We start from the raw sequence: 72,089 nt of genomic DNA on the forward strand, positions 1-72,089 counted from the left end.
CAGAGTTTCTCTCACTAGTCACCGATTAGGTTCCAGGTATATTGAGGAAGAGGCCTTTAGACTCAAAGTGGTCTAATTCGAACCGCTTGAACAGCACCAGCAGCGTGGTGATATTTCCAGTTACTCTGAAGGGAGTGCATTTTGATATTCTCATTATTTTTTTGGTCTATATATTTCCTAATATATTGCTACCAATCGCCCCTTGATGGGGTATAGCAACCACGCCTATGTTACGTGTCATCGTTCACGGCTCGCCAAAATGCGCTTCAACTCCTTCCAGGATTTCTCGCATGCCTGTTTACTGTTCTGCGCCAAATAATATTCCCTTGGATTTTGTATATTTAAGTGGGTGCCTAATTCTGGATGCCTTGTGTTCTTTCGAGGCTTTATTTGAAATTATTCAATAAAATGTCGCGTGTTTCAAAGCATTTTCATGTTTCACGCGTTCCTTTCGTGCCAGAGTTTCATTGGCGTTCTATGTACTATACCATTCCGGATTTTGTTAATCCACCTTCTTCAAGGTTGGAAATCTAAAGCGAAACTGGCTAATTTTTTATCAATTTATTTCGTTTTGTACTCTACATTAATTTTCCCATAGTTGTTTTTGATGCTGAAGGATTTAACTGATATATGCGCTGGTTTATCAAGGCAATATAGCATTCTGCCTGTCTATTACTTTAGCGGATGAGAAAATCGTGTGTACGTGGAAACGATGGGTAACTTACTATATGTATGTAGCTGGTATTGTTGCATTTGCGAATTTACTTGATTAGAGTCCAGAAATGCTAAAGTTATGGCCCAATTCTTCAATTTTGTTAATAAATTCAGACGTCTGGTTTTTAAAATAATGTACTATCAAAATATTTACAACAGTTTGAAAGTACCTCGTGCAGAAATCTTGAGCTGCAAATCATTTCGAAAATTCTCGGTCAGTTGAGCTCAATATCAATGCATTACAATAAAGCGTATTAATAATTTACTTAGTTCGCTACTTAATTTTCATTCCGATACAATCAATCACTGAAAAATGATAAATGTATTTCTATTGAAGTGGCTGTGGGATGCGCTATGATGTCTTCTAGCCGTTTGGACAAGGATGTTTGTTGTCACATCTCAGTCTGATCCGGTCCCTCGTTTGTTCTAACATGCTAATTTTTAAGGTTTCGTGTAAAACAAAACCCGATTCAAATAGATTCACTGTCTGTCTGTCTGTCATATGCATTTTTCTTGGAAACGGGTATAACGATTTACGGAAAGGTGGGAATTGTGGAACCTTACAATGAGTTACATCATTGAGTTACATATTGTACGCCGAATTTGAAGGGGCTCCCCATACATGTACAATGAAGGTGTACATTTTTTTTCATCAAATATAATCATGTAAAATATCAAATGAAAGGTCTCGAAGTGTTGTCCGAAGTCGTTATGACATTCGTTGGAAAGATGTTGAGTGCAGGAGGTCGAAAGTGACTTTTTTTCGCAAACCCATTCTCAGAAACTACCCAGCCGAAAAATCTGAAAAAAGCGGGAGGCTGCCATTATATGGTGAATAGGCTCCGAAATATCCTCCATACCGATATCTGTTCAAATAAAGTTAATAATATTATAGTACAATATAGTAGTAATAGTAGTAATAGTAGTATATTACCATAACTTTTAGTAATTGTCCCCCTTAAGTTCGTCCTAGAATCACGAAATTTTGCAGCATTGCAGGCTATAACATAGAGCATGATTTTACCAAGTTTGGTTCTATCGCGCTATTATTGATAAAGTTATATTAGCACAACGTTGCCGCTTCCGTGCGAATTCAAGACTTTGAATGCCAATGTCACCCGAAAGTGGATAGTCTCACATAATATATGCATATACTACTTGCTAGGTACTAATGGGACAAATGTCCACTCAAATGTTTTTAAAAATCAAATGCACAAAACCTTGCATACCTGAAGCGTCTAACTGGAGGTTGCCCGACTTGTTCTGTTTTCTGCAGCTAAATACTCGGAGCCTTGAAGAGCTAGCGGTTGTCGGGACATGTGGAGCAGTATTGTTATCTGATTCGCCACTCGACTGGCTAGATTTTTTTCGTAAATGTTTCCACAATTTCCCTGTCCAAATCAAATTGTTAGTGTAATGTGGAACAGACCAGGCAGGCTGCAGTTGTCGTAGAAAAATGCGGAGCCTACAAACTGCTCCTCCTCCCTTCGCAGGGATAAAACAGTCTTCTACAGCAATCCTAGGGTGGTGATGGTTGTTTCTTCTTTCTTCTTCAATTAGTCATGGTTTCCTTGCAACAATTTTGAATAATTTGCAGCTCACGTTCTTAGGTTGAATCCGCCTGTTTCAATCTTGTTATCCCGCTTCACTCCTTATCTCAGCTCCACTCAAAGAATTTTCAACGAAAATATCTTTTTCAATTTCTTGAATGCAATAGGGACCTTATTTCTTCCACCAATACCCGGTTGGTATAGCGTCCTAATTTCACCGAACGAAACTGTCGTAAGAATGTATTTCTAAAACGGCATATTCTTCATTGGCCTTTACAGCACAATTGTATTGATACGCTTTCCATCTTAACATAACCGCTCGTTGTACTTTTTTTCTAATAACTTGACGATGTGTAGCGTAATATACATATTGGTCCTCTCGTATAACGGGAATCACGGGTTTCATATAGCCCAAATCGATATATTCCTGCATCCTTATCAAATCACTTTTTTTTATCAATAAGTGGCGTCTTATTTGGACTCGGCAAAGGGAGTCAAAGAAGCTTTAAGGTGGGGCTTGGAACTCGACTGTAGACATGTTGAACACTAACGTTGTGAAGGCTGGGAACTTTGCCTGAAAGTATCCAGCCTAATTTCGCCTTTTACAGTTTCTTGGGCCTGTTTGTTAATTTTTGTCTGGTCAAGCATATGGAACTATGGTGGTTTTACATTGAATCTAATTAAAACCCACGTTGTGTTTGCGATTGTATAAAAAGAAGCGACACTCACCTGTTACTACTTTCGGTCACCTAGACGAAACCGTCGACCTTAGTATATAAACCCCAACTGTCAGCTCGAACTCTTAAACAAAATAAAGTCTCATCTTAACCTCGCCTGCTTTCCGAATTGTAGTCGCGTGGATAGTAGCGATTCCAGAGACTTACGGCAATATATGCATTTGCTTCGAGCCGTGTTTACCGCATCAGACGCGATGAACGACATCTGGAATCCAGAGTCGATGAGAATTCGGACTTTGAAAATCTTTCCAGTTAGATCTATTGGTGCTACTTAAGTAGTTGGCAGCATTATGATGACAGGATTTCCTCTTTGGTTGACTGGCTGCATTAACACGTACTAATGTTTTGAATTGGCGTCGGTTGAGGTTTCATCAATTGGTACCTCTTCAAAAGGAAGTCGCATAATTTGCTCACAGACGTTGGCAACTTGCCATCTTCAAAAAAATCATCGATGCAGTGGAAATTATCGGAAATACCGCTGTTTGATCCCACTAAATCTAAGATCCGATGTTGCTCAAACCAGCCAGACTAGTTATTGCGTCGCTAGCAAACTTGTACTCTTACGTCAAAAGTCGCATCTTCGTACTTACAGGCAGGTTGACAAATATCCGACGGTCGTTCTTCGAATATCAAAAGTCCAGGCTTTTAGTTACTACTGGACAAATGCAGGTGCGATACGGTTTCCCTCACTTTCTCTTGCAGACACCCCAGGAAATACTGGGGTTTAACTTGAATACTTGCCTTGTAAGCATAGTCCCATCCCCCCCCCCCGCATCCTCTTGGGACACGGATTGATTTGGAGATCACAATTGCGATATTTTGAACAAATTTGGAATGAAGCGTTCATTAGCGAGTTTTATCTCACCTCATGAGAAATGTTAAAACCCTTTTTATCGAAACAATATTTTTTTATGCGGTATTGCATTTTTGGAAGAAGTGCTCAACCTATCTTTCCCAAATTTTAACCACATGTTCTAAACAAACGCGGCTACCATCGGAATAAAAAAAAGCAGAATTTTTCACAATATCAAGTTTTTAGGTATCAAATTACCCATAAGACCATTCTTTTTAAGGTTTTGATTAAACATTCTCCGTTTTAGCTTTTTTGAATGAGATTTGTGATTATGTGCTGAACGATACCCACTATCATGATAAGTATGAAGCCGTTGTTCAAATCATCAATACCGCAAAGACCTTCACTTTGTGCTGTGGTATGGTACTCAAAAAGAATTACATTAACATATTATATTATGTTGTAATTAACTAGGTTGCCCCCTTCATATTTGTTTTTTTCCTTTGCTCACTCTACTACTATGTGTAGTTTTCTTACCTAAAAATAATGCAACAATATTTAATCGTCATCAAAATGTTTATAATAGTCCAAAGATATGTAGTGTATAAATTTTGGAAGCATTCTGACAATTCTTGGCCAGTTTTGATCAATAATATTGTCAAATTTTGTAGTGATAGTTGTTGGTTGATTGGATGAACTCAAAGCGGGTTTTCTCATAAATTTCTAAACTAAAAGCAATATATTGTATCATTAACTTAATACTATATAATAATACAGTCACAGCATTTCGTCCCGGGAAATATGTAAAGTTCGTAAGCATGCTAGTTGCTCAACTTCCGCTTATCAAGTAATTAATGGTGATTTAATTAATGGAACCTAAAGAAAATACATTATGTATATTTTCAGAAACGTGGTTGCCATTATTATTTTGTGCATGGTATATCAAATATAGGCTAAATCTTTCCTAATGCAAGAGAGAAGTCTTATCTCCCTTTCGAAGTGACAATTATAATCAAAATGAAGTAAAGTTTTTCCAATCAAATAGAAACTGTGTATTATTCAAAGTTATTTCATCTCCTACTCAAACCGCACTGGTCAAACCGGAAGAATAAGGATAGGAGAATACAACTTTGAGACTGTTGATAATTTCCCTAGTGGACCTCGGCGCAAAACCGGGATGTCTGGAGTTCCTTATTAAGGCAGGCCTAAACCGGATACCGGTTGTTGCGCCATTGATGATGATGATGATTTCATCTCCTTCAAAGTGGTCCCTTCAACACGAATCCACTGACGCCAAAGTTTCTTCAAATTTTCGAAACATTTTTCAAACAAGCAGAGTTGTCTTAGCACCAAACGCGTCTGAGGCTCAAAGGATTCTTTAAAATCAACTGAGTAGCTTTGATTATGTCTGCAAGACTTCTGATTGCCAACCGATGGTCTCGTAACTCCAAATTCTCATCAATAGACGTCATTGACGCGTTCTTTTCTACTTAAAGCAGTTTATATTAATTAAAAACAGTCGCACCGGACATGGTATTGCCACCAGAATTCTTTTCCAACATTTCCAATGTTTGGAAAGCTGAAAAACCATTTTCGAAACAAAATTGTATCCAAATTTTTTCTAGCACTTTTACTCATGTTAAAAATCGAAGAATGATTTTTCGAATGCAAGCGTTAAGAAGTGAATAATTTATAACCAACAAACCCTACCGTTGCCCAGCACAGGCTTGTTTCTGATCTTGATCCTCCTACATTCACCATATCAGCATTCAACTGATCACGGGGTTTAGATCTTCGCTTCATCTGATCTTCATCGATTTCGAGGACGTTTTCGGCAGCGTGGACAGGGAGTATATTTTGCGTTCTACGTAGCAGACACATTCTGGAGTTAATAACTATTATCAGAGCAACATATGATGGCGTAAATCTATCTAGGTCACGTGCTGCATCGAGGTAAAATTTCAGTGAAATTTGAGGTTCAAAGTCGATCCCGCCCAGGTTGCATTTGGTTTCCGATATTACTCCTGAATCGGTGACGTTCTTCATGATGCCTTTTCCGGGGCATATGAAAGAGTTCAATGGACTATGACATATTTCCATAAACACCCTCGAATACGCTGACAACATCTGTTTACTCTCTCAACGAGGCATGAACCTCGGCCAAATGGCTTTGGGTTTCAAAAGAAAGTCAAGTGGAACTGGACTGAAGATAAAAACCAACTCTGTCTGACGGGACGTCGCGTCGCACCTTCCTTATGTGCAATAACGGGCAGAGCATCGAGGGCATTGATCAATTTGTATGGCTGAAACCGTGGTTTTTACAGACAGTGGCACCGATCATTGCTAACTTCCCTTTCACTGCTTTGTTTTAACTCTGGAAATGCAATTATCTTAACACCAAGATCAAGTTGAAACTATAGTATTCTGTTCTAGTATTGCTCTATGGGAGCAGTCTATGAAAAGAGACCCCTATCACCATTCGAAGGCTCCACTCCTTCGTGAACACTTGTCTGCGACATATGATCGGAATACGTTGGCCTTATAATAATCGAAACGAAGAGTTTGGTCGGCGCAATTTGATCGGAAGGCGGAAGCGACAGTGGATAGGTCACACAATAAGCAGGGGTGACAAATCTGTCACTTCCTACGCCACGCAGTGGAACCCACTCTCCTAAGATGGTGAGTGCGCTGCCTCAAGGGCACTTGTACATCTTATGAATAGCGTATGGAATATCCCTCTATAGTATCCAGCAACAGGCTGCCATCATTTTTATGATCCATTTTTCTTGACATTTTCTTTCCATCTTCTTGATATTTTGATAAAAATCTTCTCCTTCCTCTTCACTCTCTCAAATTGTCAGAAAAATAGTCCAGATGGGATTGGAGAAAATTATCGTAAATATATGTAATGTGTATTTATGTAGGTTCATGTGATAACTCCAGATTTGAAAACTCTTTAGTATTTTTCCGACTATTTTTTTGCAACAGGATCTTAATTGTTATCGAAAAATTTGTCCACAACATCCTTAAATGCGACCCATCCCTGTATCCAGATAGCTCAAGTGATTAGAGCGTTGGGCTGTCGTAGCGGAAGGTCGCGGTTTAAATCTCCCTGGTGGCAGTCGAACTTGTACGAATGAGTCGAATGAGTACCTGAGTCAAATCAGGGCAATAATCCCGGGGGAGCGCAATGTTGACCAGACTGGCTCCTATAGAGTTCTGTTATCCTGTATACCGTTACGGTCTTGAATGAACTCCTCTCGCACACTTCAAGGCCCTGATCCAATATGGATTTTTGCGCAAACGACATTGTTGACAAAGTCCTGAGCTGCTAAAAGTCTTCCCATATTTGACCCAACAAATATACCTTTCTTCAATTTTGCCTCGAGAGATTTGGAAACTTCTTAGCCAAGCAGTTGAAACAATCTCCGTCTTTTGGGAAAGGCTAACTGTTTCATATAGGCTAGCTTAATATGAAGAGAGGAAAAAGAATTTTTTCTGGAGGTACCAAGTTTTCTCGCAGAATATATAAAAAGAAATATAAGTGCCCTTAGCTCCAAATTTCCATCGACCTATAATTTTTTCGGACGTGACCGTTCCATAGACATATAAAACAAGAAGCTTGTTGCCCAAGCAATATATGCATACATGGCCTTTAAATCGCCGCACATGTGCCACCCGTCATCTTCAAACAGGGTGCGGCAGCATAACTTCCTTTTTTCAAAACTCAATAAAAATTATTGTATGCATCGGAAAATATTTATTTATTTTTTATAATGTGGGTACATGTCTAAAGTTTTGATTTACATTGTTTTGAAGATCAAATCTGTTAGGTGACGTCCATTCTCCATACATTGCGTAAACCGATTTCTGGCGTTTGTCATGACTCTTGTTAGCATAGCAGGTGTTATGTTGGCAATTTCTTCTTGGATGTTGGTCTTCAAATCTTGTAAGGTTCTTGGACGGTTCACATAAACACGGGATTTCAAAAAACCCCATAGAAAAAAATCACAAGGGGACAGATCGGGAGAGCGTGCCGGCCATTCCAAATCGCCTCTAATTGAGATAAGGCGCTCTGGAAAGTGTTCCCTCAAAACAGCCATCAATGCTCTTGAAGTGTGTGCTGTTGCACCGTCTTGTTGGAACCAAGTGTCCCCCAAATCCAAATTTTCTAGCCGTGGGAAAAAAAAATTCTGTAGCATGTTTACATACCGGTCCGAATTCACTGTCACTGTAACCTCATTTTCTTCAAAAAACCAGGGACCAATAATTTCAGCTGAGGAAATTGCACACCACACTGTGACTTTGGGTGAATGCAAAGGCTTTTGATGCAATTCTCGAGGGTTGGTGTCAGCCCAGTAGCGCATGTTTTGTTTGTTAACTGACCCACACAAATGAAAATAGGCTTCATCGCTAAAAAAACAATAGCACCCTCGAGAACGACATCAAGAAGAAGCTCACACGCGTTCATTCGAAAATTGAAGTCACGTTCTGAAAGTTCCTGCACTATCGCCATCTTATAGGGATGAAAATGAAGATCATCACGAAGAATTCTTCTCACAGAACGATCGGATAGTCCAAGGGCAGATGCGTGTTTGCGCGCAGAACGCCGTGGCGATCGCAACATTGACGCTGTCACTGCTTCAATGTTCTCAGGTGATCTAACGGGCCGAGGGACTCCAGTTCTTCCTTTTGTCGCACTTGCAGTTTGTCTGAATGTGGTGACCCATGTAACAATTGATTTGCGGTCTGGGACGGAAACCAACGGGGCTAAATTAAAGCGATTCCGAAATGCGCGCTGTGTTGCAATAACCGAACATCCGCTTGAAAAGTAAACCTCAACGGCAAAGGCACGCTCCTCACTATTCCAACGCATGATGGCGACTGAATCGTGTCGGGACAAAACTTTACAGTATCCCCTCTTGAACGAGACCACTAGCGCTCCGCTATGACATCAAATAACTGAGTGGCGCGCATTTTAAAAAAGGAAGTTATGCTGCCGCACCTTGTATTTGAGTTTTTTAGGAATCACTTCTAAGTTCTCATAGGTTTCTGTCGAGAACAACGAATGTCCAACAGGAATGGGAGCATAGAAACCGTTATGGAGTAAAATTGCTTTTAAGTTGCGCTTCGATGAGTCGACAAAGAGACGCCATTGAGTGGATTCATACTGTTTTAAGGTTTTATGTAAAACAAAACCTTATTAAAATCGGTTAATTGTTTGTCTGTCTGTCTATCTGTCTATCATACGCAGTTTTCGCGGAAACAGTTATAGCGATTGACTCCACGTACTATTTCTAACAAAGTAATGATAGGTCAAAGTTGTAAATTCTCTGTAAATTCAAGACTTTGAATGTGAGTACCACGCGTTAGTGGACATTTTGACATAATATATGCATATACCATATTACGTGCTAGGTTCTAATGGGACAAATGTTCACTCAAATATTTTTATAAAAGAAATACACAAAAAATGTTCATACCTGAAGCGTCCAGCTTCTGGTTTCCTAACTTGTTTACTCGTGAGTTGTTATCCAAGCAACTCAGCAGTATCTTTGGATTTAAATCCCTCACCAAATCATTTGTCTGGTCTTGGGAGAACAATTTTGGTCGTCAGTTTTAAAATTGGAGCGTGGGTCTTAAGTGTCCTGAGGTTGTACTTCCCTTTCATCTGAGTCTAGTATCTCTTGGGAGACTTAGGACAAAAGGTAGTAGGCAGCTTATATCGCTTACATGTTGTAAGCATGTTATGGGTACCAAACAACTCACGTTTTTAGGTGATGCTGCATCCGATTCCTTGGAACTTTATTATAATATCAAATTAGAAAATTAGCTGACTAGTATTTTCCATTTCTTATTTACTTATGAATAGAGTTCATTCAGAAAATACTTTCTCATATGATGAAAATACTACAATATCTGACAAGAGCTCACGGCTTAGACAAGGAAAAAATCCTGACGACCTGGACATTTTCTGATATCATTTAGCACATCAAATTACATAAAAATCAGTTGGATTTATTTAAACAATTTTTTAGTGGCAGACCTGTGTAATTGATGTTCCATGGCATGTGGAGAAGATCAATGAACAACTAAAAATTCCAGTTGCCAGTGGTGAAATTGCTAATGTACGATAATAGGTAGGTGTAAATCATAGCTGACAGACCAACCGAATAAATTAGCTAAAAATTGATTAGCGCGTGCAACGTGCCAACGTGCCTTAATGCGAAGCGATTTTCATTTTTTTTTTTCATTTAAGAAATGTTGCTGCTCGCTAAATATTAAAACATATCCTTTTATTAAAGGTGCACTGACAAAAAATGTTGATTGTATCTGGTTTGTAACATTTGACTAATTATATTGAGTTTTCTTTATAAGAGAAATAAGAGACGAACTTTAATATACTATATTACGTCCATGGTAGGTTAATATATTTATTTACGTCCTTTATATGGTAGGTTGATCATGGTGGAAATGGTAGGCCAGATGATATACTTACGAATCTTTTATAAAAAAATAGGAAGGTTAACAAGAGTATGATGGGTCTGTTTTAGAAAACATTATTTTAGATTTTGTATAAAAATAATGGTAAAATATAAAAATTCAGACTTGCCAAACCATAGTCCAACAATCCTTTTTAATTAATTAAAATTAATTAAGTAAAAATTAAAAAGAAATATATAACACTTGATAATAGATTGCCTTGTCTTTATTTTCTATCACGTCTAAAAAGTTGTTTGGAATCTGATTCCAACATTTCCTGAGGGCACCGAACCTGCGCATCCTTGAGATTGTGAACGTTGCATGCCACCCGGAAAAACAGAATATGACAAGTGAACGCCATGCACTTTAGTTTGTAGGCTGTAAGCGCTGGTTGCCTTTTCATTGTTTTCTTTTTATAGCCTCAGATTCTGATTGTGTTACGAACTGTGTCCATACAAGCGTCCACGAAAAGTTTAACCGCGATTTGCTATAAAGCTATAAAGGAAAGGATTTTCCTCCAATAAATGATGCGGTCTACCCGAAACTGAGCTCTCGTTTTCAGGGTTTGCCAAACACATTTCTCACTACTTTCCTGTTGCTCTTAACACTCTTTCTGATTTTGTATATGTATCCATCCTTGGGGAAATTGATTATTAGTTTGCTTATATTTTCGCATTGGAGTTTCAAGAGGGAATTCTAGCTCCACAATCAACAGTTTCCCACCCGCAAGAATGACACTATAAGGGCAATATCTATGGTAGAAAAAGAAGACGAGGCAGACCCTGCCTAAGATGGAGCGATGGCGTAGGCCAGGACGCCAGACAGCTTTTAGGGATATCGAATTGGTGCACCTCGGCGCAAAACCGGGATGTCTGGAGTTCCTTATTAAGGCAGGCCGGATACCGGTTGTTGCACCGTTGATGATGATGCTGGTGAAGTGAAGGTAATCGACTTTGTATTTAACTCCTCTCAGACTTCTATGATAGATAGAATTTTAATGAGCACTTTAAACTTTTAAAGTAAATCCCTTTTCGGGATAAATTTAATGGAAATTCGTTTTCTGGGTAGATTCAAGATTAAGCATGAGTACAATTATTACAATAGTGCAGTTCCTTTCATTTACAAAAATCCTTATCAAACTCATTTCTCTAGAAAAATGCAACAAATTAATCAAAATAATTATATTCAGACTCATAATGCAGAGGTGACTCCTTCGCAAATTCATTTCATATCATATGTTTTCAACTTCACTACGCGAGAGTGCGTGTGATCACGCCGGCGGTTGGAGCAGAAGGGAGATGCGAACTCCTTCACCGCTGGCTCTCCACTGTCGTGGTGGGTTCTAGAGAAGCCGCGGAGAGCGGCGGCGGCGTCCTCCACCCGTTCGTATCTTGTTAATACTGCTGCGCCACAGATTTGCAAAAGGAACAGAGTCGGAAGGTTTCCTCGGAATCAGAGACCAATATATTTTAAAAAGAGCTCATTTCTATTTTGGGAATTACCAGGGGGGTTCATGGTTGGTTGCAGAAATTTAATCAAAACCCTTTTATATAAATTTAAGGTGCCACATCTATTCTGCATCTCATTGTGGTGCTCACTGTCTCTTCTACCCAGTGACTGTTCTCCTTAACTTTCTAGTAATTAGCCAACTTTTAGGAAGTAGACCATTTCAGTAGCCAAGAAAAGGTAATTAAAAGTTCTAATACGAGGCTAATGCCTGGAACTAATTAACATCGCCACACTATCATCAGGTGCCTGAAAGATGACCTCCAAACCTGTTGGCATACATAGCCCAGGGAAGATGGCTGATAAGAAAAATCCTTGGAGGCTTCAATTTCCTCTTTGCATGAATGAAACACGGTATGAAATGCCTAAACCTTATCCCTATATGTAGTAATATAATAGCTATGGAGATGCCGTCCTGAACGCAGGAAAAGTAGGTTTTAATTTTTGCAAACCTCTCATACTAACGATAAAAAAATCGAAGATATGATTTCATGGGTGCTATAATGTTTATATGAATGTGTGATATAATATTTGCTGGTTGTTGCGATGATAATGCTCTCGCATCATGAAGCAGTTTGGTCACAAGGCAAAAAGGGCCTCACTTTTATTCATTTCTCCTCACATATTCAGATGATTCAACAAGATATTGAGAGAACTTTCACTCATGCTGCGCGTCTCCAGTTATTTTACTTTTTTAAATCAAAATGCATTAAATTCAATCCTATGTTGAGAGGGCCAACTCAGGAACAACGGAAAACAAGTTAACACTTGTATGTATGTATGAATAAATGTGGGCACAAATGCCATAGCAGCGCCTGAAATCGTCAGAGGATCTGAAGTATATTTTGATGAGGGGAAGAGCATGCTTGGAAAAAATCGCAACTCACCAAATTTGACCCGAGGCATCAACTGAACTACACTGAGAAGGAATTTAAAATTACAAATTAGAATCGCGAAATGAATTGTTAAATAATGGCTTTTCAGGTTAATGTTAATTTCAAGCGGATGGTCAGTGGCTGGAATATGGCTGCAAGTCTCCGTGGATGGAATCAGAATTAGTAAATAATAATAATAAATGGTGGGCGCGACAACAAATTGGATTAGGACTTCGAATTCAAGACCATGTTTTCATTCAAGACCATAATGGTACACTACAGGACTGCAGTAGGAAGTACACTGTAGAAGGCGCAACGTGGTCACCATTTTGCTCGCCTATGAGATTATTACACTGATATAACCCTGTCGTACCTTGGTACCCGAAATCCGGATACAAACGTCTCTGGTACTAGTGGGATTTGAAATGCGAACTGCCGCAACGAAAGCTAAGCGCTCTAACCACTGAGCCACCTGGAATTAGTAGATGATAGTAGATTAGGGAACTTGGAATAAAATATTGCTCACAATATTTTGGAAATCAGTTGAAAACTGCTCACTTTCACTTTAAATAAAGGGCAGGATGAATGACGAAATTTTATAATTTACTATCTCAAGTTCTCATTTGTATGATGTTTATTTCGAGGTGCTGATTTACCAAAAAACGCCATGGAAGAGCATTATCGGCTGCAAACAGATAACCTGTTCCAAGTATGATATCAAAATCATACTTGGAGATTTTAGCAGTGAAGTAGGGATGAAGCCCGTATTCAGACGTATTCACATAGCTTACATAGGGATACCAATGATAACGGACTACGGATTATTCAGTTACCAGTATCGAATGAAATGGTTGTTGGAAGTACTTGGTTTGCGCGGAAAGCGGTCCAGAAACATACGCGGACCTCTCCATACGGGACCATTTTCAACCAAATTGAACTGGTCGAACGCCGAAGCGATTGAAAGACTGTTGGAATATTGCTATCAGTTATCAGCCTTAAAGTCGTCTATGATAGCATAGCCAGGGTAAGACTGTTCATGGCCATGAGAGAATTCGGTATCCCGACGAAATAGATAAGACTGACTAGGCTGACCCTGAACAATGTGCGAGGCCAAATTAAAGCAGCAGGATCACACTCGAGACCATTCAACATCAACAACGGTCTAAGATAAGGGGATCGCCTATCATGCGTCCTCTTTAACCTGGCCCTGGAGAAAGTGCAGATGTGAATGCCAATTACTAGCTTATTATGGCGGTATTAACATTATGTGGAAAACAACCCCACACGAACACTATACCTATACTATATCCAGATTGAGCAGGCGGCGCAAGATCTCGGGCTGTACATTATTGAAGGGAAGACAAAGTACATGGTGGCAACGTCAGCGCCAAAAACCAAAGAATCAACAACATTAAATCGCACTGGTCAAACGAGAATAATAAAGATAAGAGATTACATCTCCGCAGCCTACATAACAACGAAATCTATAAGCGATACCATGACCGTCAGGTTGTGGATAAAATCCCGCTTGAAGGGTTACGGTAGACGGGTCACTTAATCCGAATGGATGAGTATGGTCCAGCTCGAAAAGTCTATAAGGGCAATATCTATGGTAGAAAAAGAAGACGAGGTAGACTTTGTCGGAGACGGATCGATGGCGTAGCTCAGGACGCCAGGTAAGGATATCGAATTGCTGGACCTCGGCGCAAAACCCAGGTGTCTGGAGTTCCTTATTAAGGCGGGCCTAGACCGGATACCGGTTGTTGTGCGTTGCTGATGATGAAGCAGATATCAGCAGGATAGTCTTTTGTTGTCAACGTAGTTGCAGATTATTCTAGTATTGAAAGGAATATCATCGTAATGGTTATGACACAAAATGAGTATATCAATCCACATAGGTATTTATTAAATATTTTTGGGAATCTCTCGTCAGCTATATATATAAAAATTCAAATGCCACTCCAATGGTAATGAACTTCTGCACTCTGGCAAGCCGCGCGGAGCAGACGCGGATCCGGTATCCGTCTGTTACTGACGTCTACCGCAAGGCGCACCTCTTGACCTGGGAGGCGGTTTCTTACAGAATTGTGACTGCAAGATTCCGGGTTATGGTGGGCATGATGCGTTCGAATCTCAATGCCCAATGCCTCTTCCTCCAAGCAGAAGGGAAATCGTGTCGGTCATGAATGCACTCAAACCGAGTAAATTCCCTGGGCTGAATCGTCTTCTCGGAGAGTTGCATCTTCAGTCACTATAGATTTGCTGCTTCCACTCCTAAGAAAATCTTGGAAATCCGAAGTTTTTCTCATAGAGTGGAAGAAAGGGATGATGGTTAAAATTCCAAAAAAAAAATTCCAAAAAGAGTATCCGTTTTGAGTGTAACAGTTAGAGGGTTATCTACGTGTTCCCTGTCATGGCAAAGATAATAGTTAAAAGAATCCTCGAACTCGTCAAAGTAGATCTCAAACGCTTGATCAGCAAATAGTGAGCTGATTGACGCTCCAGATCCTCCTGCATTCACCACATCACCACTCTGCGGAATATTTTCTACATGGAGCCTAGTTCGAGAAAGCTTTCGACCGTATGCCCTGTCATGCATCTGGTGTGCTCTACGATGGTATGATGGTACAAAATGCCATATGCTGTAACGCCAGTATTCCACCTTGCCACTGATATTTTTTCTTATTCTAATGGGTGAGACTCTCCTTGTTGCCTTGTCCGGAGGACGTGGAAGACTTCAATGGATTATGACATCTTCCCTCAAACACCTTGACTAAGCTGATAACATTTGTTTGCTTTCTCATCGGGCTGAAAAGAGAGGCAAGTAGAATTGGACTTAATATCAACATCAACAAAACCAAGGTTATCAGTTTGATGGATCGTCCCATTTTCACTATCTGCATTAATGGACGGAACATCGAAGGCCTCGATTAATCTGCACATCTACAAAACGTGGTTTCTGCTGACGGTGGCACCGAATTGGATGTAGTCCGATATATTAAGGGGACTGGATTCGCTTTCGTTCCTTCATCCAGAATCTAGAAATGTAGTTATCTCAACACTAGTCAAGTTGATACTGTTCTAAGCTAGTGTTCTTTCTGTGTTGCTATATGCAAGTAGCACATGGAAAATAACCTTCATTGGGACTCAAAAACTCCAAAGTTTCGTGAATATCTGTCTGCGCCATATCATCGGAGTGATACTATTACAAACGGTGAACTTGATCACCGTACTAGTAGAAGAGTACAGGTATCTCAGGAAATCATACGGAGGGCTGAAATGCATTTCAGGTAAGCGCTAACGATGGCGCATAAGTGTGGTTGACGCGCTATACCAAGGGACAAAAAGTAACAATGTATATATAAGTTGTCTGTAAAGAAATCTCCTCATCGATTCCTTAAAATTTTCTTTGCGATAAAAGGCAAATATGAAGGTACCCGGATAGCTGAGTGGTTAGAGGGCAAGGCTGTCATATGGAGGGTCGCAGTTCACATCTCACTAGTGGCTGTGAGAATCGTAATTTGACGTCGGATACCAGTCGACTCAGCTGTGAATGAGTACCTGAGTCAAATTAGGGTAATAATCTCAGACGAGCGCAATGCTGACCACATTGCCTCCTAGAGTGCACTGTAGTGTACCGTTACGGTCTTGAATGAAGTGCTCTAACACACTTCAACGCCCTGATCCAATATGGATTGTTGCGCCAACGATTATTATTATTATGAAGTAATGATAATTATATAAATCTTCAAACACGGAAAACCAATTCAAAGGAATTCCTCAAAAGGGATCCGAAGTTTGATAAAAATTAGTTTTGTATTAAGAGCCGCCAAATAAAATTAGGCTAAAAGTAACGAAAGAAAACTTTTTCTCACCAATTCTGATTCATAGATTCCTCCATGTTGGTCTAGCTAGCTGCACAGTTTGGGTGCTAGTCAAAATTGAAGGGTCCGTGGACCAGAAACAGTTAGAGATAGTTTTTTTCCAATTGGTCTGGTCCGCCATGATGTCGATGGCAGACTCATGCTCTCTCAAATGTGATTCTCGTAACGAATGTAAAAATTGCAATAGAAATAATTCAAATCACTTCTAAGTTTCTTCCGACCATAAAAAGGGTTCAGAAATTTTTTCCAAGCTTAGTAGATACAAACGTAATATCCGGTCTTCAATTCGGTTTCAGGAAGTTGTATAATGCCTGATAGAACCGGAAATAGGCGATACTCTCGAAGGCAACAACTGCTAAACAACACTTTTCTATCACGTGACCTGATCAGATCAAAATCAGCATCTCTCAAGACCTGGCTGAGTGCGGAAGGAACTTAGAGCTCTGTTGTTGACTGCGAGAGTAAGTGAGCACGGTGCGCTGCGGCTTCGTTACCGTGAGATTGTCAAAGAAGTGCAAAGATGTCGCCACCGTATACCGCATCACCAATGAGGCATGTTCACAGTAGGTTTCTCGTTCAAAATCAAGAGCAGCTGATGAGTCGAAGGGGAATTTCACTACGATTCTCAAGCGTATAACATCTGGTGTAGTTATGCCTTTTGTGCATGATATGCCAATTCATCGTAACTTGCGCATACGGGCTGCTCTTCGAGGCAAAAGCGAAAATGTCTTTCCCAACAATGCACTCAAATGGGTTAAAGTTGGCGTCTTTGACAACCTCCCTGTGGAACTTTCCCGGGCAGCGATTCTTTCGTAACTGCTGGGAATTAAAGATCCTTTCTAATGAGTGGGACAAGGTGATGACCGTTAAGATTGCGATAACGTACACCTGTTATGAGTAGGAGAATTGGAGGGTTATTTTCGTACTGTCCGCTGTTTAGGACAAATTAGTTAAAATCATTCTGCAAGGCATGAAGGAACTTATCGAAAGCTTTATCGACAGGATGGTTTTCGCTCGGGATCCTCCTGCAGTGCCCACATTAACACTCTTCAGATCATTAGGGAACAGTCAACGAAATTTGAACCTTAAGGTAGCTTAAGTACTGAGGAAGATAGTAGTAGCTCTCGAAATACGTATTTACTAACTATTAAAATATATTGTAGTAGGGAAAGCTACCTAGTTTTATTTTCAAGTGATCCTTCTTTTTTATCTGACCTTGGACATTGGTCAGGGCCACCTTAGTCAGTATTATAAATTTGTTGATACCGAATTTTCTGATGATCGAGTATAGTTTCACCCTGGCTATGTTGTCATGGGCGGCCTTAGAGTCGATCAAAAGATTGTGCAGGTGATGGTTATATTCCAACAGCTTTTTCATTTGCATTATTTACTATATGCCGATAACGGGGGCATGGAGCTGTCCGGGCTAGGAAGGTAGCACAGAATATGTTGTAGATGGTACTCAGTTACGTGATGTAATAATTGCTGCACTGCGCGAGTCTCTAACGTTGTATGCATTCATCAAGGCGGACAAGTGGCGGCGTTTGATTAAAATGTGCTCAATTTGGATGAAAGTGGTCCCGTCTGAAGAGATCCACGTTTGTTTGTAAACCTTTTTCCCGTGTAAACGACTATTTCGTGTGACACTGCTAGCTGAACAATCCGCAGTTCGTTGTCATTGATGCTTTTATCCATACTATAGACGCCACCTCTACTTGGATGTTAACATCTCCACGTTTGAGGTTTTGCACAACTGCCTCGGAGAAGCTATCCTTCTCGAACATTGCAGTCTCATCTGTAGGGGAGTGAACGTTAAAGAGACTTATATTTTGAAATTTGCTTTGAAAGCAGAGCGTACATAGTCTGTAGATTTGAATTTTTGGCAGACTAGGGTACTTACCGCGTACATATGGTCTAGTTGATAGCTTCTTCAACATGTAATGTAGTGGCTCTTCTCCAGGAAACCAGCATCTATTTAACGCATTTTTTTATAACGCTGTGGCATTAGCCTTATATTTGGGCGAGGTATAGGTCTAGCAGCTTGGCAGCTCCTATTCTGTACATGAGAAAATAAGCAAATCGTTTGTCTGTTTAACAATTATTTTGGGTGTAGGGTTGTCAGTTCTACTAAACCCCCAACTTGGGGACGAGTTGATACAATTTATCGCGTTCTTAGGCATGGGTGACTCACCTTCATCCTTCTCCGCACGCAGTTTTCCATTAAGAGGGAACTCAACGTGTGGGTGGAGATGAAGTTTGGTGGCAGAACTTTTGGTGTTGGTTCAGCAATCATTTTCCAGGCTTTGTGCTCCATTGCAGATACCTTTTGACTGCGGATAATATCCGGTATCCAAATGACTCAGCGGTTAGGGTGCTAGGCTCTCATAGCAGAGTGTCGCGGTTCAAACCATACTGGTAGCAGAGAGGTGTTATATCGTGACTGGATGTCGGATACCAGCCGACTCAAATCAGCATAATAATCATTGGCGAGCCCCATGCTGCCTCCTACAGGGTACTTTAATCCTATAGTGTACCGTTGCGGTCTAGAATGAAGTGCTCTAACACCCTTCAAGGCCGTGATTCAACAGCTTTGTCGTACCAGCTATTTTTCAGGTTTTGTGTAAAACAAAACCTTATTAAAATCGGTTGTGCATCCGTCTGTCTGGCTATCACATGTGTTTTTTCTCTGAAACGGTTACAGCGATTGACACCAAATTTGGTGGGAAGGTGGGAACTGTGAACGTTCACGCATAAAGTAAGTTACACCATTCTACATCGAATTTCCATTCAAAAGTGGTGTAAACTTTTTTCTCACGAGTCATGTGGGATATCAAATGATCTGAAGCCGGCCTTAGTTTTGACATTTGCTGGAAAGGTGGAGAGTGCGGGAGGTCGGAAGTGATCATTTTTTCTGGTCGTGAAAAACCGAAAAATATGAAATAAAATTGCCGCTGTTGATGCCTAAGCTCCGAAATATCCTCCATACCAATATCTTTTCAAATAAAGTTAATAATTGTAGTATATTATTATAATTTTTAGTTATTGACTGCGAAATTGTTAATTGAAAACTGCAAAGATGAACTGTAAATAATGAATCCAAACCATTTCTTCTACTAACAAAAAATACTTACAAAAAATAAAAAGTTTTGTAAATATTTGATATTTCGGCAACTACTTCTCATCTTCCTCAGTGGTTGGGTATTCAAACCGAAATATGCAAAACAGTTTAGATTTTTTATTTGCGGCTTAACTTTACTTAAACGCCATAAATTCAGGCTTTGCAAAGAGAAGGTTCTTGGTGACGAGGTTACAAATTTTGACGAGGTTGGAGACGTTTTGGGTCAGATTTTTGTACCATTGTAGTTCATAGAGACCACTGATAGTTGTTTGCTTTAGCTGGAGGAGGGAGGATTCAGGATAAAGTATTGAATTTCGGACTGTACGGACAATAACCGGGTGGATCTGCATTGGGTTGGAGTGAAATGATTCCTTTTTTGCGTCGCTGTAGGCCTCTTGTTCTTTGTTGCAACAAAGCTGTTGAATTTATGCCTCCATGTTTATGTACTGGAGTATTTTTGGCCTATGTTGCGTATGGATCATGATATGCAGGAAAGATAATCGCAATGGTTGAAGCTCAACAGGTAAAATCTTCTGTGATATTGCTTGAAATTCCTGCCAATTTTTGTCAAGTAATTTTCAGTCAGTGACGGATTGGCTCACCGGTCTATTGGATGAATCGGATAAGACCATATCAAGGTTAATGGGTTGATAAGCATTACTTATCGCCTTAAGAGGGATAGCTCTATTTCGACTCCTTACTGTTTCGCACAAGGAAATGTGGGTTGAATAAAATCGCTAACGAGAATGCCATACTTTTAAGACCTTTAAGTTATGAAAGGGAGTTCCATTGCCGAATGATTTTCGAAATCCAGATAATATTCAAGGTTCTATTTATTGCAGTAGGCTTCTACTTTTAGAGTATCATTTTCTGCTGGGGTAGTTTTCATGCACATGAGGTACTGGCGCGATATCAAGGAATTTCAGGATATATCCCCGAAGTTGTCAAAAATTACCTTTTCGTGAAGGATATACTTCACTCATACTCGGCTTCCTCAATGGTGTCCGAGGCGAGGGTACGAAACCATCTTTTGCGGAAGTTTCGAAAAAGGTCGCTTAAAAAGTAAGGACGCCGACCCTACATGCCATCTCGGCTATAAAATACCCCTATATATATCATCCCCCAGAATTTAACCTAGAAGCGCTTTCGCCCTTTTCCCGAAGCTGCTGCTATTTGCTCAGCCGTTTCTACCGCGTCTGACGGTTACTGGCTACACCGATACTTTTGGCGCCGCCGATTTCAGCACCCTTAACTTTTACGACGTCTTTTATAAGCGCCTCACGATCGTCTTTGATTTACCATGTCGCTCGCCTATCAATTTAATTATTATTGAGTAATTAATTAGCAAAGATAACAAATAATGTAAAATCCTGAATTTTTGCTTAAGATATTCCTGGATAAGATTTTCACGGTTACCTCCTCTTTTCATAGTTGCTTCCTTTCTGCACTTTCTTAATCATCATAGATTGTGACACAACGACTGAAATGGTAGATATAGTTTATATTTCGTATTTTACTATGACTAGAGTAATTAGGCTGACTTTAGTTCTACTTGCAAAATGAGTAGTTTTCAATTGAAACTGGAGGATTCTTGTCCCTTAGTGAGATTTTCGAAAATTTTAAATTTTACATGAGAAGGGTTCAGACACTGAGAGAAATAATATTAAATATTATAATGCTTAATCAGCGTCAATTAAGAAAAGGAATTTTCTTATTCTAATCTTGTTATCAACTCTGTGGTTCTTTTCGAAAATAATCATTCTGAAATCATCGCTGTCTCATTAATGGCTTACTAACGAATAGAATTTGATTACCATATATTGACTCGAGAAATGTTTCACTTTCCGGTGCTGCATTACCCTGTGAAAATTTATAGACTTTTATTTTATGTGAACTTTATCAGATGAATATAATCACTTCGGGACATTTATCACGGATAAAACTCAGTCAAAGTCAAATGCGCCTTGTTGAGGGGCACGTAGAGAAACCGCGTTGACAGATTAATAAATTGTTGTTAGAGGATTGAATCTTGCATTGCCATTTAGTTGTTGTAAGATGGAGTTGATATTCCACATCTGCAAATGGAATCTACTTAATCAAGCTTAGACCTGGTACGGCAGTACATATGGGCAAATCAGAGGTAGATTGTGCGAAAATTAATTCTAGTCATTATGTAAATTATCCAATTAAAAAATTGGCTTAATACTTTGATTTACAAATTCTTTTTGAAATTGATTATTCAATGTAGATTCACGGTGCTATGTGGAAGTGTTATTAATCTCATTGAATTTTTGTTTATATTGGGATAAGATTTAATGGGAATCTGAATAATATAAATTAGGGGGAAATGGTGCCGCTTTTCTCATTTTCCAACTAATATCTTCTGAAGTTCTGGTTTTACCTGAAAAGTAATTTGGTGTCGCAATTATAAATAAGATATTCAGTGATATATGGAGATGTTTTTCAAGCAATATTTTCCGAAATCATGTCCCTCTTTTCTTTTTCGAAAGTCGGAAATTACTTCAGTTTACAAAAATGCCGAGATCAATGATTGCAATTAAAATATTGGCTGAGGATTATCATCACTTGAAAACACATGTAAAAATTGTACTTGCTACGTTTGTGCAACATTTTACTTGGTTCTTCGACATATTGATGTTTAATTCTGATAATAGTTACAGATGGGTATCTGGTTTTGAGTAATTCAGTGCCTTTCCTGCCGAATGATTTTCCACAAGAATGCAATTATCAGGCGCCCGGTCAACATCGTCTGCACTCGAATTACAGGTAGTGTTCCAAGTAAAAAATCTGTTGGCAGCCAAACTAACATCTGTAAGATGATTTTCTTTTATCAACTTATTTATCTGAAAGGAGAATCATCACACAGCGATGGTGATTGTTGATAAATACCTCCGGTTACTTAGTACACACATGGCTTGCTCGATTATATGTTTTTCCCTGACAAAAACTGGAAGACTAGCAATTTGATTTTCCAATAATAAATTCCTGCATCCAGACTATTTCTTAATGCACATACACAACTGAAAGAGGACTTAATTTAATTCAGTGATTTTCCGAATATGATGAAAATGGAATCCTCGTTTTGCTTTAATATGGCAACTAGAGTTAAAATGAGCATTTAATTACAATTCCTTATACGTTGATTGGAATGTGCAGCAATGTGTCGGCTGCGCACAATACTAGTTACGTGAGTTTTTTCGTAAGGGCAAAGTGTACGGCTGTAACTCTGCATTGCTCCACTTAACCAGTCCCAGTTTGCCTCTTGTAACAGAGTAATACCATAAACGTGAAGTAGTTTTAGGAAAGATAATGACCATTACAGCGGCCAGCTAGTTGTAGGGTGCCTTGAGGCTGCCTGGGTTGACCCTAGCTACAAGACAAGGTGTGGAATATCTGAATGTGATATAGTGGTAGGTTTACAATGATTATCTTTTTATCCGGCAAAGTGTTGTAAATTGCCATAGGTGTATTTACTTTTTTGAAGTATGGGAACTTTTCAAATATGAAAAGTTCTCGCTCATATGGTGAGAAAATACGATTTTCTATCACAAACGTTGTTTGTTAGAGGTGTCAATTACCTATTGTTCCAGCTGTAACTGAGGTGTAAACAATTTTATGGATTCTGAGGGGAACAATAAAATGTGGAGTATATTGAGGGTCAGTTGATGTTCCTTTGGGAAACATTTATCTTATTGTGTGGTCCTTTGCAAGAATCAGTCATACAGAGAATTGTTTCATTGCAAAGTCACCGGAATATTAATTTTTCCAGTGCAGCAGCCTTGGGATCTGAATACCTTGTTTTAAGTATTAATCTAGGTAGTAACACATAGACGGTGCTAAGCGGAGAGTGAACACTGTAGATGTTGTCTAGTTTGAAAATACAGTTCCAAATTCTCAAGGGACAATGGCATATGATATTCAGGATGTCCTTGTTATTCTCATGCTTATTTACTAAATTAAAGATTTCTTTCATTACCTCTAAGCTACTTTTGAGGGATTGTGTAACATACAATTTCATTGAAATCAGTTTTCTGGCTTGTATCCGGTCACCTGCCTGCTTATTTTTCATCAGTATTTTTTTCGTGGACCTACATAGGTAAGAAAGTTGTTGATAAATGAAAACTGAAAGATTTTCTGACAACAACAGTCATAGGGGGTTTTCTTACCTTGTTGGCTTTAAAAAAAGTGAGCTTAACATCTTGTTTTTTTTTTGCGAATTATATATAATGTTTTATTCAACCCTTTTGGGTTACATTAATACACGCTTGAAATATGATTTACATTTTTTTCTTTATTAATTTTACACAGTCAATAACTAAGGATAGTGTTATAAAGAATACACGAAAATAAAACACTTACGGTGTAAAAATCACCGGTTTGAATGGTATGACACCAAAAAATTAAAAAGATTCGTGATTATTGAAAGAAAACAAAATGGCAGGCGATTGAAGATAAAACCAGCAAATTTTTTTGTTTTATGGTCTTTAGGGAAAACATTATTAAAATCACATACACATGTCACATACAATTTTCTCAGAAACAGCTACACCTATTGGCATGAAAGGTTCGAAGTGTGAACTGTTATTATCATTATTTTTTTTTCACCAGAAAATAGTTCACGATTGTTCTGAAATTTTAATATAATTTTGACGAAATCTTTAAATATACCCAATAGTTTGAATACAAATTCGTTCCATTTTTTATATTAAATTATTTAAAAAAAATAATAGTTATTGTGAAATTAATTAAGCTAAAGATATAAGAAGATAGAGTTCTCCAAGTGCGGGACGAGTAGCGACTCCAATTTTTATCTGAAAGCAAAATTTTAATTTTAAATCATATTTTAAGAACATGAACCTGAAGGCAGGTGAAAATAGTCAAAATTAAAAATCTTCCAGATGTAAAAAAAATATTTCAATTTGCAGCACTTTTTTCACTAATTATGCAAAATAGTTACCCCTAAAAATATGACATGATATGATAAAATGGTGGTTGTGGTTCATATTCTTCGTACTTTTGTAAACAATCATACTTCCAAATTTCATATTGATCGATTTATTTTTTTAAGTCCGCATTCACTTGATGTTGGACCGGACCAAATGGTAAGCAACTTCCTTTTTTGGTCCACGAACCCCCCATTTAAGGCTTAGCACCCAAATTTCAATAATATTAGGGGAAGACGGCTTTACGGCTTCTTACCAGGGCAGATCGATTTATTACTTTTTAGTTAGAATTCCTACAAATGTGAAAAATATCATTTTGCGAAAAACGCATTTGAAAACTCCCCTTTCGGATATGAAGATATTTATCACTCTTAATTACAAACAAAATATAGCATCAAAAAATACATACAAATACAACTGCACTCGTGCAAGGAAGTGACGTCAAGTATAAAGCGACTACCTCCTGGGCGCTCGACCCTGAGTCCGTACGCGATAATCACTTGGTTCCACGCCCATAAAATCTAAAAGAATGCGAATTTCGCTGTGAAATTTCTGCAGTGTATTCCATGGTTAGCTAGGCTAACGATCTATGTAATAATACGATTCTGAAAACCTCCTATTGCGGTTTTCCCCTTTAAGTTCATACTAGATCCGTAAAATTTTGCAATAATGTATTTTCTAATATGGAACACTATACAGGAAACTTTGGTGGAAATCCTGCTATTATTAATAAAGTAAATCAAGTTTGCCCGTTTTGTTTCAAATTACTATTCTCTAACTGGTAAAATGCTAGTATCACTTTGAATTGAATATCGGGCTTGTTTAACGCATATAAAGTATAAGCATAAATATGAAATGAAAGCCGTGTACTCAAATATCTTTACATAAAGGATTCACAAAGCCTTTCATACCTGAAGCGTTCAGCTTTCGGTTTTCGACTTGTTTTACACATCGGTAGATTAGTTTCGGAAAAATTTATAACGCAATGCGCATGTTAGTTTTAGAAGTTCTGCATTCTTCAAGGGAACCTTTTTACCGGGTCTGTCTTAGGGGATAGCACAAGCCTTGTCAAAGCAATTGAGATTGTATTGCCAAAGTTGTCCTTATTCAGCTAGAGCTGCAGCTGCAGTTTCTTGCCAAGAAAATGATCGAACTTTTGTTTTGTTTTTTCTAGGATTCCATCTTTGAATTATTGTTTGTTCCCTTACATAAATTAAGTTAAATTCTATGTGACCGGGGTCTGATAGGCAGACAACTCATAGATAGACGACTATAAGTCGATAACTTAATCTTCTCTAGGCCCCACGAATGCAGAAGCACTCGGCTGAGGTAATAAAATAGCTTCTCTCCTCTAGGATTGCATTTGCTACTCCCCTAACAAATATTAGTTCAAGATTGCTGTACATTCTGCATACCCTATCAAATCCTTTAGTTCTTGCGTCGGAATCATAGCGTAAGTATACAGAGGCAACTATCACGGTTTACGTCTCGTCGTTAATTTGGTATTTTAAAATGGTCCCAATTAGGTCATAACAATTTTGACATTAGAACACCAACTCTCAATCTTCTGGCTCCTAGCGTTCTTAATTGTTCCAATATCACCGATTTTGTTAAATCAAACGAACTGCTTTTGCACCTTAGCACATTCAGACTTTTTTGGTCCAGTTAGAACACCAAGGTCTATTGTCTGCAGCGTCCAAGATCAATGCCTGCGATCGGTTCAACGAGAATGAGAATGGTGTCCCCTGCCTTTTTTTGAGGGAAGTTTCCAATATCGCATATGCTCTGCCTTTCGGAGCTCGGTGTACTGTATCTGTACATTCTACCTTGGGCTGAACACTAAGATGAAAAGAAGAGTCAAGTAGTTTGTCAGCTTTGGTACTAACAGAAAGGAAGAGGTTTTACCATGCTTTGATTAATCTTTATCTTTTTGTTTTTAACATAAGCGTATTCTTGTATGTAATGAAATCAGTTAAAAGCGTATGCCGTATGTCAAAAACTCATTCGTCACACGATCGAGAACATCGAACTGAAACCGTCCACATTTCTGGATTTACCTTTCTTGGCATCTATCAACTTTTCCCTCCAACGTCCGAAACTAATGCCGGGGTTCTGTTTGCTTAACACACGAACTTCGATAGTCGGGTATCCAACATCTGTCATGCTCTATCCTGCTCGGCTCGCGGCTTACAATGGTAAACTTGTAAAAGTAAACTAAAAGCTGGGATTACTTCCTGAAGCCACTTTAAGGCAGCTCCATCAGCGCATTCTAAGTATAGGAGGCCATCGCAAAAATCTAAGTTATTAAATGTTAGCTTCGGTAGAGGGAGAAACATTGTTGTACAGCCAGCAATGAGATGGTCCAACGTCTCTAACTCCGAACCATACATTCTGCACTGGTCGTTCTCCACCCGTTCTTTTATGATGAGCCTTTTATAAGCTCGGGTGGCGACCACGCCGTCCTGAATGGCACAGATGGACCCCTCCGTCTCAGCAAAGAGCTCCCCAGTACACAGCCATCTGTTCGACAAATGCAAATCGACACGTCGCAGGAATTCAGACAGCAGAGCATCCTTCAGATCACCAACTAGAGCATGGGTTCCTTGCAGAGTTCTTAGGTACTTGTAGAAGTCTGTCTCGGTCATAGCTTCGATGTGGAAGTCACCAATGCTATGTCCGGCATGCGGCTCCTGATGACCCTTGCGGATGGCTTGGATTCGACACATGTCTAATCCAATCTCCATCCGAATATCACGGCTGAACTTGTCTATTATTCGCAACAGACTTCTAAGATGGTTGTCAGCCCCAGCATACAGCTTGATGCCATCTAAGTACATCAAGTGCGTCAGTTCGCACTTAGCACGTAGGCCATATTTTATGGAAAAACCATGCCTTCTAGCATCATTCAGTAGCCATGAAAGGGGACTCAATGAATCCGTATACGGATGAGCTCTGAGGTATCAGCACCCATAGATGTACGGACTGATAAGGTGGTATGCCACCCTTCCATGACTATCGCCGAAAACTTTATTAGTTTCGGATCAATACGATACAGATGTAGGATATCGATTAGCCAGGTATGCGGATTATGCCTTGGCATAATCGATATAGCAACTAAAGAGGTTTCTTTGGCCTCTAGTTGCTTGTCCTACAACTACCGAGTCGATAATGAGTTGCTCTTTGCAACCCCTTGACCCAACTCGACAGCCCTTCTGCTCCTCGGATAGAATGTTGTTGGTCTCAAGGTGCACATTGATCCTTCCACTAATAATGGGCGTGATGAATTTGTAGAGGGTTGGTAAGCAAGTGATCGGTCTTGTGTCTGCGGGGTCCTGCACCGTGTCCTTGTTAGGGATAAGGCAGGTAATCCCCGCAGTGAGGAAGGGTGGAAATTCCTCCGGCCGACTCATGACCTCATTTATACTGCGTGCCAACCGACGGTGTATGCTGGTAAATTACTTATACCAGAAATTCTGCACCCGATCCAGACACAGACCCCTCCACTTCTTCGAGCTGTTTATGGCTCATCGAACTTCCTCTTCGGTAACATCCGCAAAATTCATGCCAGGCGTATTGGCATGGCGGGTGTTTTCGGCGGTGATCCACTCAGCATGCTCAAAGTGCTGGGTGGGTAACCCCCAAAGTCCACCCCAATACTCTTATGCTTCCGTCACCGAGAACTGTATTGTCTGGACGCTCTGTTGGGATGCGTTGAGAGATCTGAAAAAAAACTCCGCTGGTTCCTCGCGTATCTTGCATTCTGGACACATTTGGAATAACTTTCGCCATACCATCGTAACCGACTGCATATGACAGAAAGTTTCTGTTTTAGTGTTTCCAGAATTTCAGAATTTCACCAAGTCAGACGACTCCCGCCGGTTATCCGTACCGGACCTCAAATTTCTTCTTTTTCTCATTTTGGGTGTTGCATTTTATCCCTAGGTGCCAGGTGTTGGGATAGTTTTCTTAGTGAGTAATATGGAAGACTGCAAAGTTCCTGCACTTTACTCACCTACCGGTGAGTATGGCGTACAGCCATACAGATTGAAGCTATCTATCCCTATTCCTTTCACAACCGGGCATGGGACCAGCTTCGGCGGAGTTATTATTATCTCCGCAGGATTATAAATTATCCGCCGACAATATGCCATCCTTGGAGGAAACTTTTTCGGCAGTGGTCGCCTTTTCCATTGAAATGGAAAACATGTCTATCACTGATTTTTCCGTTGGGGGACGTGAGGCCTCCAAAGTCCGCTCCTCGACTGTGACTTGATTGTCTTGCGGAAAATAGAACAGATGATGCTAACTACACCTAACTGATAGTTGCTTGAAGGTTAAGATTTAATTAAATCAACAAGTTTTGATGAACACAGATAGCTACTTAGCTAAGTTTACCACTGAAGAAGGGAGTAGATAGCTTCAGAAATATTTACTTATTTGGAAAAATAGAAAATTTTAGAAAGGCGAAGCGACATTAAATTTAATTTCTAAGTACTTTATTTATCATGAATTGGCTACTTTTGCCTGATGTCAAGGCTTTTGTAAATAAATGCAGATTTAATATGTTCCCAAAAAGTAGAAATTCATGTTTTGTTCTCATTGATTTTTATACCCCGGCTATGGTAGTTTTCGCCAAGAACTACCAAGTAGTATTCGATGGCAGTCGCTGTCAGGGATCCCAACGCTAGCAGTGAAAATATTGTAAAAGAAATGGGTCCATGTGGACATCCCCAAAGGATCGCCAGGTGATCAGAGTATTTATTTTCCAGGCTGACTTAGCACTGTCCATGTTCGCAGATGCTTATAACGTGTCTACTCATGGGGATCTAAAATTCATCATCCATGAACTTATATATGAGTCCACTTGCCCATACGGAGTGAAAGGCCTTTACTAAATCTTGTGTTCATGCTACCGTATATTTGGTATTGAGGTTATGCCGGAACCTAGACTGGTTATGAGGAATAATACTTTTGGGAGCTCAATGATGCACCAACTCTATGCTCTTATGCTTTCTTGGAAACCTTACCCAAGTTAGATTACAGGGTGTGGGAGTTGCTTTTGTCCTTATGGCGATTATCGTTGCTATTTTCAAAGTGGCGGAAAATAGCTATTGTTAACTCAGTCAAATTCGCAGTCTTCTTTGACCGATAGGAGATTGTCTGCGTTAATATCGTTCTGGGTGATATTATATTGGATGAAAATAACAATAAGTCCATTCAATAATTTTTGCAATTGTAAGACTGCAACTTTTGACAAGCTCTCCAGTTATTTCGAGTTACTTTTGGTTGAAGAATTTCTTGTAGAAACTTTGAAGCTGATTTTGGAATCTTCCAAAACAGATTTGAATGAAAGTTAAAGATTTTTAATGTGGAGGGCCTTCTGTGCCACAGCCACAAAGCTTGCAACCTGAAGTAGTTTAAATTTCAGTTGCAGCATGATTAGTACGGACATGATAGCTACAGGGTTTGTTTCCTGTCGAGATTCTGAATAATGTTAGACTGGGTCTTTATAACTGGAGGGGTATTAGTAATGGCGTCCAGCTTCGCTCTGCCTTTTTCCTAGAAGATTTTTAAAAAATTATGACGTTTAGGCTTACTTGTTGGATAGTGTTGACATGGCTGCTGTTGACTTATCGCAAATCTTGTTATTGTCCTTGCTATATGTGACGAAGTCCTTGGTGTTTGCCTGCTTGGATGGCATAATCAACTACACCCACGCCATAGGGATGAAATTTATCGATCGGTAGAGTCGCGCATATTTTGCGGCGTTTAGAACCCTTAGGATCGCATAAACTTCGGCTTGAAAAACCGTTGCATATTGTCCCAAAGGAAAAGCCCACTACTCGTTTTTATTCGACAGGTAGAACCCTCTTCTGTTTTTGAACCATCGGTGTAGAAGACTTCGTATATCCCGCCACGCATTCCTTTGGGACTTCCCAGTTTTTTCTACGCTTCAGGATAACTTCATATCTTTTACCAAACAGATGTATGGGGACACGAGAATCGGAAGGTATTGTAAGAACTGGATTCAGTCCTTCCAGTAACACTTTTAATGCTCTGTGCCCCCCCCCCCCCCCCATATCCGTTATTTCCTCATAGATCTAATCAAATTAGCCTATGAGCTGCTCTCATTGCAGTGCTTTGAATAAATATATCCAGGGGCTGAAAATTGTGTAGTGTATCTAGAGGTGCGCCGGATGTCGTGTTCATGGCATCAGTGATATCCAGACACACAGTTCTTTGCAGTGCTCACCTTAACTCACCACACTACGGATGCATATACGAACATCGGCCTAATGATGACAACGTATATCCATTACATTACCACATGAGGCCAGAGTCCCCATGTCGAAGCAAAGGTCCGTCTGCATAGCATGCATGCATGTGAGAGCTCGTTTCATCTTTACCTCTACATGCTTATTCCAAAGAAGTTTTTTGTCTAGAGTGACTCCCAGATATTTCACTTCTTCAGAGAGTTGAAGGGTAGTATCCCTCATCTCAGGAAGGTAAAGTCTATCCAGTTTTCTTCTTTTTGTGAATAATACCATTGTGGTTTTATTTGGATTAATTGAAAGACCATCTCTGAGGCACCAACTTTCTATCAAATCAACGGCACGTTGTATATTCCTACACACCGTTCCAAGATCTCGATCAACAGCAAGCACATCCACGTCATCAGCATATGTTTGATCGTATATTGCAAATTTCGAAGCTCACATAGTAGTGTGTCGATCAGCATACTCCACAGAAGTGGCGAAAGCGCTCCTCCTTGGGGGCAGCCCTTCGTTGCTTGTGCTGTTAGATAGCGATCGACAAACAACTCCATCGCGTACTCACCATTCAAAGTTGCATCCTCTATCTTTGTGACCAAAGAATGAAGAGCAGACTTACAGGACTTTCCACGCTGGTAAGCATATTGGTTTTAATTAAGTGGGTGCGACCTAAGTGCGTTTGCACGAATATCAATGAAGTCAAGTTGATATGTCTGAAGTTCTTTGGATTAAAATAGTTATCCTTCCCCGGGTTCGGTTTGAAGACTACCTTAACCTCTTGCCAAGAGAAAAGCACTAGCCCAGAGCAAGACATTCTCGCAAAATATTTCTTAGAGGTCGCTCTAGGTGCTCCATACCATCCTTTAGCATTGCCGGATAGATGCCATCCACGCCAGGTGCTTTGAAATGTTGAAAGGACAGTATGGAGGCTTTCATCTTTTCATGGGTAACAACTGCTTTCGCAGTGTTCCAGTTCCCCTTGCAACACTTGCGTGTTGAAGGGGTTGCAAGAACCGTCAACTCTCCCTCTGCCATTTCTCTCACCCGTTCTCCCGAGTGGTGTACTTCCAGGAGGGTCTGTACTGAATCCAGTCTGGAGCTCGTGAAAGTATCGTCGAGTTTTCTAAGAGAATCCAACTTAGCCGACTCATTCCTTTTGAAGACTCTGCACAGCCTTGAAGTCTCTCTTTTGCCTTCCAGTTCCTCACAGTACGCTCTAAAGGAGTCTCGTTTCGAACACCTAACGAGCCTCTAATATTCACGCTGTGATTTCCTGAATTTTAACCAGTCTTCATTCTTGCAAGCACGGTTTAGAAGTCGCCTGGTTGATTTCCTGAGTTTTTGCAGTTCCGCCAGTACCGCCTTGACCTCTTGAAATAGGACAAGCCTAAGCCTAAAAGAGGATGGAGTATATTTTCCGAATTTAGGTCTATGGGGTATCAAATGAAAGGTCAAGAGGCAAAAAAAGACGTTGTAAAGGGAGGAGCGCAGGCGTTGATTTCAAGTACCATTCTCCGCAAGTATCCGATAAATCGCGAATTTGCTCAAATAAAGTTAGCAGTATATTTTTATATTTTCTGCGAACTGCCTTTGAGTTCATCATAGATTCATAAAATATTTCGGTAATATAGCATTTGATGGGTCGCACTGTGCCCGACTTGTTTGTTAATATTGTGAAAAGGACCGAAGCACTGTAGAACTAGGCCCACCTTTCCGAATCTGGTCTGAAAAGTTAAATGTAAATGTAAAATTTGAAATAGAGATTTAAAAATCTTTATCCAAAGGAATTGGCAATATTGTGGTTATTCTACCACAGGGGACCTTCGTTCTTCAAGTTTCTACTTAATGTAACATTTGTTTTAACTTATGCCGTACTATTATAAATTAAGTTCTATTTGGTTATTATTTCACACACAACGGAAAGTAAGAAAAATTAATGCTGTCAAATAAGTTAATTAACGGCTTTTTCCCTGATAACCTTGCCTATACTGTAAACTCCTCCTACATTATAGCAACTCATAGTGAACCACACCCTTTACGATCGTGTACTGAGCAAAGTAGCTAATTTGAAACAGCCATAAAAACGTGCATAGAATGAGCAAAACGATTCTCCCCACGTATAATTTATATCACATCAAGACTGGCCGCACAATGATGATGATGAACCTCAAAAACAAAAGACTTAAGCCAGAAACCTGATTTCATCCTATTAAATCTGCTTTATATGGTAGTTTGTTGTTAGAGACTACTACACATTCTGCTTTATTAAAAGTCGCATCACGCACTTGGCCGTAAGAATGACTGTCCCCACAGTTAATGTTGGAACCTTTTAATATTCTCATGAAGCCAAGACGAAATTAAGAAATAAACGCCACAGAACAATTGTTGTTTTCTTACATGGATAACAATGTCAAATGCGAAAGTAATTATAATAACATGTGTACTGAATATCATGCCATCAAGGCTGACTTTTCGGCGATATTGAATTTCGCGTCAAGGTTGAATGTTTTTTTGGGCATTCTTAATTAATCAGTGAATTTGTATTTGCCATTTTTTATCTAGGGACTTTACGATTTTCAGAACTAATCAGAGATTACCCTATCGTCCAATCTTAACTGCAAAAACGAGTCTTTTAATCTGATAAAATGCCTTTGCTTTTTGCTTTTTTCTGTTTATTTAATTCATGCATCCGAAACCAAACTTCGAACTAAATCCTCCATAAATTAATTTCTGCGTTCTTCATTCTCGACTTTTATGATGGTCTTTTTTTAATTTTGTTAGATATTTTAATGTTGTTTCCAAGTTGATCTAATCCTCGCCCATCTATTTGTATATTTGTTATAAAAATTGTTCAATCGAGTTGAAAAGGCATAAAAAATTAGTAGTAACAAATGTTATCAGATCTCAATTTTTGCTTATTAGTTATGCGTAGAAAATCCTCAATTAATGCAAATGAGGTAGATTGTGGTGGCGACGATGGTTTTCAGCATTTTAGTGCAATTAGATGGATTCGTGTCTGTCTAAACGAAAACACCCATGAATAATTAATTTTTGTGAATCACTCCTTGATAGTCAGATATCATTTAGAGGAGTTACCGTGTAGCTATCTTTTATAATCTCCGTTCGATATCATGTAAATTTCGCTTGGAGGCACAAAACTAATTACTAAATGGACTTGAAAGATTGGCGAATTCTTCCTGAGTTTCCTTCTTGTTTACTGAGCTAAAAATCGGAGCTGATATTACACTAAGATTAGTGTAGTATACATGCATCTAAAGATCAGATAGACAATCTGTATGAACAAGGTTGAAAACATATTCGTTTCCCGTAAGCAAGAACAACAACCCCTTCGATCTACAATAACCACCGGAGTGAAAACTTTGCTTGCTTCCAGAATTGGCTTCATATGAACACCCGGGAGGTCAAACTCTCGAAGAATGGGCGGAGCGAATTTAAATAGACATCTAATTAGGCAGTTTTTTTCTCCCGTAAAATACTGTAGAGAAAAGCTACTGGCTCCTTTATTTGTATGCAAAATTATGAATGTTATCGTCCGATCACTTCAAAGTTGTTGGAGGTGCTAGCGTTTAGGTAAATTGAAGAACTGGTTGAGAAGGTTCTTATCATTTTTCTCATCCGTGCATTCTTTTAAAGTAAGTTCGTCATCATGAAACTCGCTTACGCTTATTAATGGAAGTTTGGCCGCTGATAATGCATAAGATAAGTATCGTTAATTTACGGCCGTATTTGTTTCCTGTTTTTGTTGCTGCTTTTTTGATGAAAGTATATCTAATTAGTGGAAAGGTAAGAGCATTAAAAACTTTGAAATGGAAGATCTCTACAGTAATGCCTTTTTTGTATGAATTGATGACACTGAAAATATAATAATTTAAAAAGAATTAACCACCACATCCATTTAATAAAAGAATAACAATTCTGTTAATTTTCACTTTATTCAAATTTATTTTATTTGTTTTAATTTAAAGTTGGAGGGATGGGTAGAATTTTGTGAAATTCTGAATATCCCACATGCTAAGGAAGGAACCTCATTGGATTAATTTGCATTGCGCCTTGCAGAACCCAGTAATTAAAGAGGCGTTGACGGGTAATTTAAATAATTGGCTAGAAATTATCATATTCACGGTCACAGGTAATTCAATTTTCCTTGATTCTGTATTTTCGGCAGTCATCTGACGTTGAAACTGATACCGATTTGTATTAATTTATCCCACAATAAGAAGGGCTATTAAACATTTTATAGCAAATAAATGGTTGGGGAAAAGATAAGGTTGAAACGTCTCAATCCAAAAATATATTCCAATATAATGATCTAAAAGGAAAGTGTGAATAAAACTGATAAAGACTTCTAGAAAATATTAAAAAACCGTTTAACTTAATAAAGACATACACATGTATAAAGCAAGCTTAGGAAATTGGGATGCCGGTGGTAAATTTTATTAGCAGAAAGAAAAAGTTAGTGGAAGCGAAAGTATTGTAATCAGATGACGGTACTCTTGGAGAGTAAAAAGTCTGATCCTGTTAACGGCGCGATGGTGATTCGGATGTTTGCGTTTGGCTTTGTGTTGTCTTATTGCTACAGGCTTATCAATTCTTCTTCTTTTGCCTTTATCGCGTTCATAAGCGAGGTCGACTTGTCGTAATCGACTGCGCCTTTTTATTTGATCAAAGGCCTGATCCTGATGTAATCGTAGTCGCAAGACCTTCGAATCACCATCCAGCGCATAGAGTTACCGTTGTTTCAGCCGGCCTTTTAGTCGCTTATCTCATCTTCGTTTAGGTTAGCGCGAATTAAATAACAATATGTCATCAAAGATGTCTCTCTTGCAATTTTTCCACTATCGATGCAACCCCATATTGATCGCTGATATCCTCATTTCGGATGTGATCAAAGCATGTCACGCCACTGTTGAAATCTGTTCGAAATATTCTCGATGTCCTTATCATTAACGCAATTGAATTATTCGAAATCCTGTGTGCATTGCTATCGATAAGTCGATATAGATCCCTCTCGCCATCCCGAGTGTCCTGTTTAGGGTGTAGATCTTGGCAATGGCAATGCAATGTAAATTTGCCAATTGGGGAGGGTTTTATCGTCGAGAAACTTGTGGTAAAGGCGTTTCTTTTCACGGACTTTCATTTCAACATCATCATTCCAAAGCTAAGCATCTCGGTTGATGAACCGGTTACCTGGCTTGGTGACCCCAAGGGTTGAATAGGCCGCTGTGTGGATCGTATCTTTAATTTGGCTCTACGATTCTTCTACATTCGTAATGGTTGGTAATCGTGTGAGATCATTTTTTCTTTCTTCTCACGAAATCGCTCCTCGATCTGTTTTACCGCTGACTTGATTCACAAAACGACAATCAATTGCCGATCTTGAGGTGCGACGGTCTCGTAGGGAACGGTTTTGCAATCAATGACGGTGGTAAAATGTAGACGTCTGATGAGAATGTAGTTGATTTGGGTTCTACTGTTCTACTAATGTAGGAAGATGAGACAATCGTTTAATGAACCATGTATTCATAATTGCAAGGTCATGGGTGTCCCATAAATCGACTACACGCTTGCCACCCTCATTGCGCGCTCCAAACCGTGTTCCCTTATGCACCAGTTTCTGTCTACCTTTCCATGCGCCAAAAACCCTTGCCTACTTCTCAACAGGACCGGGGCCTGCCCTGCCTCATCGACTGAGGTGAACGCCCTAGCATTTTTCCGGGGCTTATGATTCGCAAGTGTCCGGATAGCTGAGTGGTTAGAGCGCAAGGCTGTCGTACGGAAGGTCGCGGTTTAAATCTCACTGGAGGCAGTGGAATTTGTATCGTGATTTGACGTCGGATACCAGTCGACTCAGCTGTGAATGAGTACCTGAATCAAATCAGGGTAATAATCTTGGGCGAGCGCAATACTGACCACATTGCCTCCTACAGTGTTCTGTAGTGTACCGTTACGGTCTTGAATGAAGTGCTCTAACACACTTCAAGGCCCTGATCCAACATGGATTGTTGCGCCAACGATTATTATTATATTATGATTCAACACGATCATTTTGTTTTTAACGACATTGGATGCATTTGTCTGGTATCTCCTTCTTTACCTCGGCTTGGGACCAGCATGCTTTGTAAATAACATGGAGGAATTGCTGTAGGCTTCTCACTTGCACGGCATTAAGTGTTGGGGCAATGAAACTGAAGTTCAATCTCATTGAAAATCGAATACTGACTGTTTCGCCGTCATCCGGGGTGTTCAGCCCATTTCAAGCATTGGTCTTCAGGATGTCTTTCCTCAAAGTATCTCCATCCATCGATCACGTTCTCCAATTTCGAAATTCAACTAGTGATGCACTGTTTTCGTCAACAGAATCTACCCAGCGCTTTCGGGTTTTTTGGTATTTGTATCTGTTTCGCCACTGGTGAATCTCTCACTTAGCTCCCATTATTCACCTCAGGACCCTCCTCTCGTAAGTGTTGACCAGTTTTTCGGAAGTTTGCATTGGGGTCCATGATTCAAAGCACAGTGAAACGCAACTGTCAAGCTATTATTGACTTTGATCTACTCTGATACTCCACAGATCTGAGTAGATCAAAGTCAATAATCGCCTGACAGTTGCGTCGAATTAAAATGTAGTAAGATGTGTTGTCATTCTGGTAAGACTTACCGGTTTTGCTGGAATTCTCAAGGCAAGCATTACTTTGTGTAGTATATTTCGGTAGTTACTCTCATACTCCTGCTTGAACTCATCGAATATTTAATGAACGTCGATGGTGAATTCCCAGCATTTTTCTGGCACCTATTTGGCCGTAAATAACTGGCCAATTGTTAATCTTTCATCTTTCTTCGTTTTTCTATTTCGCTCTATATGTCTTTGTGCCTCGCATTTTTTGTCAAGTGCTTTCTAACATTCACCAACAAAGCGGCGCCAAGATTCATATCCAACCAATCCTAATGCTTTTGTTTGGACCGTTTTTGGTCATACCAGGTATCATCTGTAGACTCCTCATAAGATTCTGGAGAATATGGCCAAATCGTTCTTCCAGTTTTACCTTGTAGTCTACTGCTATTAAATCATTTCAAGGTTTCCCACTTCAAATTTTTGGAGTGGATTGGTTTTTATTCCGCCATAGTTTACTCCTCGAAAAGATCTTTCGTCGTGGATGCTGGATGACCATCTTTTGGTGATTTAAACGTGGTCTATTTAGTTGAGGCTTATGTCCTTTTGTCAATGCGCTAAGAAAGCATGTCGATTTAATATTTAAATTGTTGCTACTTGCAAAGTCAATGAGGCAGTGGTCGTTTCCATTTGATACATCACGGAGACTGCGTCTCCCCGGTGATCACTCCTTCGTAATCTTGGCTTTGAAACAATATCTTGACGTCGCTCGGAAGCAATGGGTCTTATAATCCTTTCGTGCTATCGTAAAATTGCTCACTGACTTCGTCACTTCTTTCTTCAATAGCGGCGTGTATGTTGGCAAGCCATATATTAAAGTTTGCTTTTATGCGAAGTGCAAACAATCTTTCGTGTATAGATTTATAGTTAGTAGCATTTGTTTTAAAGTCCCTATCCACGATGAAAGTGACTTCCAATTCACGTTGTTCTGCTAGCTTCTCACTTTTCAAGGTTGTGTGTAACCTGATGTTGGTTATCTGGCAACCATTCCACTTCGTTTTCTGGGCTGCTCGAACCTTGACATTTTACTTGCTGGCCTGTTGAAATAGGCCTTTGACAGCATTAGATTTGTTTAATTAAATGCAGATTTACGAATCAAATGTTAGTTGCCCATTTCATGAGCGAAAAGGCGAAAAGATTCCAGTGATCATCGGTGCTAGGCGGTTACCAAACGACAATCTAAAGTTCGTTAACCACAAAATCTGCTCTTGGTTTTACATCTGGAATTTGATGAGAATGATTTACATATATGGTTTACCTGTAAATAAGTGCCCGTCCATATGCGCTTTCATGCCTCCACAGATTCATGCAAACATGCTGGCTAATTCTGGCCTTTCATTATCATCCACATCTTATCAACCGGTATCCGGCCTAGGACAGCTTTAAGAAGGAATTCGATCAATTCCGATTTTGCACCGATGTCCACCAGTTCGACATCCTTAATAGCTGACTGTCGATCTGACCTACGTCATCCGTCTATCTGAGTCAGGGTCTTCTTTTTCTATCATAAATGTTGCACTTATGCACTTTCTGGACTGGATCATCCCTACCGATGCGGACTAAGTGACCTGTTCACTGTAGCTTATTCAACCGGGTTTTATGCACTACTAGATGACTGCGATATTGCTGGTAAGTTTCATCGGTTTATAAAGCCTACGGAATCGTACGTCTTCCTTATGTAGGGTGTCAAAAGTCCTTTAGAGGATTCTTTCTTCAAACAGTTTGCACTTTTTTCTGATAAGAACCCAAATATTTAAATAGCACAAGATCATTGCCTTATACGGTGAGACATTTAATCCATTGTTAAGACTTTTTTTAGTTGAAAGATTTTCGTAAGCTAAAATAAATTTTGTTGGCAGCCAACAACCGTGCGCGGATTTATTGTCCTAGCTGTTACCGGTTCTGACTTCCGACCTTAGATAGGAGAAATCGCCATCATCATCATCATCATCGATGCGCAACAACCGGTATCTGGTCTAGGCCTGCCTTGATAAGAAACTTCAGACATCCCGGGCTTTCGCCGAGGTCCACCAATTCGATATCCCTAAAAGCTGTCTGGCGTCCTGACCTACGCCAAAAATTCTGCGGAGGATTGTTCTCTCGAACGCGGCCAAGGACTGGCAAGATCATTGTCTTGTACAGTAAGAGCTTTGACCCTATGGTGAGACGTTTCGACCGGAACAGTTTTTGTAAGCTGAAATAGGCTCTGTTGGCTGACAACAACCGTGCGCGGATTTCATCATCGTAGCTGTTATCGATTGTGATTTTCGACCCTAGATAAGAAATTATCAACGGTCTCAAAGTTGTAGTCCCCTATCCTTATTCTCCCTGTTTGGCCAGTGCGGTTTGATGTTGTTGGTTGATTCGTCTTCGGTGCTGACCTTGCCACCATATATTTTGTCTTGCCTTCATTGATGTGCAGCTCAAGATCTCGAGTCGCCTGCTCAATCTGGATGAAGGCAGTTTGTACGTTTCGGGGGTTCTTCCCATGATGTCGATATCGTCAGCATAGGCCAGTACTTAGGTGGACTTAAAGAGGATCGTACCTTTTGCATTTACCTCGGCATCACAGATCACTTTCTCCAGGGCCAGGTTAAAGAGGACGCATGATCACCATCATCACCAGTTTTAAAGTTGTATTTGCAATATTTGTATGTGGTCTTCAGTCAAACCAGTAGTTCCAACATTTTTGCAATTGGAGCCAAATAGGTTTGTGACCATGATAATGATAACGCTCTGCAGGTGGTTGTGAATATCATTTGTCGATGTTTCATCTCTAACACATCTGTTAGCTCCAGTTATTCCGGCATAGATTTCCCCTGTATAGGTGCTGTGAAGGAACTTGTTGTAGATCGGTGAAGCGTTTATTATCACCGGATGTTCAGAGCGAATTCAAGTTGCTGTTGTTATTGAACCCCCCAAAACCATGTCAAAGAAATAGTGATCCGTGTCTTTATTGGCCCCTTTCAATTTTCAGGCATTTATCAAGGCTGAGCTCCTGAATACGGATAACGTCGGCACTTGTCTGTTAAAATATCCAAGTGTGATTTTGATTTCATATCTAGAGTAACCTTCGAGTGTTTGTTCCACTGCTCTACTCTCCTCTGTTGGGACATCAGCATAAATGAGGCTTATATTTCAGAGTTAGCCTCGCAGAGGCAGACTGCGTAGCTGCTCATTCGGGTTTTGACAGCTTATAGCACCAAGTTTCCTTTTTTGGAGGACAAGTTGTGTTATCAATCTACCCAGAGGTTCCTTCTGTGGTTTTGTATCATGTGCTTTTCTGTGTAAGATTGTCAGACCTCTACATTTAACCCCTTATATATGGGAAAGGCGTCTGCATTTTTGGTTGCATGGTAGTAGAGCTGTTGGTGTTCAATGGGCGTTTTCAAGATTTTGTGCTACATTCACGCTTTCGCCCAGATCACTTGCTCCTTATATTCAATATAGAAAATGCAGTAATTTAATTTATTAAATTTTGGGGGGCTGAATTAGAGGCAAAGCGTTTGATCACCCTGAATATAGTGGTCTATTGTACTCATACCCTGTCTTACGAAATATCCCGTATTCATTTATGCGTCGGGACACTCACAAAGAAAATGGTTTGTGGACCACACTTCCTCAGTACAGGATGGACACACAGGATGGACATTTTGAAGAACCCCTATTCTGAACATATGCAAAAGCTAGTGAATTACGGATAGTCAGAACGCACACAGCGCTTGTGCAAACTTTCCTGCTTTTTGACTGGATAAACTTTGTACTATGATTGTTTGGTTCTGTCAGGAAAAATGAACTATGTTTATGAGCATTAAGGCTCGGCCACCTGCCATTATGGAAAGCTTGTTCTCAGTTTTTGAAGGCAGCATTAGCCAATGATTTCGCTGTGATTCCTTACCACTTTGAGAGTCAGAGTGCATTCCATTTTCATGTGTTTTGGACACCACCCACTATGACGAGGTGATGTCCGAGGGCAATGTGGTATTGACATTTTATCTCTTAAAGATTTTCAATTTGGTGTGAAAGGAGTAGCTTTAACTTACTGTAATTTTGTTAATAATAGCTAGATTTCCACCAAAGTTCTTGCTTCTTACCTTTACGAATCTAGGACAAACTTAACGGGGCTGTGTTTACTTGATGATTTTTTTCACAGATTTTTCGGTTGGGTAGTTTCTGAGGATGGGTGCTTGAAGTAATAGGCCCTTTTTCGAATCTCCACTCCTCCTGTTTCGAACCAATGTCAAAACTAACACTTGCTTCAGAAACTACCAATTGTTTCATTTGACAACTTCCTGGTTATGTTCGGTTTGAAAAAAGATTGCACTACTCTTTTATGTCTATGTGCACCTCGCCTTATGTTCAACGTGGAACAATGTAATTCATCGTATGTGTGCGGGTTCACAGTTCCAAATTTCGTGCCAGTAGGTGTAACTATTCCCGAGATAAGTGCGAGTGACAGACAGATAGACAGGCAGCGATTTTTTTTTAATTAAAAATATAACTGAACAAAATAACTCATATGCAAGTTTTTTGATCTAGTCGATTTACCGTTAAACTTCTGTAACATTCTCGATTCATCCAGTACAAAATTTGAGATAAATCCTCTGTTTTGATCCAGTCTTAAAATCTCGAAGCGTATTTAGGGTGGACTGACATAACCGGGTATTCGAAGTAAACATTGCAACAAATGACATATTGCACTCAAATTTCACATCTATATAGAGGACAGTTGTGTCAACTTAGCAACGAAGAAATTTTGATAACTCTTTTAAGGTTATGTTTTAAATTAATTCGCAGTACTCTTTTGCTTGTTAACGTTTTATTTTTATTTGTTTAATTTTTTTTTTTTATTTGTATATCACTCTAATTTACTCGAGACAGAAATATACATATATTGTACACAATCCACAATGATATTTATGTTTTCAGTATGAGCGTTATTAAATTTGAATGCATATACATTTATATATATGTACACTTTTGCGATATTCAAATGCATACGATGTTCAATTTAAATGTGTATATATGTTATATACGCATCTATAGGCGATAATCTGAATTGTTTGTTCTTGGGAATTGGAAATAGAGAAATATTTTGACACAAGACACAAAACTTTTCATATCTGAAGCGTCCAACTTTCAATTTTTCAATTTGTTTATATTTAGAGGGAAGAGAAATCAAATCATCAAATGCTTGACTTTTTTGTTGTTCACGTATATGCCGGTCATTCCTAGTTATTTAATATAAATTTGTATAACTGGTATCTTCAAGTTAATCTTTCAATTATATCTCCTGAACAAAAAGGATTGCTAGAAAGCACTTAAACCCGAGCTGAACCTTTCTTCTATAGATACTAAACTGCTCTATCTTGAATTTGGCTGACAAGTTGATACATTTCACAACGGCTTACTAGGTGATTAAGATAATTTCCTAAAGTTGTTTCAAGCTTTTATCACAGAGTTGTTTTTAGAGTTCGCTGTAACCCCAGTCCGAAGTGATAATGATAACACTATTAAATTTATTCTATTTCCGTAATTAAATCCTCACACTTCAACTCAATAGATAATAATTTTTCTCATTAAAATAATAGTCAATTGCATACATGTTAGGAGTGGTCAAACCATAATAAAATTGCAAATGTTTATCTTATTCAATAGAAACCGATCTTACTAATTGAAAATAAAATCATCCTGGCCAGCAATCAAATTCATCAAATCTTCGATCAGGAATACCTTCTACAACTGATCCTATCACACAGTCGTATATTTCGGGATGTCCAATCTTGTTGACCATTAACGTCTTCAATTCTACTAATTAGTTTCTCCCAAATCAATGGTAATCAATAACTTGTTAGATGGAGGCTATAAAATACAAATCAATCCTTTCGGCACAACGCTCCCATTGACCATGTGAAAATACTTCATGGGAGCAAGTCTCCACACAAAACAGGATTTATATTAGCGACATAACATGAAGTATCTCGAATTAACGTTTATTTCGGCTGATAGATAACTCGGTGGAATTTAATTGCTCGTTATGACGGTTTTGAATGTTTTCTCAAGAACGACAAGTTGTTAACGAAAGCAAACCGCAGGGAGATACTTGAGTCCCTTAGAATCAGGTGATGTATCCAATAAAGTTGGTTTTATTGATCTCATGATGTTACCTCGATAATTTACGAATAGATTCTATGTGATTTTTCCTTCAGAAGGACAAATTTACGCATCAGATTTGTATAATTAGCGTTTTAAAAGACGATTGATGTTGCGATTATATGTAAATATTTACTTACAATTTCCCATTTAATGATGTTTTGGTATAATAAGTCAGTGGTTTCAGAATATTTGTATTTTGTGTGCCTGTTCGTTTGTGTTTGTAATAAACTACAGAGGGGCAAGGTCATGTCGAAAACTGCCCAGGTTGATTAATTCAGAAATATGAATATACTATAATTGTCGAAGTGGAGTCGATAACTCTTACACACTGAAATCCTCCTTCTTTTTCCCTTGAGGGCAGGATAAGTTAATAACTGCAGCTCGCGGGGATTTCTCTCTCCTTATTTGTGAACTCTCCCTGCCTTAAAGGGGTCATCCTACGAACTTTTTTTGCATCAATTATATAAAGATGTAGTGTAGAATATATGGGCAAAGTGATTTTTTGATATTCGGAGTCGTTCGGAAATTATAGTGTTAAATACGTAATAAGTCACATGCCAGACTTATGCCGATCGCCGTAATAAAGCGCGTATTTATCGGTTCGAATGACGTTTGAATGACTTCGCTAAAAGGACAAGAATTGAAGCCAAGGTTGTACATGTGCTTCTTCTTAAGCAGATTAATGATCAGATAATGTTTTATGACGAAAAATCGCATTCTACTTTTTAAATGCGTTTTTCTCGAAACTGCATATTGAAAATCGGCTGCTCAAAATCTATCCAACGAAATTCTTTGAAATTTTCACGACTTATTCAGAACGCGGTCCGCAAACTAGGATAATTGCGATTCATTTAGTAGTTTTTTTTTATTCATTGAAGAAGCCTTAAAAACACTAACATTCACAAAAAAAAAGTTTAAAACACCGCCAACAATTTAGCTTTTCATATTTTTTAATAATGCTAGTTTACGAACTGTAGTTAAGTCTGCACGTTAAAATGCCGTTTACTTATTTTCGTGAAAATGATCGCGGCGCCTTCTAGCGTGGCATCAGAAAAACCCCTTTTTTGGGAGAAGGGTATATAAATTGCTCTGTATTTCAATAATGAACTATGCCATCGGGCTGGGAAAATTGCTACGCATGCTCAAGATATTAATAAATATATGGTGAAAAATTTGTATTTGTACCTTTATCACAAAAAATTTCTAAAAAAAAAAACGAAAAAAAAAACGGCCTTCACACGGAATGACCCCCTTAACCTCTGAATAGTTGCAAGGTTTATTACTACGAAACATGCTAAACGTTCGTCTTCTTTTTAATTAACCTTTACTCGTTTGATAGCAGGGCTGGTTTGCCAAGAATTCATCCCTTTTCTTAGTCATAGATTGGGTCCGGGTGTCATGAATCCTTGGGTCGTTTCTCGACAACGATGGTCAGCCCAATCTTAGTGAGCGAGTTCCCGTCAGCGTAGATTAGATAGATTATGGATGTTCTCGTTTCCGACGTGAATGATTTGTTTGGCGTCGAACCAACATCTTCCACCAGAAGAAGACCTTACAAGTCAATGAATGAAAGCAAGATTCGTGACTTTTTTCGAATCGGTCGGTCCTTCCTCATATCTCTGATTGTCTTATTAAATTTTGTTTCCTGAAGTGAACGTAAAATTCTGAGTCGAGTCCGCTCGTATTCAGCCGTGCTTATTGGTCTCTCCGGCCTAGTGAAAAAACGTGGCGTGTAGGCTGCGATTCTTATTAGTTTCAAAAGCATAGAGTATCGTTCTAGATTACTGCATTGTTCGGCCAAGGCCCTAAAATAAGCTATTCTATCAAAATTTTGTCCAAAAGTCACCAAACTCAGTGCCTTTCGAAGCACCGTCAGCAGAATTCTCCTTCGACCTGATATGACCCCGCGCAATTTAACAATCAGGCTTGCGTCGTGGCCCTTCAGCTGTGATAGTTCATTTTTTATCTACGCTTACGCGATTACAAAGTCGGACTAGCAGTGCACAAAAAAGCTTATTTAGTTGCGTTGTTGATGTCATGACATGAATGACCTCTGCTAGCAATAAGGTACCGTTCAACTCTAGCTTTTGCAAAGTCACCTTAACTTTCAATGGTTTCACCCTGGTCTGGCCACAAAATGGTGATATAGCCGTTATATTACTTAAGTCAATGATCCTTTTGTATTTGAGTACTACTGTCGCGTACGTCGATTCGAAGGCATCCCAGAAACCGTTTGCGATTACGGATCCATCGTTTTCCATCGTTTTCAATGTGCCAGAATTTTATCCGGCATCGTCATCGGCGTCAGCCATTATAGAGGGTTAGAGGATATCAGACCAAGTGGGGTAGTCGTAGACTCTTGTACGAAGTCGTATATCTCAGTTTTTCTAGATTCTTCTGGAATGACCCTCAAAAGTCTACGATCTGAAGATGCCCACCTACATAGTGGGCTGGAAAGTTCGTAGACTAACTCACAGATGGAGCTACTAGTATTAAATCCATATGATTCTTATTTGACCCTAACCTCTCAAACCTTCACGTTTGCAAAACAACGACTGTTGAAGCAACGTTTGTTAGTTTTAAGAAAATGGATTAAAAGAAATTTCGTGTGTTAATCAAGCATTGCTTTTTGGCGAAAAAAATACTGCCAAACCCAAAGCTTGGCTAGATAAACATTATTCTGACCGTGCACCAGGAAAATCAACCGTTTGCTAAGTTTAAACGAGGCGAAATGGGCACCTAGGGCGATGCAAACATTGGACGCCCCAAACATCAAAAAAGTCCAGAAAATAATTTTGGATGACCGCAAGATGAAGTTGATCGAAACAGCTGAGGCTCTAAAAATGTCAAAGGGCAAATCGTGAATGAACGTTTGACTATGCGAAAGCTCCCAGTCGACCCAACACAACAACGAGTTGACGATTCCGAGCAGTGTTTGAGGCTCTTCCTCCATAAAAAACCCGAATTTATGCGTCGATATGTGACAGTAGACGAAACATGACGTAAAGACGCAACAATCGGCTGGCAAAGCTATGGCATCAGTATATTGGGATGGCCATGGTATAATGGGGTCCGTCTGAAGAAAAAGAAAGTGTTGCTTCATCTAGATAATGCATCGTGTCATAAATTAGTGAAATGGTAAACGGCGCAACTGAGACCTATTTCTAAGCTAAATATAAATGGTATCGAAAAATTGGACGGCCGCTATAATCATTGCATCGCCCTCTGAGGCGACTAGAAATATTACATAATAAAATCAAATCTTATAAAAAAAGGGTTTTTCTATGTTAGTCTACGAACTTTTCAGCCCATTTGGTAGGTTAAATTCTTTGCATTTTAACTACTCCGTCATTCGTATAATGAGAACTTTCGTCTTGTCTGTCCTTGACTTCTTCGCCGCCATAGGCAATGTCGCTTCCTCATCATCGACAACAATCTACTCACAGGAGAGGGGAAAGAGCTTCCCGAAAACAACAGCCATTGGCACGCGGTCTTGAACTGGCATATCTTTAGATAGTCTATATAGTATATTTTGAAAATCCAAGCATAAATTTATGTAGTCTCAACCTAAGCAGAACAAGTACCAAGTCATTTTGTAACCTAAGCCTGGTATACAGCTTGTCTTTCAAATGAACCCTGATTGTTGTTACTGCAGAAGCGTTAACTATTGACCAAATCTTTCTATTATCTAGGGTTGTAAACAACAGCTACGGAGACCAAGGATTATCGGATTTTACAGAAGATAATAGTAACTCCAATAGACTTGAAGTTATTGGGAAATGCAAATAGTTGGTGGTAAGACCATGAGGATTGGTTTGTGCTTAGTCAGTTTGAAAAGGTTTAAATTTGAAGGTGCGACTTATATGTAATGCTCCGATGTGACTTCATGCAACTTCTTTTTATTTCCAGAATTGAAAGAGAAGTTGTGAGGAGTGTCATTTAGACAACACCACATTACTACTAGAAGCTATTCCTCAAAATGTCAAACTTACTTGCAGGATGCTACTTCTAAGTATTTTCAAATTCTGTTCACTGTTATGTTATGTTGCTTCATCTACCCCAACAATATTGGGAGGTTGTAATGGTCTCCAGTTCGTTCGTCTGGCCTTACATTATGCATTATCGAAAATCCACCTGGAGTCTTTCCCTTCTTTTTCTTTCCAATCTTTGTCCTGGTTCTCTCTGTTTGTCCGGCTGGCTCAGTGGTTAAAGAGCTAGGCTGACGTAGCGGAAGGTCGCAGTCCAAATCTGACTGGTGGCAGTGAAATTTGAATCGTGACTGAATGTCGGATACCTGTCAAATTAGCTACGAATGAGTACTTGAGTCAAAATCAGGGTAATAACCACGGGCAAGCGTAATGCTGACAATATTGCTCCTACAGGGTACCAGAATTCTGTAGTGCATCATTGCGGTCTTGAATGAAGTGCTCTGACAAACTTTAAGGCCCAGATCCAATCGAATTGTTGTGAATTCTCTTTCTGTGAAAGAAACCGAGCGTCTGTTTTTTAACGTGTCAAAGCATCGCTATTCCTGCCAGTCTTTAGTTTATTATCGAATTGGATGTTAAAGTTAATTATGGCCAGGAAGCTGCCATTATGAAATTACATGGCCGTATCAGAGAAAGCGCTTCTTTTGTAATTTTTTAACTAGCTTGGAAGTTTGCAACGCAATGATTCAACATAGCGAAGGAATCATCATCTTGTCGGGTCATGCTCTAGCCGTCGTTTGTTTCTGAACGAGGCATTGGGAGTGTTGCTGCAGTCGTTGTTTTCCTGTGCCTCCACTGAACGTGAAAGTTCAAGGTCGTAGTCGATGGAATCAGCAAGACCGGGAAGTTTATTTTTACCGGGCATACGCGGATACTATTCAGATCCCAATTTTATCGGGAAAAATTGCTTGAATTTATCTGTTGAAACAATGACAGCAATTCCGGGCCGGAAGACAGGAATCCGCCGCCGAAGAAGGCGAAGCCATCCAGGGAGCCAAAAAGGACATCCTCAAATATAATGGCCTGAGGATGTGAAGACAGGGAGGGAATCTTGAAGGCCGCGCTTTATCATACATCTGAGGCAGGAGGAACGTCGGTCGAGGATGTGATCCGTCGTGGAGGTTAAGAATTCAGTAACAATATTCCTTCTTCGTTATGAAGAATGATTAAAAATTTTGGCATTTTTTTATTTGCATATTCATATAGCATTAACTAACCGAATATATCGGAAATGAATAAGTGATATTGTTGCTTACACCTGACCTGTGATTCTCACCTCAATGAAGTATATCATATTAATATTATTTCCGCAGTTTCGTTGCTTGAATCTAACATCCTATTCAAAATATATGGGTGCTATTCACCCCTTCTTAGGGTGGAATGCTCAACCACACCTACGCGCCATCGTTTGCGGTTACGTGAAATGTCTTCCTGCATTTCCCTCGACTTCCCGAGACATTTGCACTGCTCCTCTACTGTTCTGCGCTAAGTGCTTTGGGGCGAGCGGGTCGCTCGCCATCCTGGGAAAGTGGATTCCACTGCACGTCGTATCCAGCAATGTAAGTGTTTCTCCTCCTCAATGTGCGACCTATACACTGCCACTTCCGTCTCCCATCACAGTGCGTGCGAGAAGCACGCTCGTCCGCCGACAAAGTTCTTCATTTGAGATAATGTCAGGCCAGTGTACTGTGATGATACGACTCAGACAGGGATTTCGGAAGCTTGGTGCTTTTGGGTAACAATGAAGTTCATTTTCCATGTGCTACTCCCATATGGCAACTCAGGAAGAAATCTAGTACAGAAAAGCCTCGACTTCATCTTGATGTTGAGATAACTGCACTTGCAGATACTTAGCAGGACAGCGGAATCATATCTAGCGCTGTTAATGTGTCGGGTAACATCCCGTTGGGTGCTACCGTCCTACAGAAACCACGCTTCCTAGATATACAAATTGATACAATTCTCTCCCCATTAGTGCAGATAGGGAGAGTGCGGTGGTTTTGTTTATGTTTCTCTTCAATCCAATTTTACTTACCTCACTTTCCAAATTTAGAACAATGTGGCCAAGGACTATCACCCGGTGAAAGAGCAAGCAAATGTCGTCAGCGTAGTCGAGGTGTTTGAGAAAAGATGAACACCCCCATATCCTCCGGACAAGGTAGCATGAAGAACGTCACCGATAACAAAAAGAAGTATTATCTCTCTGAACTGTCCGGTCACAAAGATAGCTCTCGCACTTAAAGAAACGTCCCCTGAACTGCGTTTGTTTGTTCATAGAAAGCTTCCATCTCCACTATATCAGAACACCGGATTCACGTCTGTTACGGCTCGGCTTTGCAGAGTACGAAAAGCCATTGCCATAAAGGTTGCAAGAGAGTAATACTCTCCAGAATCCCACAATCTTACTTCGCTTATGTTCAGAATGTCCTGCTTATATCGCTCATATTCGTTAAACCATAGTCCCTTTTCTTTAGCCAAAGGTTGTTGCAGTGAGGCCAGCCCCTATTCAAGGCGTTGTTGATGCTTCGGTAACAATGAATTTTCAAAATTTGCAGTTTCTAGCACACAAATTTCTATCCCTTTTAGTCGCCTCTTACGACAAAGGGGAAGGCTTTGGGGCCTTAGGCCCCAACTCATAGGCCGCAATTTTTTATCACACTATTGGATACTTCGTGTGGAAGTATCTCTCCGTACCTAATTATTCATTAGAATACCGAACTGGTTTTGGTAAAGACTCTGAACATAAAAGTAATGAGTTTAGAGTTATTATCATATGAAGCCTCAGTGTATCACACTTAGATTATCTGTTTACCTGTACAACCGTAGCAATCAAATGTTCCCTAGATTAAATTATTATTTCAGTATGTACAGGATTCCTCAAAATTTGCGTGCTAATTTATCTTTTTTGTCTGTTTTTTTTTTCTTTGAATGAACTACATATTGTCTACACTTTCGTATCGCTCTTGAGTACAGACGAATAAAAATCAGGTCAGAGGCCACTCATTCAAATTAATAAAACTTGCAATTGTATCCATCTGGTTGAGCAGCGAACTCTCTCGAGAACGCTCATCATCTTAATGAAATGCCGCCATTCCCCTTTCAAACATACATAAATCTATTGCACCTTGTTTCCCGAAAAGGTTGTTGTCAGCCTATTTCACTTATTACCGAACAAATCAATCTGCCCCAACTTTTATCGCTCCTTGAGGAACTTCTTCCCTAGCAGTTCGATTCGTACTACGTAAAACTTTCACCATAACTTCCCTAGTTCGTATTTTGTCAAATCAAATCGAAATCCCCGAGATTTTATGAGGGCTCATCAATAAAAATTTCCCCGAGTGAAAGGGACTCTGAGAAACAGGAAGGAGGACTTTTACGAGAATTTTACTTGGCCATAAACGATCATTGCCAACACTTTACGACAACCCTCGGAGTAAATTTTCCACGGAAAACTACGTACTACTGCAAGTTAGAACCAAAGCAGCTATTCAGAACATTTACAGGCCGACAAGCGACGGAAAAGCAGGATTTGCCACCTATAACGCTTGTGGACAATTTCGCCGGTCCCTTGGCCGAATGGAAGCTTGGAAGGGCAGACCGAAATGCGAGTGGGGAGAGAGAAAGTGTTTTATACGGAGTTTGAAAATTGTTTAGGGTTCGAGGAAGAAAAATCGTAAAAATTCCTTCATGTTGCTTTGAAATTCTCCGCAAATACGAAAAGGACATACGTTTTCATGTGCCTGGCACTTAGTTCAATTGTTGGCGATAAATCAGATGGAAAATGGCTGGAAAAAGTGTTTCCAAGTGCTTTAACGGAATCGGAAATGGCCGGTTTTGGGATGAAGGTAGAGGACAATATTGTTTTGTTTTTTTGCGACTCTTCCCGGTAATGTTCCGGAGAAATAAATTTGAAAGCTAATCGGATTGGCAGACTGGCTTTAAATGGTTTTACAGCTGAAATACTGTCGATTTCAATTGATGTAAAATATCTACTTGAAGTGGAGGTTGTTTCAATGTTTGCTTTATTTCCGCTGATGAAGTTGAATAAGTTTAGAATGTGTTTTGCATGTTTCATGCGAATTTAGTTTATATTCCAGAGTCAATTGAGCTAGCAAAAGCCTTTTGATAGGATTATAGACGCTAAAACTACATATCTACAAGTTTTAGGTTTTTTGAAACTGAAATTCGTAAGGCAGAATAGTTACTAACAATATAAATACAATAATTGGGTGTGGTGATGAAGGAAACAAATAGTTTTCGAAATATTGGTATATGCTAATAAAATAAATTATACGAGCAAAAGCCAAAACCGTCCCAGTGCGAAACGAGGATTGGTACCCATACTGGAGCATAAAATTTGGGAAAATACTTGCTGAAACAACACCAATAACTCTACTATCAATGATCTTCACCAATCACGTTATCATTGATACGGCCATGAAGATACTTGGCCTCAGTCGCAAAAGAAGTCGGAATGGAAGAATGCCACATACTGAGTAATCTTGCATGCTTAAAGAAAGCGGGCACGCGCGGAGACTTATTACGAACTCCGTGTAGTGGAGAAGCGACTTCACAGACGGAAAAAGGAATAATGGGAGAATCAACAGGTCAGTGAGCTCTAAAAGTAGAGGTTGCAACCGGACTACGCGGAGAAGTTTTACCAACAAGTCAGCAGGATGAAGCCTTATACGCCTCGTGGCTCATACTATCGAGGCAAAGATGACTTTTCGACAGAATGGGCATATTGTAGCGAGGGGTTGAGTATTTTATTGAACTGCTCAACAACCACAACATCGGCAAGTTGGAGGCCCCGCCAACTGAAGACGACGGACAAATACTGTCACCACCAAGTATAAGAAAAACAGTCCGTATAATTGATCGGCTTAAAAATCGGCAGGAGCCAATGGAATTACATCCGAATTGATTAAATGTGGAGGCGACCAACTACACCAAGCTTATGCTCAAGGTGCGGGACAGCGAATCAATGCCTGGCGAGATATTATCTGTTTCCAATTTTTTTAACAGTTTAAGATATTTATAAAAAGTATAAAACGGAAATTGCAAGCTCGGCGCTTGAGGTATGAAGGATTTTATGCATGTCATATCTGAGCATATTTAATTACAGGACGATTAAATTTCCACTTAGCTAGTAAGCCATTGTGTATATGAATTTATTATGACAGATCTTTCACTTCAATGAGACACTAGTATTCTATGCTGGCTCACTGTACATATATGTATAATAGTATTATATTTTCACATGGAACCGAAGTAGTCATCCTGACTAAAAAGACCCATATCGTTCGGCGAGTCGATGTTCGAGTCAAAATCAGCGGTAAAGTACCTCGGGTTGATTCTTGACTCAAAGATGAGCTTTTCTGAGCAAATCCAAGCAGCAGCGAACAAATCTGCGGGTGGAGTTTCGGCGTTAAGTAGGCTAATGGCAAACAATGGGGGTCCTACGTCCAGTAGGCGACGTCTCCTGATGAGCTCAACGCAGTCTGTCCTGCTCTACGGCGCAGAGGTATGGGCTGGCGCTCTTAACAAGGAGGTATATCGTAAACGCCTCGAGCAAGTACAGAGACGGGTGGCGTGAGCATACCGCACCGTCTCTGAACCGGCCGTGATGGTGATCGCGGGAGTTATCCCCGTTGCCCTTCTTGCTAGGGAGCGTCAGGCCATATACAAGCGCAAGGAAGATGAGCCAAGGGAGAAGAACGGCAACACACTCTAGACGAGTGGTAGCTCTCTTGGCAAAATGAAACTAGAGGCAGATGGAGTGCGCGGCTCATCGGCAACTAAGGTGCGTGGCTGAATCGAAAGCATGGTGAGACTGACTATTTCCTTACCCAATTTTTAAGTGGGCATGGAGGTTTTCAGTCTTACCTGCACAAGATTGGAAAGGCGCGTTCTCCGGATTGTGTGTTTTGCAAGGGAGTTGTGGACGACCACACTTTTTTTTTTCTTGTGGAAGGTGGGATGGGGTTCGTCAGCAGCTCTATTTAAACACAGGGGATCTCTCTCCAGACAACATTGTGGAAGAGATGCTGAGGACTCCTGACAGGTGGAACCGTGTTGCCCATTACGTTCGGGCCCTTCTCGTTGCTAAGAAGATAGAAATCGATCGGTGGAGGAGCCGGATGGCAGGGGGTTCCTTGAACTGACAGTTCCCTTCCTCCTCTCTTCTCTCGTTGGTGAAAGGAATTCAATGATTTGAAGGCTCCGCAAGGCGGGAGAGTTCGGGGACTAGCCCGAAGTAATGTGACAAACGGTTCCAGGCTAGCTCTCTGACGATGGGGAGGTGTTTAGTTGGTAGTCCGACGACGTACCGAATCGGGAGTCCAACACTGTGTGCGTAAATGCATTCACCGACCCTACCCAAAAAAAAAAAATACTTTCACATGAAATAGACAATTTTTAACCGTTACCCCAATGCCAAATTTTGTACTTCCAAGATGAACTTAAGGGATGTTGCGGGGATGTTTGTGCAGCTATTGGAATCGTATTTTGAGACCTGCGTAGAGAGCCACCAGTATGATTTTTCATATTTTTCGGTTGGATAGATTCTGAGAATGAGACCTGCTTCACTTTTTGGGGCACACATTTTCAGCCCTCACTCTTCTATATTTTTCTCAATGTCAGAAACAGGATCATTTTCGAAAAGTACTAATCGGGCCCTTTCATTTGATCCGACACATGATCATATTTGGTAAGAAAAATGCTACACCCACATCCACAACAAACTCAACAGAAAATGGCGCCACTGGGATCCGCACACCACACCCGCTTACCAAATTTGGTGACAATTGGCTCAGCCGTTTTCGATAAAATTGGGTATGACCGATAGACAGACAGACAGACTCGTATTTATACAACACCTTAAAAACAGGTACAAAGGAATCTTTCCTTATTGCCATATTACGCCAAGGCAACTTGAAGAAAATTTTGGACTCAAGGCATTACTAGAGTGTGACGCCGTAACTAACTAGCTTTGCAATTTCAAATATATCTGCACATGATTTCAATGGAACCCTAAAATATCCAATAAACATTTTTTAATTTTAACTTTATTAATTTATTTTAATTTTTTTTTATTAATAATTAATTTTTTTAATTTTTTATTTTACCTTAAATTATTTATGTTTTTTATGGCTAAAGTAGAGTGCTAAGAAAAGATGATGCCACTTGAGAAAGAACATTGCCTTCTGTGTTGATATTTTTGAAAAAAATAAAACAAGCCGGAATAGCGGAGGCTTGGTGTTTCAGGTATTAAGTGTTTGTGTTCATCTTATGTGAGCATCTCTCTATGCGCAAAATAGCGCATGTATGTACAAATTATAGACATCAATATTGTGCACAACGGATTTTTATGCATCTTTACTTCTGCGCATGAAAGCATACATAAATACACGTCTATCTTATTAAACACTACCCGCAAATTTCATTAGCATATGTGTATATATACATGCCTGTCTCCAGTAATTGATACTGATATTCAAATAACTAAAAAAAGGTCAAAAAGAAAAGCGAAAGTGTCTCCGAGGATCCCGCCGTTCACACAAGTTCACTTTATATGTATGATGATGACGTCATACACGTCCTAGAATGCATCTACTGCGCTGCACTCCATTCTTTGCCTTATAACTTTAGAAATAATTTGAGCTTCAATCTGAGATTTTGATAGTACATTTTCAATATGCTATACATTACATACATATACACTGTCCTACTTTCTTAATTCCATAAATATTTTTGCTGAAATTTTTGCTCTAAGCTCAACTTAAGTAGAATAACAATTTCAATTACCAACAGTTATTCAATAAAACTAATATATACCCAACAGCCTGACTCCGCCTCTCCCTGTTCTATAACATCTCTTCCTTTAAATCGCCTAGTAAAACAAAATGCCTTTTGAATATGACGCATCATCTCAGAACATGTGTGAAGGTTTCATTATTCCCCTCACAAAATTTACAGATAGCGTCCGTAGATATTCCTAGCTTCCCCAGGTGGTAGATCACCCTGCAGTGACCAGTAGGTATTCCAACTATGATCCGGAAGCTCTTCGTGAGGTTTAATCAATCTTTCGACCATTCGGATCCCCTGTGGGCACCCTGGACTGTTCCATTCCTGATAAGTTCGCCCAGCAAAGTTGGCTCAGCCATTCCTCTTCATTTTCCAATGTCGTAGCCTTGTTGCTCCAACGTGTTTCAAACTTCTTACTGAAGTGAAACTTTGCTGTCATGTTGTCCTTTGGTATCAGTAATTCGGAATTCCGCCTAGAAACAATGTTAGTTTTCCTTCGATTTAGGTAGCTCCGTGCCCCATTGGTACTCCCAAACATTTTGAAGATCGCCCTCCCTCGGTATGTGCACACGGAGAGGAGCTAATCCCAGGATTAGATCTCTAGGGATGCCGTTGGGCGAAATTCCATTGCCCCACTGATACACACGCAAGCCAGTCTTTGAAGTTCGTGTATCTGCCTGGCTGTTGTGCTGAGTTCTTTTCTGTCTGCCTAGATTACCGCCACATAAGTAATCATTGGGCTTACTATTGCAGTGTACATTCAGTGCATCATATTCGGGATGCATTCGATTTTTTGTCTACTATGGACCCTTTTGTGTTCCAGAGTAGTTTTTAGTCTAGTGTGATTTCCAAATATTTGATCTCTTTTACTCGTTTTACCTCCATGCCATCTAATATAATGGTTCTCAGGTAATTAAGCTTGCATTTCCTCGTGAATAGTACTATATTGGCCTTATCTGGATGCGCAGCTCCGCCTTGCTGCATCAGTTACTAGTGATTCACAGTTCGGTTTGGATTCTGTCACATAGGGTATCCCGATATTTGCGCCTATAGATTAAAACGTTAGCATCAGTATAACCCTGGATCTATATTCATCAACTACCATGCTCTACATTAATGGTGACAATACCCCGCCTTCTAGACAACCCTCTATTTACCTGCTCTCTAATATTCTGCCCAAACAAGACGCGTCAACCACCACCTACTACCCTAGGACGTTCCGACACGCTCGCATTCGTTGGCCATCCTGGGAAAGCTATCCTGCCTCCTTAATTTGTGGCCTATCCCCTGCCACTTTGGCCTTCTAATCTGATTTCCTTCCTTGTAATTCCTTATTTAACATTTCGGCATAAACCTATATTAAAATAATATTTGAAAAGTAATGATTTAATCTGCATAGCCTTATCCCCTTTATAACGTCCCACATAACCTTAAAATTCATTTGGAGATTTCAATGTTAGTATGGGAAAATGTTTGACACTTTGAATGAAATATTTATTTACTGGTGCTTTTGTTGTTTTCCCATAATTCCAAAACATGTTGCGTATTAAGAAATTGAATCCTGTCGCATATTTCTGGCTAAAGCGAAACATTGGACATGCATATGCCAAAATCTGATTGATGGGATTTGATGGGATGAACTTGAAAAAAGTCAAATATGTGAACAGATCCTGTTGTTTGAATTGAAATTACCCGATTTAATCTAACTCGTTGTTACGGAAAGTTGTGCGTGCGGATACGTCAAGACTTTACTTTTGTCATGTATTTAAAATCTAGTAGGTTCACTACGAATCTAAGCATGAAGCAAGAAGGAAGAATCTGGATTCAAGTACTCAAACCGAAGTACGAAACAAAATAAAAGCAAGTATTCTGGGCGACCCACTCAATTAGTTTCAAAGTTAAAGTTTTCACGTCAAAATATCAAAAATCCATGCAAAATTCAATTGACGTTCTTAAAAGGGTATGCGTGTGTAGTTGAATAAAACGAAAACAAAACAAGAACACAATAAATTGAAGAACATTGTAGATTGAATAATTACTTATCAATTATTAGGGTCTTGTACACAAACTATATACAATATAATTTTTTGGGTTAAAACGCCCCCTCCCCAAGATTGCCGAGCCTTGATAGCATAAAAGTAAGCAACCGCGTGTTGATGGAACGCGGACGGACTGGTACGCTCAATTTGGCCAACTTTTTTGATAGCTTTCCCATTTTGGTTAGCTCCGTCGACTAAGAATAGTCCCTGATAATCGCGCAATCTCAATAAGTCATTATAATTTAGTTACCCGAAGGGAGTTTTTTTTAAAGAAGGATCGAAACACTCTTGAAGTGTCAAACATCAGTTAAGTCCTTCAGGGTTTTATGTGAGCACCTGTTTGAAGACTTAATCCCACGGCCTTCTGACACGGATTGATTTTGTGACCACAATCAAAGCCCTGCTGAGCCAAGCAACAACGATACCAGTCTATACCAAGTGCATGGCTTAGCATTCATACTGGTGGATGCAAGACCTACCTAAATCTCTACCGAACTAAGGAATACGGCACCCATGCTGAAACGCAACACCACGTCGAGGCCCGAAAATCTCTTCTCGCTTAGGCATAACCACAACCCTCATGAAACTAGGGGGCCAACCCCAAACAAACGAGCTGTATTCACATACAACGGGAGTTCCCCCGAAGTATGAGAGTCCAGGGGCTATCCCGGTTCCCATGGTACCAGTATACAGGTAAGGTTTCGTAACCAAATTGCCACTTCAGATGAGTTCCTGTGCAACTCAGCTCTGATCGTCCTGACTAGGCCTTTCGAGCATTCGCCTACTGTATCACGGCCGGCAAGCCAAAGTGAGTACAGCGTCTCCCGGTGCCACCAATGTGGAGGTTCTCCTCGGCCACTTTGTTCTGGTTTGGCCGACAGGGTTGACGGAGCCGTCTTCCTCACCGCCATCTCTGAGCACCAGTGTCAAACGTCAGAAAAATTTGAGATATTGAATTCGTGATAGTACATAGGAACATGTTTTGACCGTCTCAAGCGTACAAGTGGCCAATGATTTAAATTGACTTGCCCTGGTTCTGGGGATCGATGAAACAAAAATCGTTCTGATGGCAATTCAAAAAAGTGAATACGGAAACCGAAATTTACCACAGTTGGAAGTACTTTGCAGGAGACGAGATAAAGTTTTGTTGTTGGACTTGTATTTTGTGGTTATTGAATAGTTCTTCCTAGGCTAGCGGTGTATATATAATAATTTGGATTAAAGAAAAACATATATTTTCTGTGTGTAAACGAATCAACAATAATGATTTTCTTTTGTATCTGGGGTCTACACTATTCCATTGGAAAGCTTCTAACATAATAGCACGTAATAGCATTTTAGTTTAATTTAAGTATACATAGTAGTAATGGTTCTCCAACGGTATTTTGAATTTTATACTTTTATTCTTGTTATTTCAGGGAGTGATACAATCCAGGACTCGGGGCGATGCTGAATCCTTCACTTGTTGCTGCTTGGAGATTCTGAGAATCCCATGTTATGTAAATGAGGTAATAAATAGACCAATTCTTCCATTTCATTCGTCTAATTGTTATACATAATTCTGACGATAAGTGTTCTCATTTCTATTAGCAAAGTTTTTCCTATCCACATGCCATTTCCATTTTCATCCAAAGGAATCCGTTGCAGCTGCTCTAATTTGCATTACCATTACGTTCTTATCTCATATGGATTGCAACAAGAGCCCTTTATCTACAGAATATTCAAATTTCTACTCATTATTCTTCCCCACGTATGGCTACGAATCAAAGCCCCTACAACAATTTTTGCAAATTCAATTAATTAATCACTTACAGCGGAATCTCATTGCGTTCGAGAAGAACGTATGAGTAAATGTCTTTTTGACTAATTAAGATTCTCCACAGCAACGTACCGCAAAATTGTTCGAGAAATGAAGCTCCTAATAAGGCGGCATTGTAAATAAAGCCCATAAACATATCATTGCACTTAATCCTATCTAATCCCTTCAGGACTTACTGAACGATATGTTCAAGACTCTTTCTGGGGATTGTCAGTATTGCCATTTCCGTAGAATAAATCAAAGGTGTTGAGGTATAATTGTAAATCTTGATTGACTCCTTTAGTTTTTCCTTTTTTTGAAGATTTGGAATGCGGATGTATGAATGCATATCAAGAAAACTATTTTCAAATTCATTAAGAAGTTGGGTAAAATGACAAGAATTTCAGCATAAATTGAGAACGTGACAAAAAATGACTGTTTTGAAGATCTTAGTAAGTTTCAGTAATCTCTGTATATAGCATGTCCTGATGCTCATTTCAGGACATATTCCTAAAGCCTTAATTATTGACCGTTGCAACTGGGAGTCTGTAGGGTTTATCGTGACATGAGGAGAGGTATGCAGCAAATTAACGAAATAAGATTGGCTATACTTTTGGACGAATATAACAACTTTTACAGTATTTTAAAACAAGCATTTTCTTGAACACAATCTGTGGGTTTGTTCATTATAACAAAGTGGATGGTTGTGATTCTTTGAAGCTCCCTGCACTTCGCTTAGTAAATACGCGCGCGTGCCATTACGGAATATGAAAAGGTAAGAAAGGCAAAGAAGTTAAAAGAACTCAGCTTGTTTCAAGATTCCTAGGAGATATGGCACTTCATCTGATCATTCTTAAAAGGGAATGATATGTAGCTTGATCAGGTCACTCCACCGAAATATACTTCTACGAACTTTATGTAAAAAATCTTATTAAAATCGATTCGTTGTCAGCCTATATCACTCATACATAATTTTTAAATTAACATATATTACCGCCATTTCTGTTGAGTTTAACAAGAGCTCTCAATACATGCGAAAGAGCGGTGCAACATTTGTTTCACAAAATTTGCCCATCTGAGGTATCAAACGGAACAGTTCGTTAGTGCGTAGTTTTTGTTGTCGGACTTTCGGATATCCTGGGTGTGTGAATTAAAAACCGGATTTTTTTATATATTGATATTTGGGAGCCAGCTGTTCCCTTCCTCAGTGCTTATAATCTAAATCGAAACATTCTGGTCTCTACTTTTCTTTGACAAATGGTCCGGATTCCTAAATTGCCAAGTAATTAGCTGGCCATTTTATCATGAAGGTTTCGCTGAGTAGGGGAGAAAAGGCGTTACCCATTGCATCTCCTGAGGTTGTCTTTTACAATCTACCCCTGGAGGTGAAATAGGTTTTGCTCATACATATGGAAGCCAGTTTCATCTATTGCCGTACCCCTTTCTCCCACTTAGATTTACCTTCTCCCTTCAGGAGATCCTTTTCCAGGTGACCGAGCACCTCCTTTATTGGGATGCTAGGAAACAGAGATCCGTTCGATGCCTTTTTACTTGTCTTTCACCGCGTAGTTTCCATACCAGCTATTTTGCTAGTTTTTGTGTTGGCGATTTTGTTGCTGCAATTATCATTTCATTCCCAACGTTATGGATTTTAGGCAGGCATCGATCCTTGGAAGTGTTGAATTGGACGCTCTCACCACTGAAAATTTTCCAATTACATGTTTGCATTTCCTGGTCGCTTTTTTCATCCGTTTGATCGACTCTAGAATTTGTGACTGGGGCAAAATATGTTTGTGGCGGTATCAGTAATAGCATCCATCAAGACTGTTATATTCGATGAAAACCATGGGGACCTTCTCTTTGGACTGAAGTAAGTGATTCACTGCCCTGATGTGTAGATCATGTGTCGTACTCATAAGCGCATGTGTCATATCATCTATAAATGTACAAATGGGTATATTTTGTCATAATTGGTCCCCACGACACGACAATTTTTGCCCCATTGACAAGGGCAAGTATGTCTTCTCCTCACTCCTTTCAGTATATCATCATACTGACAGCGGGGATTTAGGCCCGGAGTAACGAAATCGGCTGGCGGTCACTTTGATGACATGAACAAAACAAATCTCTCGTGCTGCAGCGTGTTGAAAATAAAGAAAATGACGTTAACATTGACGCCTGTATTTGGAATACAATCGGATATCGATATCGATAGAGTTAGGCTGGGCAATAGGGTTCATCGGCTGAGAAAACAATGGTCTGGACACTTCGATTAAAAGAATATCCTAAATTTTCCGAATATCTCTACGTAATCGTCTTGAAACGGCTTCAGAAATTGGTGTGGACGTCAAGGCAATTACGTAGTATTAAGTAGCTCACCTATAGTTTCATTACTGAGGAGCTTAAAAATAGACCCTTCCTACAACGGAACTGTGTTACAATTGACTAAATTGGTGCAAAAAGTGGAAAATTGTAGATGTAATTTCCTCTGGCAAAAGTAAAATAACCTGGTCTAGATTTGGGAGTCATAGTTCGACGTATAAGCAATCAACGATACAGTGACGAATGAGTACTGTACAGCATTCACCTCACATTATGATGTGGGGAACCAATTGCAGGCGGTGGAATTATAGAAATGATATTACTAGAAGCCTATATTGTAACTATAAAAAGGGCCTTTTGTCGAGGCTCGAATGAAATGGAAGGTGGTCTTTCAGGATGATACTGCAACGTGCCATTGATTAAAATTGGTGTGACCAACATGGACACTTCCTTATATGGATCCTTTGTTGCATTTTTTGCGAACAAATTACGAAGAGTTAGGTTTCTCAGGGACTAAGTCTACTTGACACGATGCATTTTCCCCAGAATTAAGACGGTTTAAGACGGTTGCGGGTAGATCGGAATAAATTCCTGTTCTTACGCTCGCTCGGCTTCCTCGAAAGTCCGTTGTCAGACTAGCGCACAAAACTCTCCATTTCTAACTAATTCGCAAAAATTGTCTTACTGATGATTCATTTCACATACTTTTGTTAGGTGTAGCAACATTTATTCTCTTTATACATAATTTTATAAGTAATTCCCTTTTAAAAGTAACCCGAAAAGTTTTCTGCATTCCTCTGGAACCCACCCTTTTCCTTAAAAGTTCATTCATTTCATTAATGAATTCCTTTATACCAAGAAACCCAAAACAAAAACCCTTTAGACAACGTGTCTTATCGAAAAGCAAGTTAGAACCACCTGTTTGAGAAAAAAATTGACTTGGTTTTTTTACCTCTACTATACATCAAAACTGATGTGCTCATCTGCGCTGTAACTCGCTACTGCGGCCGCCATTTTGTTTTGATTTTACTTTTTGTAACTGTGAAATTTCCGGTTAAAGGATTCAATAAAGACGCATATAAAATCAATCAATCGATAGCTTTTATAGACTCCTTTTTATAATAGTTTTAAAATGATACCCTGCTTTATACAAGAATTACCCTTTAAGCGCTTAGGCAAATTGTCATTTGTTAATTTGTGAATTTTTGGACGTCCTTGTTATCACGGGAATCGCTGACTATCTTTGATGACTGCCGCCTTCTTTCCTTCCTGTATGTCTTCTGACCATGTGGGCTTAATAATCTGTTCATAAATTAATAACTTGTTGACAATGGTGACTCTGACCTAGTCTGGTCTTCTTCATCCAAAAGCAACATTTGTACGAGAATTGCCAGGGGAACCGAATCAATCCCTCCTCTCTGGGTATTTCTAGAATTCCTTTATAGGTTTTTGCCCTTACACTTTCTATACATCAATTATGAACATATGGGTACATGTGGTCGTCTTAGATAGCGTAAAGCACGTCAAATATGCTTCTGCATCATCGATGCAGATTACTGTGTGCTTCAATATTTCCGAGAAAAAATAGAGCGTGATGACATACTTTGGTGCTGGTAAGGCCCTTTGCGTGGTTAGAATAAGTAGTTGCCATTTAACCCTCAATACAGTGTAGTTTATCATCCACATTTACACGCCATGTTTGGCGTTTTGCTGAAATATAATTCAGCATCCTCTAGAGTGTCCGAATAGCTCAGTGGTTAGAGTACTGGGCTATAATACGGAAGGCCGCGGTTCAAATCTGGCTGATGGCAGTGGGATTTGTATCGTGACTTGACGTCGGATACCAGTCGACTCAGCTGTGAATGAGTACCTGAGTCAAATCAGGGTAGTAATCTCGGGCGAGCGGAATGCTGACCACATTGCCTCCTACAGTGTACTGTAGTGTACCGTTACGGTCTTGAATGAAGTGCTCTAACACACTTCAAGGCCCTGATCCAATATGGATTGTTGCGCCAACGCCAACGATTATTATTATTATTATCCTCTAGAACTTCCCGAGGCCCTTGAATTGTTCTTCCACTGCAGCATGTACTGTGGATTCCCTTGCATCCCGAAACAATGTAATGAGCACGATTTCGCAGCATTTCGTTCACTTGGTACGATGACAGGCTAATGATAAAATTAATTTGCTATATTCCTTTACAACCTTCTTACTTTTTTACCTTCTCCATTACATTTCCTCCGATTTCCTATCTCTTATCCTAACATCCTTTTATGTAAAAATATTAATTATAAAAAGATAATTTTTATTCTCAATTTTATTTATACAACTTAAATGTTTTCAAGGTTAATACAAACACTTTCTAACATTTCTAAAACGATCATTAAACTCTTTTGTTGAATACAAATAGACCTAATCATGATGCATGTAACGAAATGCATTACTAACTATTATTTCTTGCAAAGACGAAATTTTGTGCACGCAAATAGAAATGTAAGAAGGTAACGGGGCAAGTATTCGGTGTCGGCTTGATGAAGGACGGCTGAGCCGGTGCTTGGAAGTCGTTTTTGGGAGATGTTGGGCAATTTGTAATAGTAGAGAAAGTCGAAACAAACAGAAATATATCAGAAACGGAGGAAATGAAACTGCATGGTAGTGATTTTAACGATTTTCGACTTGATTTGTGGAGCTCATTTCTGTGCAATAAAGTAAGTTTAGTACTACGTGCTTGGTATTGACTTTAATCATGTTATTTTTGATTATATACTGGAAAAGAGATTGAAAAAAAAATTGTTTTTTTATTTGGATTGAATCTTGTGAGACCAAATCGCTCATAAAACTAGAAATGCGAAAAAATGCTTACCGCATTTTAAATAAATAGGATAACATTATATATTGCACCAAGCGTGTAGGCCCGGAACATACTGACAACTTCAAAAATATATAGGCGTTCTGGTGGTTATGGTCAGTAGAAGGTCAGTGGAAGAATTCGTCGAGAACTCGCCGCAACATCCAGCACATTTGTAGAATAGTTTGCTTCTGCAAGGTTTAAACTAGAGTGTGTGAAAATCTCAGGACTCTAGGGCAGCTATAAGCGATTTAGGTACAATACATGTAGCTGACGATATTATAGGAACTGCATCCACTCTCTCAAAACATTAAATTTCTTTGATTTCCAGTGGCTCATGGTTCACCTTTTTCTCCACGTCTTTCGGTTCAATTTTGTTATTATAGGAGAAAGCAACCGCGCCACGAGTAGCAGTTTTGACGCCGTGCACGACCCAGTCCCGCTGATATTCGAAGTGGACCTAAAGAGTCTGAATATGTTCGGGGACACCATATGGTGCTTTTTTACCTTTTTCTGTGTAGAATGAAATTCAATCGTACCAGGAAACTGTACCGCATGATCTTCATTTTGGAAACGAAGAACAGTGATGGTTTTCGTCTCAAACAGAATAGATCAAATTGCAGCGTCTTCGGTGCGCTTCGCCACAATGAAACTGCGCGTAGAAGATAGTGGGGGCTCGTACTGGAGTGGGCCGAACAAACGGAGCGGGACCGGACAGACGGAAGGAAGGGCACCAGGGACGTGAGTAGAATTATTTTGATACCAAGTTGGGGGATCAGATCTATGCAAATTGGACACCACAAACCAGAAAAGTCGTTAAAGGTTAAACAGAAGAATGCTCTGTGTAAGGAAATAAGGGCTTTTATGAATATGGGTATGAGCACTGCTGTACCTTCAAATACGGAAACAGAAGGGGATGGAGTTTTTGATGGTACGGTTTGAGGGAAATCTGGTTACACACCTCCCGTTGCATATACTTCTAAATGATTTTCATTAATATTAGACTGTGCTTAAGTCAAAAAAATAATGGTTGGTCGAATTAACCAGCAGCATATCAAAGCCTTTTCCTATCTGCTGCCAGCAAGGTTGACAACGTTGCAGGACTACCCTTATATTTTTCTGGTGCAAGAACAATCAAGTCGATTTAATGAAATCCGTGGTATTGGTTCAGTTAAAGGGGCTTACATCTTTTACGATGACTGAGAGCTTTTGTCCTGATGTCGAAACGGTTAGAGCCAATTATGCGGAGATAGTTTTGTTACCAGGACCTGGCTACGGTCATCTTACAATAGCAGATTAATGGCGAGAGGAATAATATCATAGTTACCACTGTTTGCTTATGATTCTTTCTGTCCTCCACCGACGCAAAAACTAAGTGATCAGGATGCAGAATCAAGTGGTCTCAAACTCTTAAGAAGTTAGATGAGTTGTAAATGCAATCCTAGAGGAGTGAAGCTATTTAATTTCATGAATCGAATTGTAAGAGCAATTAGAATGAAAACTGGTTAGACTTCCGGAACTAACAGTGTGAAAATAAGAGACCCGTCAAGTATTCAAAACGAGACTCCTTTACAGTATACTGTGAGGAACTAGAAGGCGAAAAAGAGACTTCAAATCTGTGCACGCAAGTTGAACTTAGAGAACCGGATGGTAGTATCACGAACTTTAAACTGGAATCGGAACAGACTCTCTTGAAAGTACACTACTCGGGAGAACAGATGAGAGTAATGGAACTGCACAATTTTATAATACACGCTCGAGCTTATGCAGTGGATGTGCTATCCGTTGACTGGATTCTCGGAAAGGTATGTAGGAGTATACAATGCTCCGCTGATTTGATTGGTAGTTGGTGCCTCGGGCATGGACTTTCATTAAATCAAAATAAAACAAAAATGGTACTATTTACATAATGGAGGAAACTGAATGGTCTTTGCCTTCCAGAAAGTAGGGATGCAATCCTTCAACTCTCCGAAAAAGTAAAATCTCTGACAGTCATCCCTGCTAAAAAGCTCATTTGGAAAAAAGAGGAAAATATGAAACGGGCTCTCACAACTTAGGGGCTGTGCATACGGACCTTTGTTTCGACATCTAGTAATGGTGGTCACGTATGTTGCTATCATTAGGCCAATGCTAGCTTCTGCATCTGGAGTTGGGTTAAGGTGAAAAGCTCTCACTGTAAACTACCGCACGACAAAGAACTGGGTACCTGGGTATTACCGCTGCCATGAGCACAAGATCCACTGCAGTTCTAGATGCATTATTCAACTTATAGGCGTTGGATATATATTTTCAGAGTACTCCAATGCGAGTAGTTTATAGACTAATTCGTTTGGATATATGAGGAAACAACTGAAGTGAGAGGCTCAGAGCTATTTGAAGAAGTTAATTCAGTTTTTACAATGCCTTCTGATTTTTGGATGCTCATACAACCTGTTTGGTAGAATATATGCAGATATGTCAAAACGTGGAGAAAATTGCGAAGTCCCAACATTATGCGCGGAGGGATATATGAAATTTTCTTACACCGATGGCTCAAAAACGGAACAGGTTTCTGGAGCATAAGTCTATTACTTGGGTAAAGCGATAAGTAGATTTTTCTATTGGGCTAATGGCTGAAGTATATGCGAAGCTAAAGGCGGCAACGTAGGTGATTGACCAGCCAGGCTTCATTATGGGTGTTGGGTAATCCTTTGATCACTTCGAAAATTGTTCAGGACCGATTGAACTCTATTTATAGATTTAATACCGCTCCTCTTCGTGTGGGGCAGTGCAGACGTATCCAGCGATAGCCAGGCTTCGTTGTGGGTGTTGGGCAATCCTTTGATCACTTCGAAAATTGTTCAGGACCGATTGAACTCTATTTACAGATTTAATTCCGCTCCTCTTCGTGCAATTTGAGTTTCAGAAACATTGGCTGTGCTTCAGTTTCAACGGCTACCATCTCATCCACAAACGTATCTGAGATATTTTATTAGACGGGTAGTCAAGTACAATAGCCCACTACGGTCTGAGTACTCAGAGACTATACTTCTCCCTAACGTCAAACATACACACATTTCTCACTCTCTTTAGCTACCGTCTGAGATGCTGCGGCGGCCTACAGCCATTCAAACTGAAGCTATCCATCCTCCGCCTTTTACAACGAGGTTTGTTTTATAAATTCGTTCGACTAGTTCAACAATTTGAAGACTCTCTCTTCTCCCTGACTGACCGCGAAACTTACATTAACATAACAGGGGTATCCTCCAATTTTGTGGCCTGGGGATGATACGACAGGGAAGGAACCCTTAAGATCGCGCCTCATGGACATTTGTGAAGGAAAAAGATCGATTGAAAATAGGATCCGTCGTAGATCTTCCCAACCAATCGCAGCTACCGAATCCAGGTTTTTGCAGCTCTAAGACTACAGCATATTCAACAGTAGTAATATGAGATGACGCAATCTGCTCTTCAAGCTGTCTCATGACATTATATCAAGTCTAAATGATTGTTTAACTGCCATAGAAGTTTCTTTCAATAAACAACTCGGTTGATTATGTCAATAACTGAAAAGCTGTCCAGGACCACTAAGTTAAACTTCTTTTTATCAAAGAATGCAGCGATGCAATGACAAAAAAATAATTTACATCCAAATTGGGTTGAAAGGTTTGATTTGCAAGTCATGGTTTGCTGTCTGAACTATAAGTGCATGGTAATCTATTTTCACTATAATCTAGGACATGCATCCTTAAATAAGTAGCTTCTATTATGTTGAAGTCGACCGAAAGAAGCTGAAGACTTTTATACCTTATTTTCATTGAGTTCACTTCACACTACAACCTCCTCAATGAATATATGTTTGTTCAAAGCGCATAAATCTAAGAGTGAATCACCATTCAGTAGATTTACAACAATAATATGCGGTATCATATACAGTATTCCTAGCGCAGAGCTCCACCTAACCCTAATTACGGAAAACCTCTCACGTTATACTGTTCAAACTATCCTCCTTTGTTAAACAGGATTCACGTTGTCTTTATATAGGTTTCATAAAAATACCGAATGCGGTTTTGGTGCTGTCAAGCTGTCGACTACGTCGGGTACTATCTAGAAATACCAGTTGTTCGACGATTCCGATGGTCTGTCCATTGATGCTGATGGAAAGAGCGGCATGAAGCACTAGACTGAGAGCCTTGGTTTTGTATTAATCGTTTGTCTAATTCTTTCAGAGTTATTTCGCCAGGGTCCATGATAAGGTAGCGATAAGGTCGACATCAATCGGCAATTTTTTAAGGGGGTTCCAATGTATTTTTGGTGGTAGACTATACTCATTCACAAGTAAACTTCAATTTGCCCTACGTTTATCGATCAATGATTTTATCTCAAATCCGCTTCTCTATTTCCTGCTCATCTCAGAAAACGATTAAGGCAGATTAAAAGCCACAGACTACCTAGGAATTCAACTTTTAATTTTTCGCCACAGTAAATCACATTTCGGAGAAAGAAATGCTAAATTCTCCATTGTGTTTTGAAAGTTCACTCTAAAGAGGATTTCAGTAGTACAGGGTGCGGCAGCATAACTTCCTTTTTTCAAAGCTCAATAAAAACTATTGTATGCATCGGAAAATATTTATTTATTTTTTATAATGTAGGTACATGTCTAAAGTTTTCATTTACATTGTTTTGAAGATCAAATCTGTTAGATGACGTCCCCCATTCTCCATACATTGTGTAAACCGATTTCTGGCGTTTGTCATGACTCTTGTTAGCAACATTGACGCTCTCACTGCTTCAATGTTCTCAGCTGATCTAACGCGCCGAGGGACTCCAGTTCTTCCTTTTGTCGTACTTGCAGTTTGTCTGAATGTAGTGACCCATGTAACAATTGATTTGCGATTCCGAAATGCACGCTGTGTTGCAATAACCGAACATCCGCTTGAAAAGTAAACCTCAAAGGCAAAGGCACGCTCCTCACTATTCCAACGCATGATGGCGACTGAACCGTGTCGGGACAAAACTTTACAGTATCCCCTCTTGAACGAGACCACTAGCGCTCCGATATGACATCAACTAACTGAGTGACGCGCATTTTAAAAAAGGAAGTTATGCTGCCGCACCCTGTATATTACGACGCGTTAATGAATACTTCCAATGTGAAGTTACATTACGATCTTAATGGGAGTGTTGAACGAGTGGATGGATGTTAGCAAGAACTTTGTCTTACTTCATATTTTATGAGGTACATTGTCAGTATTTGTGAGTTAGTTGGAACATAATCCTTCGTCACTTTCGGAAGTTCAGTATAACACGTCTGAACGGTCCAGTTGTCATTTAGTGCTGCGAGAGCTAACTATTCAACTCCTAAGTATTATGGATGAATGAAGGAAAATGTCAAAGCGAAACTTTACGTAGGACAGTGGCATAGGGAAATATAGCTGGGGAAGCTTGTGTGCCACGAAAACTGGAAGTATAAAGGATAAGTAAGAGGAGAGTTAGCAGAAACCCAGCCCCCTTCGATCTAATTATTCACAGTAATTCAATCAGGAAGACCACAGCTGTCGGATACTGTGATTGCATACATGCTCGCTAAAATTTACGAGCCATAAATTTTCAACTTTTCAAGTTTTATGACCTAGGAGTAACGTTGATCGCTATGGGTAGGGTTGAACGCTTCGTCACCTATCCGAAATTCGTTGGAATCCGAGAGTTCCAATGGAGTTGAAGAAATGTCTTGATTGCGAGTGCGGTAATTAGAGGGGCATTTGCGCAATCTCTACTGTCGCAAAGGTAATTGCTAAAATATTCCTGAAACTCATCAAGTAATACTCCGAAAACTTAATTGACAAACTTCAACTAGTTTTCGCTAAGGATCATTCTGTACCAACCATATCAATACTCTTCGGGTCATTTTGAAGTAATAATTTATATCACCGCTCCATATTGATACAACATGGAAATATCACTGCAGCAAGTTAACATCTCAGAAAAATTTGAAGTTGAAGTTCTAGGCTAGTAGGAAACCAACCGGAGAATTACACTATTGTAAGGCATAATACTGGAAAACTTTACGGAAACCCTACTGTTATTAATAAAATTTTCATAAGTCAAAGTTGTTTGTTTCAAATGAATTTACCGGACAACCTTAGCCACATGTTGAATGTGAGTGTTTAGATAGTTGGCGCGGTGAGGACATAGTATGAATCTGAGGTAACCCCAGTTCAGTGACCTTTTCAGAGCTATTATGGTATTCCTTGTAGAAAATCTTGATTGAGAATTTAAATTCGAAAAGGTATTTTCGGTCTATAATGGTGGTGGTCAGTTGTATATATGATATTTCAAATATGAGTTACATTTGCTACTGGCTTTTGCCGGAGATAACGCTGCACCTTAGCACAAAGTAATTCATTTTGTAGGCAGGAAGAGACTACTTTTGACTCATCACTGTTTTCTGTTTTCTCCACTGTACATTTGTCGAGTTCCCAACCTAATCCGATTCAGCTCAAAGAGTAAATATAATATAATATAATTTTACTTAACCCCAATGCGGAAGAGACTCGGTCAAAATCCGATAAAAACAACATACAAGAAGCGTTTAGAACCTTATAAGTAATGGAAGGAACTTATTTGCACTAACGGCGACAACACCAAACAAAGCGTTGAACATATTGCCTCGGTGGCAATTTGTGGTTGGTATGCCATTCCGTATGTGATTCACTTGCGGACTCATGATTGCAAGAAGCTTCCAGACAATTTCTCATTTCGTATTTTTCCTTCTTACTCAAATCTCATTTGGAAGTCTCATGGAGTACATGGAATTATCTTACTTCTACTTTCAGTGTTTTTCCTTTTGTTTTCATTTTAAATCTTCCGGTCGAGGTAGTAGACAAAGTATCTGAATCTTGACTATTATTAATTTTGATTCAGCAACCGCATCGCTTGCAGATGTAAAGATGCAATCACTACGGAAAGTTCGTCGAACTCCTTGAATGCCTGAATTCTTGCAGATGGAGTTTTTGCTGTTTCTTGTAGGTCGGCCAGGACCTAGAAGTTTCCCGAAAATATGAACTGGTTGAATCTTTGTTGAAAACTTTTGTTATTGGAAAACTTTGCAGTGAGTCGTACAAGCGAAGCGAGGAAAGAAGTTGTGTGTGGTCCGCAGACCGTAAACGGTGAACAAAGTTTTCAGCATTGTACGAAAAAAGTGCAAGCGTCCTTTCTTTAGAATAATGCAAGTCTGAAACAACTGGTGCTTTTTTTATGAATTGTCGACATGAAAAACGGCAATGCCATGCACAAAAAAATAGATGAAAAGGACATTAAAGATAAAGTACATGCATATGTACATTCTAGTGAATTACGAGCTAAAGAAAAGCCAAATAAGGTAGGGTATTATGGGTTTATTTTATTCAAGATGACTTTGCTGCTGAAGATTGCCTTAAGAATGCGGAAAACTGCGCAATATTTATAAATTATGTGTAATTTCCTACTTTAGAATGAGTAGCGCAAAGTACGAACTGATTATTTGGCTGTGTTTTGAAGATATGTGAACTTATTAAAGGCAATTGAT

The 72,089-nt window shown here is 39.6% G+C and overlaps 1 protein-coding gene across 1 annotated transcript; it reads left to right on the top strand.

The window, feature by feature from the left end:
- The first annotated feature begins 34,518 nt into the window (after positions 1 to 34,518).
- On the top strand, positions 34,519 to 59,421 carry LOC119657556. The gene is made up of 3 exons (XM_038064554.1): positions 34,519 to 34,700; positions 58,993 to 59,082; positions 59,209 to 59,421. The coding sequence occupies exons 1-3, from the start codon at positions 34,587 to 34,589 to the stop codon at positions 59,419 to 59,421; spliced, it is 417 nt and encodes a 138-aa protein (XP_037920482.1). The 5' UTR covers positions 34,519 to 34,586.
- Positions 59,422 to 72,089: the final 12,668 nt, after the last annotated feature.

The sequence above is a fragment of the Hermetia illucens genome, chromosome 1 (assembly GCF_905115235.1).
Source record: "Hermetia illucens chromosome 1, iHerIll2.2.curated.20191125, whole genome shotgun sequence".
NCBI classification, from domain to species: Eukaryota; Metazoa; Arthropoda; class Insecta; order Diptera; family Stratiomyidae; genus Hermetia; species Hermetia illucens.

Coding starts and splice junctions, on each gene's coding strand:
- LOC119657556 (XM_038064554.1), top strand. CDS start 34,587: ATGGAAGTTTGGCCGCTGATAATGCATAAGATAAGTATCGTTAATTTA. Junction 34,701..58,992: donor TATATCTAATTAGTGGAAAG/GTAAGAGCATTA, acceptor TTGTTATTTCAG/GGAGTGATACAATCCAGGAC. Junction 59,083..59,208: donor TCCCATGTTATGTAAATGAG/GTAATAAATAGA, acceptor TTTCATCCAAAG/GAATCCGTTGCAGCTGCTCT.